Source organism: Doryrhamphus excisus, linkage group LG6 (genome assembly GCF_037039965.1).
Source record: "Doryrhamphus excisus strain RoL-2023G ecotype Guam linkage group LG6, RoL_Dexc_Guam_v1.1, whole genome shotgun sequence".
In the NCBI taxonomy this organism is placed as follows: domain Eukaryota; kingdom Metazoa; phylum Chordata; class Actinopteri; order Syngnathiformes; family Syngnathidae; genus Doryrhamphus; species Doryrhamphus excisus.
The window spans coordinates 11309650-11370597 of NC_136362.1; the positions used below are offsets into that span (position 1 = coordinate 11309650).

General features: G+C 39.0%; 2 protein-coding genes across 5 annotated transcripts in view; both read right to left on the minus strand.

The window, feature by feature from the left end:
* Positions 1–9084, minus strand: part of LOC144898620 (activated CDC42 kinase 1-like) — an 18827-nt gene extending 9743 nt beyond the window's left edge. For 2 of the 4 annotated variants that reach the window (XR_013627523.1, XM_078791413.1), the window contains exons 1-11: positions 8730–9084; positions 7331–7494; positions 5946–6065; positions 5396–5522; positions 5172–5318; positions 4193–4287; positions 3834–4028; positions 3594–3685; positions 1992–2114; positions 1374–1798; positions 1–671 (exon numbers count right to left, since the gene is read on the minus strand). The exon at positions 1–671 is cut by the window's left edge and continues 457 nt beyond it. Coding sequence is in view for 3 of the 4 variants with exons in the window: in XM_078791413.1 (XP_078647539.1) it covers positions 1–671; positions 1374–1798; positions 1992–2114; positions 3594–3685; positions 3834–4028; positions 4193–4287; positions 5172–5318; positions 5396–5522; positions 5946–6065; positions 7331–7494; positions 8730–8948 (2378 nt within the window). In the remaining variant the exon portion in view is untranslated. The remainder of the gene's footprint in view (positions 672–1373; positions 1799–1991; positions 2115–3593; positions 3686–3833; positions 4029–4192; positions 4288–5171; positions 5319–5395; positions 5523–5945; positions 6066–7330; positions 7495–8729) is intronic. The other 2 variants (XM_078791414.1, XM_078791415.1) reach the window with 2 other exon arrangements.
* A 36839-nt stretch (positions 9085–45923) lies between these two features.
* LOC144898560 (opsin-3-like) lies at positions 45924–57023 on the minus strand. Its single transcript, XM_078790980.1, has 3 exons — positions 56640–57023; positions 55794–56511; positions 45924–46454 (listed from the first exon to the last, which is right to left on the minus strand). Exons 2-3 carry the CDS (start codon positions 56167–56169, stop codon positions 46090–46092), a joined length of 741 nt encoding a protein of 246 aa, XP_078647106.1. The 5' UTR covers positions 56170–56511; positions 56640–57023; the 3' UTR covers positions 45924–46089.
* Positions 57024–60948: the final 3925 nt, after the last annotated feature.

The window sequence follows — 60948 nt, forward strand, 5'->3', positions numbered from 1 at the left end:
ACTTTGGGTGCCGTGTATTTGGGATCAGACGCGAAGCTGTGTGTGGTCGGCATGAATTTACTCGGAGAGGTAGAGAGGTAGGAGCTGTAGGTGTGTGTGGAGGGGCAAGTGGTGAGAGGAACTTGTGTGGTTGTGGGGCTGACGGAGTACACTCTCTGCTGCGGGGAGCCCACTACCAGACCCAAGGGGCTGGGGGTCCTGGAGCCGGGTTGTGACAACGGTTCCCTGGGAGGGATCTGCGGTGGCCGATCCTGTTCTGAGCTTGAAATGTCTTCTGTGACGTCAGGCGGGGTCGGAGACAGGGAGAGGTCTCTCGACCAACGAGGAGATGAGTAGTCGCCTTTTTTAATTGGGCGAGGGGGAATAGGAACACGAGGGGGGATCTGGGGTTTATCCTCAGTGGACGAGAGGTGTCCATGGTGGTGGGGTGTCTGCAGACACGAGGCAGATGTCGGCACATTGAGCCTCTTCATGCACTCTTGCTGCAGTTCGTGGAATATTTCTGCAGACTGGCAGAATGAGGTAGTGAGGACCTGGCTGGGATTGCTGCGGAGAAAGAGGTTATCCTCCAGGCCTTGTTTGTCTGGAACTGTGGAAACACTGGTTTCTGCATTGTGGACATCAGTTGGCTCTTCATCGTGATGCTGTTCTGTGCTGTTGATGGAACTCACCTTTTTGTGGAAAAAGAAGATTTCGATTAGCATGGGCACTGAAACTTGTTCATACTTTTTTCGTCGATTAATCGAATAATTGGGCTAGGCGTGGGTTAGGCCTTAAACCAGGGGTCGCAAACCTTTCCTAAAACTACTTTCTTCAACTCAGCGAGGTTGCGTTCACAGTCTTAGAAATATCTAGTATTTTTACTATCTTTTTGAAATATGCAAATTAAAAAAAAGGAAGCCAGCCAAAGCAGGTAAGCTGAAGAAACACGGGTTGCCGACCCCTGCCTTAGAAGAACCAAACCCCTAAGTCAATATCTTGTTTGCCTGAAACACAAACATGTCTGCTTTTGGGCATGATGAAGGAAATTAAATACTAACATTTCCAATCAGATCATATTTACATTTTTTAATTAAAAGCAGTTAATCTAACACCAAAATAGTTGTCGAATAATTGGATAATTGATTAACTGAAATTCAATTTATAGTAATTCTTAAGCTTCACACATATAGTACATTCCATATAAGCGATTCCTACACACAACTCCCAGACATGGATCCACCGAGGGAGACAATGTGGAGTTGTCTGGGTTTCACATTCTTGCTCAAGGGCAACTTAGCAGTGCTCAGAAAGCAAACCCTAATCCCAATTTCTACATGACTATCTCCGGTATGTCGCAATTAGATGAACACCGATACCATATCCTACCGCACCTCCATATCGTCTTCATCTTGGGCGACATCATCATACGCCGGGGGCGGGGGTAAAGGTCGAGCATCCCAGTCCACAACCGGCGTGGGGTGGAGAGGGCGGGGCAAAGATTTAGACGGACTCTGAGATGGCGTCCTGTCCAAGAGATTCTCCGCTTGCAAAGCTAGCTTTGCCAGACACGGGATTGGGATTTCCACCACGGATGACGGGGAAGGCGTGGGTAGGGAGAACTCCTCCTCAAAGTCAATGAGGGACACTTCGCTGCAAGGATGAGGGTTCTTGTCGCTCCCCTGTTTGGAGGAGGAGACCCATGCTGTTGGTTTAAGTTTGAGGCCTTTGACAGAGCTGGTTTTCTGTAGTGACAGCTTCTTCAATCCTGCAGATGTCAAGTCATCATCATCCTCATTCACCGGATCATAACAAGGCTCTGGAGAGAAACACACAACATATTCCAATACTTATGTGACACAAGAGGATGACTTGGCACCACAGAGTGCATACATCAGGACGCAGTATTGGGGAAAACAGTAAGGCAATGATGTTAGGGAATGAAAAATAAAAGTAAAGGCAGAATCACTGCAAACACAAGCAAACAAGAGAAAAAAAAACATGAGGTGTACCTTTGAAGAGTGGAGCTAGAAGGGAACAGAGAGGGCAGGAGCAATGGGTGAGGAGCTGCTGAGAGAAAGCAGACTTACTCTTGATTAACACTGCTGGCTGAGGAGGGCGCGGAGGAGGCTCCTCTGGAAAGAAAATAGAGCCACCGCAGTGCAAAGAGTGAGCAGGGATTAAACACAAAAAAAAAAACAGCGAGGAAGCAAAAAAGAGAAAGATGCTCTTCTAGCAAGTAAAATAAAAAAGTGGTTCAGGGGGCATTTTAAAGTGAAAAAAGTCGAAATTCAGGATATACGAGTATATAAATATAGCAAACTTATACTGCAGGACAGGACAGTATTTACTGCTTTACAGGAAATACAGTATCACAGTGGACCTATCATTTACGCTCCAGTATGCTCTGCACTATTCTTGTAATAAACAGGAACATCATAAATTTGGAGTTTCCACCTCATGAGTCCAAAATTAACATTTTTAGTGTCTCTGGCTCACTCCTTATTTCAAAGTTTGATGCAAAGAAAGCTTTAAAGGGGACCTAATATGTAAATTTTTCAACACTTTGTACTGAGTTGTGTACTATATAGTTGTCTACTAGCTTTATAGCTTTATAGTTATTCCAGAATCTGCACCTATTCCAGCTGTATTTCCTTGGATTTGGGCTTCCAGCCAAAACGGTCTGTTTGAATGCATGTCACGCACGGCGACGCCCACTCCGCTGTGATTGGTCACACGCCCAAAGTGCTTCAAACAACCTGTTTGAATTAATTTCATCCACGGCCCTCCTCCGGCCACACCTACTCCATTGTGATTGGTCACATGCCCAAAGTGCTTCCAAACTAACAAAATGACCTGAATTTATATCAGCCATGGCCTGCCTCTAGCCACGCCCACTCCGCTGTGATTGGTCACATGCCCAAAGTGCTTCCCAACTACTAATAGAAGTTATAATCAATGAACATTCATTCATTCATTTTCTACCGCTTTTCCTCACGAGGGTCGCGGGGGGTGCTGTAGCCTATCCCAGCTGTCTCAATTGTTGGCCAGCCAATCGCAGGGCACATATAGACAAACAACCATTCACACTCACATTCATACCTATGGACAATTAACCTCGCATGTTTTTGGGAATGTGGGAGGAAACCGGAGTACCCGGAGAACGGGGAGAACATGCAAACTCCACACATGAGATGGCCGAGGGTGGAATTGAACCCCGATCTCCTGGCTGTGAGGTCTGTGCGCTAACCACTCGTCCGCCGTGCAGCCCTTAATAACATCTTTGGAGAGGTAATTAAAAGTGTTTAGGAGCTACTGGCAGCTCATAATCTACTGGCTGGAGACCCCTGGCTTACTGTGTATGAATTTAAGAGTGCTAACGTAGTACCGCTGGTGCGGTGGAGCTCAAAAGAAGTGTGGCAACATCGCCTGCCCCAGGAAGAGCGCTCATTGTGGGACAAACTTTGTCAGAGGCACCCGTTGGTGAAATAAACCACATTAAGTCCAACACCGGCTTTGCTAATTGATTAAGAAGTGTGTTTTGTTGATGTATTACTGTGAAATTTGAGTTTCCTGACAAGGTGTATATTTGTGCTCTGTTTTCATCTGCTTACTTTTAGCTCGTCCTGGTAGCTGAGTGGGCCGAGCGGCACTGAGGTCCAAACCAAGAACATCAGGAGGATCCATGGGATTCCCAAGATACAACCTGAAAGAGAGTTGGACATACTTGAATGGGTACTAAAACCTAGTTTGTCCCAATTGTTGCAAGGAACTACTGCCATCTATTGGTCACAGCATCACGGTGCACCTACTGCCAAAACCTATAAATGATCTATTCAATTAGCAGTATTTACTCTTCAATCCTGTCTGGAAAGCCCCAGCAGCGATGAGGGTTAGCATCTCCATGGCCCGTGTGGATGAAGCTGTTCTTGAGTGGTCGGCTGATGTCATGAGCCGACAAACCCGCCACCGATGTCACTACGTTCCTGGGGAACTGTCCCACTTTCAGAGTACGTGTGTTCTGACCACGCCACCAATAGTTCTCCGCTCTGAAATAAGCAGAGAAAATTGAAGTGAATGAAACTCAACTGTTATGAGAATTTGGTGAAAAATTACAAGGATTTAAGACCTTATGTGTCTTGAAAAAAAAAAGCAAAAAAATAAATAAATACAGCTCGCTGGCTCCAACATTACGTATAATCGTAAGTCTAACCTGCCCTCAATGATGGTGATGACATCATCAGCCTGAATCCGCAGCTTGTCCTGCTCATCAAAGTCCTGCAGAGCGCACATGTCTGTCGGCATGGACTGAAACACACATGTAATGTTTTATATGTGGCGCTTTATCTGACAGAATATTTGTTTATTATCATGTCAATGTCATTGTGTGTGTGTGTGTGTGTACGTTTTAAACTTTAGAGTGGATGGGTTTGTCCAGAGATCATTTTTGGTATGTCCACACCTTTTTTAGTTGTAAATAATAACAATATTAATATGTAATGTTGTGTTATTTGAACAATTTGCTATGTGCAAGATTCATTCATTCATTTTTTTACCGCTTATCCTCACAAGGGTCGCGGGGGTGCTGGAGCCTATCCCAGCTGTCTGCAGGCGAGAGGCGGGGTACAACCTGGACTGGCGGCCAGCCAATCACAGGGCACATATAGACAAACAACCATTCACACTCACATTCATACCTATGGACAATTTGGAGTCGCCAATTAACCTAGCATGTTTTTGGAATGTGGGAGGAAACCGGAGTACCTGGAGAAAACCCATGCATGCACGGCTAGAACATGCAAACTCCACACAGAGGTGGTCGAGGGTGGAATTTAACTCGGGCCATGTTAAACCCTCAATTAATCCTTGATTCCTTTGGCTAGTTTAATGAAAAACTTAACACTTTTGACTTATTAATACACTAAATAATCATACATGTCAACCCTCCTATTTTCCCTGGGAGATTTGAATTTATTGTCCTTATTTTCTGACAAATGTCCCTTATTTTCAAATTTTCAAGACATGAAGGAAGAGCTATTTGAAAAATGTCCACTAGATGTCGCTAAAGGACAATTTATGCAATTAAAGTCATCACCTTCAGTTTTGCATTGAAATGGAAAGTTTTTGAAAGCACACCCATCAACCCCAAAGAATACAAACAACTAAATAAAAATAAACAGCAGTTGCCTCACCTCAAGCAGGAACTCTCGCAGAGCCACAAAAGTGGGTCTGTCATCTGGTTTCTGCGCCCAACACTGCAGCATGACGTTGTAGATATCCTGTGGACAGTCCTCTGGCTTTGGGAGGCGTTCACCTTCTTTATCAATCTTATGCAGGATCTGGGATTTAAAAACAAAAGCACATCATTCAGTCACATCACTCATGGGCGTTTTTCCCCGAGTAAACACGTTTCTACCTGGCTGCCATTAAGGCCTAACCAAGGCTCTTGACCATGCGTGAACATCTCCCATAGAGTCACACCAAACATCCATGTGTCGGTGGCATGGGAGAACGTTCTAGTCTTCAGACTCTCGGGGGCACACCTGCATGGGTAAAGACAGTTCAAAGAACAAAAGGTGAGCAGATGACAGGAATAAAGAAGTGAATACAGTCAAACCTCAGCTTTCGTAACCCCTAGTTTTGCTATGATTCAGGTTTCTTAAAAATCTGCAGGTTTAATATACAATTGCACTTGACCAAGGTTTGCTCTGAGTTTTTTTATTGAGTAAATAACCCCCCCATGAGGCCAAAGAAAGTTGCAAGTTCCAGCAATTTCATAAAAATGAGAAACACTATTGACTTCAATCTCGCTACAATGTATCGTAAGTCCGTTTCAGCGAAATACGTCTTTGGTGTAATGAATTCATTGCCTTTTGGAACAAAAAAATAATATAATACCAAGATCAGACAACAGTGATAAATTATTATTATTATCAGAAGATACATTTGTACTTAAGTCAACCCACCATGCAAAGGGAACCTTCCTGTGCTCCTGCATGACATAGTGCTCATGGTTGTTCGGCAGCGCCCTCATCAGGCCAAAGTCACCAATCTTCACCCTGTGAGCTGAAGCCAACAGAATGTTCCTGAAAAGACAAGCCACATTTTAATCTCATTGGAAAACAAAAAACAACAACAACAACAATGCAGTATGGAGTGCAGTTCTTGTGAATCGTTTTTTGGTCAATAAATTCAGAAAGGTGTTGTACTCTGGAATTGTTGGTCTTGTTTAAAAATGTGCACAATGTTAGAAACTACACACTAGAGAGAAAAAAAGAGGGAAAAAAAGTCAAAAAACTACAAACTAAACTCATCACACAGCAACTTAACCCTAAAAAGATACACATAATAAACATGTACAGGCACAAACATGTACCAATCAGAGTTTCAAGTGGAAAAAATATATAGTTTTCCTATAATGCATTGAGTCTGAGCAAAGTATTCATTGGGGGCGCTGCAATGACGTCAGCCTCCCTCTGGGCTTTGGGCTCCCTGTGGTGGACAGAGAGAACATTGTCGAGCCATCCAACATTTTCTGTGCTGCTTGTCCTCCAATGAATGTGTTGCTCAGATGAAATGCAATATGGAAAAACTTTTAGTTGCTGTGTGATGAATTTAGTGTTCCACGTAAAAATGCCACAGTGAGTCAATAAAAAAACATAAACGTACTACAAATGCAACCACAAATTTATTTTTCTACACTTGTTAAATAATTTTAAGATCAATTGAAGAAAAATATAAGTTTTTCTATGTGTTGCATTGACTTTGGATGTATTGACATTTTGTTTCCATCTATTTCATAAATGTAATGTTCTCCTCTAAATGTTGCAAACTATATACATATATATATATATATATATATATATATGGAAATAAAGAATGTGATGTAGTTGCAATACTATGGAATATATGAACTGTAACTTTTCATTGCCATGTTGATAATATCAATAAAATACAGATTTAAAAAAAGGCATGAAAATCATTTTGTGTGTTGGGAAAAAAAAATCAAACTTTGACACTAAAACATCAAATAAAACCAAAGCGTGAATTTTCTGTATGGTTGCATCCCTAATATGAAATGACTGACGTCTATTGAATTTAGGCAAGACCACCCAACATAACGCATGCCAAGATGTGACTCATTTAGCTCATGGGCCGAGTCACTCTGTAACGACCTATAAATGTCTGGGTGGAGAAGTGAGAAGGAAAGGCAATAAAATAACGTAACATGCTATAAAACATTTAGAGGGGAACATTCTAGTAAAAAAGTACAGAACAAACCAACACCACACAAAACCATTTGAAGCCATACGTAGACTGTGTACTAAAAAAAAAAGGCATGACGGTCTACCTGGCTGCTAGATCTCGATGGATAAACCTTCTGTGCTCCAGATAGGCCATGCCACAGGCCACCTGCACGGCATACTGACACAGTGTATGGATCAACACCGGGCCCTGTGGACGGATGCACCGCAAGCGATCCAGCAGAGAACCCAGTGGAGCGAGCTCGGTCACCTGTAGCACATGTAGACATGTATGATTGGTGTATATTAGTGAAAGTGTGAGAAGGAACATGGGAGATGATGTTGGTAATGGTAATGGTTTTATTTCATTTGAACATGCATCAGATTACAATTGAATGTTCACTTCCTGCTTTCCATAATACAGTTTAAGGTTTTTTTTTGTTGTTTTTTTTATATAATGTACCTCATACTGAAGTAGTATATGACCATACAATGACATAATAGGTATAAAATAAAATAAAATAAAATAAAATAAAATAAAATAAAATAAAATAAAATAAAATAAAATAAAATAAAATAAAATAAAATAAAATAAAATAAAATAAAATAAAATAAAAATTTGTCACATAATGGGTACCATAGTAAGTGTCTATATAGTGATATGTATAGCACATCATGACTGGTTCAAGACTCTTCATCCTTGTATTTAGCAAATATCAACTGCTTGTATTGTTTCTTGAATTGGCTCATCGTTGTGCATTGTTTGAGGGTCTTACTCAATCCATTCCATAGTTTGATTCCACATACTGAAATGCTATGGCTTTTTAACATAGTCCTAGCATATAAGTGTTTCAAATGTAGTTCTTCCCTGAAATCATATTTCTCCTTTCTTGTAGAGAAGTATTGGATGACATTTTTAGGTAATTGGTTATTTTTAGCCTTATGCATTATTTTAGCTGTTTGAAGATGAACTATATCAGCAAAGTTGAAGTATTTGTGATTTTAGAAATAAGGAGTTAGTATGTTCTCTGTAGGCGGCATTATGAATTATCCTTACTGACCTTTTTTGCAGTACATTTAGCGAGTGAAGGTTGCTTTTATAGTTATAACCCCATATTTCCACACAATAAGTAAGATATGGTAGAACCAGAGAGAAATAAAGAGTGTGGAGTGATTTCTGATTGAGAAGAAAATGTTGACAAAGTAATGTGACAAAAACAGGAAGGTTATAAGTAATGATGTACCTCAAAAAGTATTTGGCACTCAAAAGGTGGAAAAGCAGAGACGTCAGCTGCTATTTTAGCTTTGTGTATACTTGCTCTCCTCCCTTCCTGTTTCTCCCTGCTTGCCTCCATCCTCATCACACTCACACAAAGGCCTTCAGATGCCCGTGCAGATTATATTCTAGACTGCTGGGTCATTATTACATAGTCACTATGAATGTGGTTCTATGATGCATATTCCTTCCTTTGTGGGTGCGGTTGTGTGTGTGTGTGTGTGCTTTACCATTTTCATTGGGTGTGTGAGCACCACACCGTAGAGGCGAATGAGGTTCTGGTGGTCCAGAGAGTGCATGGCATTGACCTCACAGATGAAGTCCTCCAGAGCATCAGGTTGGGTGAGCACATCTGTTTTCAGACATTTTACAGCGACGTTAATCTGAAAAGTGGGAAAACAATGCGGTAAGAAAACTGGGTTTATTATAATGAAGGAGCTACTGGCCATTTTGGATGATTTGGACTGATATTTCAGTCCAAATCCCAACTATCCCAACTGTCTTCGGGCGAGAGGCGGGGTACACCCTGGACTGGTGGCCAGCCAATCACAGGGCACATATAGGCAAACAACCATTCACACTCACATTCATACCTATGGACTATTTGGAGTCGCCAATTAACCTAGCATTTTTTTGGAATGTGGGTGGAAACCAGAGTACCCGGAGAAAACCCACGCATGCACGGGGAGAACATGCAAACTCCACACAGAGATGGCCGAGGGTGGAATTGAACCCTGGTCTCCTAGCTGTGAGGTCTGCGCTTTAGCCATACAGTGAAGAAAATAAGTATTTGAACACCCTGCTATTTTGCTATTTCTCCCACTTAGAAATCATGGAGGGGTCTGAAATTTTCATCGTAGGTGCATGTCCACTGTGAGAGAGATAAACTAAAAAGAAAAATCCAGAAATCACAATGCATGATTTTTTAACAATTTATTTGTGTGATACAGCTGCAAATAAGTATTTGAACACCTGAGAAAATGAATGTTAATATTTGGTACAGTAGCCTTTGTTTGCTATTACAGAGGTCAAACGTTTCCTGTAGTTTTTCACCAGGTTTGCACACACTGCAGGAGGGATCTTGGCCCACTCCTCCACACAGATCTTCTCTAGATCAGTCAGGTTTCTGGGCTGTCGCTGAGAAACACGGAGTTTGAGCTCCCTCCAAAGATTTTCGATTGGGTTCAGGTCTGGAGACTGGCTGGGCCATGCTAGAACCTTGATATGCTTCTTACGGAGCCACTCCTTGGTTTTCCTGGCTGTGTGCTTCGGGTCGTTGTCGTGTTGGAAGACCCAGCCACGACCCATCTTCAATGCTCTGACAGAGGGAAGGAGGTTGTTCCCCAAAATCTCACAATACACGGCCCCAGTCATCCTCTCTTTAATGCAGTGCACTCGTCCTGTCCCATGTGCAGAAAAACACCCCCAAAGCATGATGCTACCACCCCCATGCTTCACAGTAGGGATGGTGTTCTTCGGATTGTACTCTTCATTCTTCTTCCTCCAAACACGCTTATTGGAATTATGACCAAAAAGTTCTATTTTGGTCTCATCTGACCATAAAACTTTCTCCCATGACTCCTCTGTATCATCCAAATGGTCATATGCAAACTTAAGACGGGCCTTGACATGTGCTGGTTTAAGCAGGGGAACCTTTCGTGCCATGCATGATTTCACATCATGACGTCTTAGTGTATTACCTACAGTAACCTTGGAAACGGTGGTCCCAGCTCTTTTCAGGTCATTGACCAAGTCCTGTCGTGTAGTTCTGGGCTGATTCCTCACCTTTCTTAGAATCATTGAGACCCCACGAGGTGATATCTTGCATGGGGCTCCACTCCGATTGAGATTGACCGTCATGTTTAGCTTCTTCCATTTTCTAATGATAGCTCCAACAGTGGACCTTTTTTCACCAAGCTGCTTGGTAATTGCTCCGTAGCCCTTTCCAGCCTTGTGGAGGTGTACAATTTTGTCTCTGGTGTCTTTGGACAGCTCTTTGGTCTTCGCCATGTTACAAGTTAAAGTCTTACTGATTGTATGGGGTGGACAGGTGTCTTTATGCAGCTAACGACCTCAAACAGGTGCATCTGATTCAGGATGATACATGGAGTGCAGGTGGACTTCTAATGGGCAGACTAACAGGTCTTTCAGGGTCAGAATTCTAGATGATACACAGGTGTTCAAATACTTATTTGCAGCTGTATCACACAAATAAATTGTTAAAAAATCATGCATTGTGATTTCTGGATTTTTCTTTTTAGTTTATCTCTCTCACAGTGGACATGCACCTACGATGAAAATTTCAGACCCCTCCATGATTTCTAAGTGGGAGAAATAGCAAAATAGCAGGGTGTTCAAATACTTATTTTCTTCACTGTACATGCCATATATGTATATATATACGTATATATATATATATATATATATGCAATTTAAAAGTCTACAATAGTGACACAAAAGTTTGGTACAATATATCAAGAAAAAAACTGCAACTCAGCTTTTTTATTTTGGATTTTTTTTTTTTTACATAAATTTCCCTCCAATTTAGTTCAACTTTATTTGCCGTTTTGTTTATTTTAATGTAAAAAAACTTTTTTTTTAAAGATACATTTCCCCCCGATCTAGTTGTTAAAAAATTGCATTATTTTGTTTTATTTCTCATACTACAAACTTTTGAAAAATAACATATTTTTCTTTAATATTTTAACTCTATACTACTAAAATTACACGATTTTTCATCATAAAATTACAACTTTTTGCTCATGAGTACATGAGTACTTTTTCCATTATTATTTTGACTTTATTCTTGTGAAACTACATTTTTTCATCAATATATAAATATTATAAATATTTTGTTTGTTTTTTCTTTTATTTCCCCCCAAAAAATTCCCCTTTAAGCAAATTCTACCTTGTTTTTTTTTTTTGCTTAAATTCAACATTTTCCATACAAATTGCTCAATGAGATACAATACACATACAGTACAAGGCATTCAAAAGACACATTCAAATATGTTGTATTGGTATGCAGTATTCTACACTGGTCACTAGGTGTCAGTAGTGCTACATTGATGAGACAAAGTCATTAGATGAAGTACTATACAGTGCCCTGTGATTGGCTGGCGACCAGTCCAGGGTGTACCCCGCCTCTTGCCCGAAGACAGCTGGGATAGGTTCCAGCACCTCCGCGACCCTCGTGAGGAAAAGCGGCAGAAAATGAATGAATGAATGAAATTGTGAGTGTGAATGGTTGTTTGTCTATATGTGTCCTGTGATTGGCTGGCGACCAGTCCAGGGTGTACACCGCCTCTTGCCCAAAGTCAGCTAGGATAGGCTCCAGCATGCCCCCGTGACCATTGTGAGAATAAGTGGTATAGAATAAGGATGGATAGAAGTGCTAAGTTTACTATAGGGGTGTTATTTAATGGTTTGAGGGCTCTAAAAGGTTTTCAGCTTTCTAACTATGTTTATTTTTTGAGGGAGTCTTGTGTTTATGGGTCAAACTTACGTTTTTAATTTTAATTCAAGTATTGCCCAACATCAGCCATGCCCCACAAACAAACACCCAAAGGAAAAGAGCAGGAAGTGACTGTATTGATGATGCGTTTACTTACTATCCAGTCGAGTCCTCTCACCGATTGACAGACTCAAAAAATGTTCGGTGATTGATGCAGGCTCAGTGACGCAGTTCTCATGCCTTTTCATAAGAAAATATGTCTAGTATACTGTAACTACCAGATCTGCTTTTCAAAGGCTTTTCACGTTAATGCACAGAACCGGTGAACACATCATTGAAGACGCGGATGTCGTTTTCAAAGAGTTATTCTGGGTGCCTTCCATTAAAAATGTGAATTGTCACCACAGCAGAAACCAACACAAAAGCAGGCTGTCTCAAAGAGCGGCTGTGCGACATAGAATTTAAGATTTTAATGGAGAAAGTAAGTGTTGGATAGAAAAAAAAAATGGTTCAATGTGTATATTTTCCAAATAGAGTTTCAAGGTTTGAAAGCTTTACAGACTAAAACTTTTTACCTGCTTGCCTCAGCAACAATGCATGTTAAATAATGAATCTGTAATATATTGATGATTGCGTTGCTGCACATATATATGGCATATTTATAAAAAAATATATAAATCTATGCAATTTAAAGTCTACAATAGTGACACAAAAGTTTGGTACGGTATATCAAGAAAAAAACTGCATTTCAGCTTTTTTATTTTGGATTTTTTTTTTTTTTACATAAATTTCCCTCCAATTTAGTTGTTAAAAATGTCTATTTACATTTGTCTCCCATACTACAAAATTTGAAAGATAACATATTTTTCTTTAATATTTCAATTCTATGCTACTAAAATTAGACGATTTTTCATAAAAAAATCTTTAAATTACAACTTTTTGCTCATGAGTACGACTTTTTCCATGAATATTTTGACTTTATTCTTGTGAAACTACAATTTTTTATTAATATGTAAATATTATAAATATTTTGACTTTATTCTTGTAAATTTTCTTCTTATAATTATGACTTTAGTCCAATATTTAACTTTATTCTTGTGATATTTCAACTTTTTCAGCAAATTTTTCAAAAATTACAATTTTATTTGCTGTTTTGTTTATTTTGATGAGAAAAAACTGCATCTCAGCTTTTTATTTTAGTTGTTGTTTTTTTTAACATACATTTCCCCCAATCTAGTTGTTAAAAACTGCATTATTTTGTTTTGTTCCTCATACTACAAACGTTTGAAAGATAACATATTTTTCTTTAATATTTCAATTCTATGCTACTAAAATTAGACGATTTTTCATCATATAATCTTTAAATTACAACTTTTTGCTCATGAGTACGACTTTTTCCATGAATATTTTGACTTTATTCTTGTGAAACTACAATTTTTTATTAATATATAAATATTTTGACTTTATTCTTGTGAAACTACAATTTTTTTAATAACATATAAATATTTTGACTTTATTCTTGTAAATGTTCTTCTTATAATTATGACTTTAGTCCCATATTTTAACTTTATTCTCGTGATATTTCAACTTTTTCAGCAAACAAATTTTTCAAAAATTCCGACTTTATTTGCCGTTTTGTTTATTTTAATGAGAAAAAACATCTCAGCTTTTTTTTATTTTGGATGTTGTTTTTTTTCATACTGCAAACTTTTGAAAATTAACATATTTTTCTTTAATATTTCAACTCTATGCTACTAAAATCACACGATTTTTCAAAAATCAACTATGACCATAATAAAAATTACAACTTCTTGCTCATGAGTACGACTTTTTCCATGAATATTTTGACTTTATTCTTGTGAAACTACAATTTCTTATTAATATATAAATATTGTAAATATTTAAACTTTATTCTTGTAAATTTTCTTCTTATAATTAGAACTTTAGTCCCATATTTTAACTTTATTCTCGTGATATTTCAACTTTTTCAGCAAATTTTTTTTCAAAAATTACAACTTTATTTCCGGTTTAGTTTATTTTGACAAAAAAAACACATTAATAAATAAATAATAAATAAAAATAAATTTTAAAAACATTAATGTAAAGGGCTATTCTATTCAAAAATTCAGTATGCGGATCAAAAAAAGATCCACTGTGCGGACTCCGTCAGTCCAATGTGTATATTTTCCAAATAGAGCTTCAAGGTTTGAAAGCTTTACAGCCTAAAACTTTTGACCTGCTTGCCTCAGCAACAACGCATGTTAGATAATGAATCTGTATTGGCTTAAATTTTCCAAACAAAATAGCTTGAGCGTGACTCAAGTTGCTGCCCATATATATGAAATATTTATTAAAAAATATATATATCTATGCAATTTAAAGTCTACAATAGTGACACAAAAGTTTGGTATTAGCATTATTTTCCCATCCTGCTGCTGCAGGTCATAATTTCATCAGAGACTATACAGCAAGTGATAGTAATCAGTTGAGCTCACCGAGAAGCAGAAGAATATAATCAATTTTAGACATTAATAAACACAACAGGGGGCTGCATGGCGGTCGATTGGTTAGCGTGCAGGCCACACAGCTAGGAGACACAAGTTCGATTCCACCCTCGGCCATCCATGTGCGGAGTTTGCATGTTCTCCCAAATCATCCTATCACACATAACTTCAAGTGTGTCATTCATATTATTACAATATAATACTACAGAAATGTACACTGGCACCTTGGTTAACATCCGCCCTGGTTAGAGTGTTTTTTGGTTACAGTTTTTAACATTATTAGAGACCTGTAGACATAAACTAACACCCCTATATTCACCTTTACACTTGTTTAATAAGAGAAAATAATACATTTTAGACATTAATAAACACAACAGAGGGCTGCATGGCGGTCGATTGGTTAGCGCGCAGGCCACAGAGCTAGGAGACGAAAGTTCGATTCCACCCTCGGCCATCCATGTGCGGAGTTTGCATGTTCTCCCAAATCATCCTATCACACATAACTTCAAGTGTGTCATTCATATTATTACAATATAATACTACAGAAATGTACACTGGCACATTGGTTAACATCCGCTCCGGTTACAGTGTTTTTTGGTTACAGTTTTTAACATTATTAGAGACCTGTAGACATAAACTAACACCCCTATAGTCACCTTTACACTTGTTTAATAAGAGAAAATAATACATTTTAGACATTAATAAACACAACAGGGGGCTGCATGGTGGTCGATTGGTTAGTGCGCAGGCCACACAGCTAGGAGACTAAAGTTCGATTCCACCCTCGGCCATCCATGTGTGGAGTTTGCATATTCTCCCAAATCATCCTATCACACACAACTTCATGTGTGTCATTCATATTATTACAATATAATACTACAGAAATGTACACTGGCACCTTGGTTAATATCCGCCCCAGTTAGAGTGTTTTTTGGTTACAGTTTTTAACATTATTAGAGACCTGTAGACATAAACTAACACCCCTATAGTCACCTTTACACTTGTTTAATAAGGGAAAATAATCAATTTTAGACATTAATAAACACAACAGGAAGCTGCATGGCGGTCGATTGGTTAGCGTGCAGGCCACACAGCTAGGAGACGAAAGTTCGATTCCACCCTCGGCCATCCATGTGTGGAGTTTGTATGTTCTCCCAACTCATCCTATCACACACAACTTCAAGTGTGTCATTCATATTATTACAATATAATACTACAGAAATGTACACTGGCACCTTGGTTAACATCCGCCCTGGTTAGAGTGTTTTTTGGTTACAGTTTTTAACATTATTAGAGACCTGTAGACATAAACTAACACCCCTATATTCACCTTTATACTTGTTTAATAAGAGAAAATAATACATTTTAGACATTAATAAACACAACAGGGGGCTGCATGGCGGTTGATTGGTTAGTGCGCAGGCCACACAGCTAGGAGACGAAAGTTCGATTCCACCCTCGGCCATCCATGTGTGGAGTTTGCATGTTCTCCCAAATCATCCTATCACACACAACTTCAAGTGTGTCATTCATATTATTACAATATAATACTACAGAAATGTACACTGGCACCTTGGTTAACATCCGCCCCAGTTAGTGTTTTTTGGGTTACAGTTTTTAACATTATTAGAGACCTGTAGACATAAACTAACACCCCTATAGTCACCTTTACACTAAGAGAAAATAATCAATTTTAGACATTAATAAACACAACAGGGAGCTGCATGGCGGTCGATTGGTTAGCGCGCAGGCCACACAGCTAGGAGACCCAAGTTTGATTCCACCTTTGGCCATCCATTTGTGGAGTTTGCATGTACTCCCAAATCATCCTATCAGACACAACTTCAGGTGTGTCATTCAGAAATGTACACTGGCACCTTGGATAACATCCGCCCCGGTTAGAGTGTTTTTTGGTTAACATTTTGCTTTGTTTCGTGTTCGCCCGCTTGCAATATGGCATACGTAAAACAAACAGTTGTAACTGTGCTTGGTCTTCAAGTACAAGAGACGTCCCGTTCCCTCGATTCAACCTTTGAGGATTAGCTACACATTCATTAGCAATAAGTACAAACATACAAACTGGCTTCTCTCCAGCAAACAATCAATACTTTGGCCCTCCGTGGGCTCTGCACTGGCCACACACCAAGTCATTACAAAGTCGTTACAGCCCAAAGCACATAAACAATAGCATAGCAACAATGTTGATTTGTGTGAGTTGTTTATTTTTTTACCCTTTGGGGGAGAAAATGACCCTGTCTACTTCTAGATGACACAGTAAAACCTCTTGCACGGACTCACCAGACTGACTTGAGCGACTTCCATATGCTGTAAAATAAAATATATTTGACACCCATGACTGAAAATAAAGTATCTGGCGTAACGTAACACTAGTGGACCGAAACTGGTACTTGTTACACTTTCTGGGTATCTTCCATCAGTCATGTCGTGAACCTTTTTGACCTCACACAATGCACACCGATGAGCCAATTCAAGAAACAATACAAGCAGTTGATGTTTGCTAAATACAAGGATGAAGAGTCTTGAACCAGTCATGATGTGCTATACATATCACTATATTGACACTTACTATGGTACCCATTATGGCATTGGATGGTCATATCACCTCGTACTTTGGTACGTGACAGAAATAAAATAAAATAAAAAAAAACTTTTTTAGGAAAGCAGGAAGTGAACAAATGTAACAGTAACTGATTGTAAAAGTACCAGATGGATTTAATAAGCTTTGCTTCTTCCTACTCCTTTTGGCCATGTGGAACTCTGAACTGATTATGTAAATAAAATAAACTAAAATAAAGTAAAATAAACTAAAATAGAATAAAATAAAATACTTAAACTATATTAGGAAGGCAGGAAGTGAACAAATGTAACAGTTACTGATTGTAAAAGTACCAGATGGAGGGGTAGGATTTAATAAGCTTTGCTTCTTCCTACTCCTTTTGGACATGTGGAACTGTAAACTGATTATGTAAATAAACTAAAGTAAACTAAAGTAAACTAAACTAAAATACTTAAACTATATTAGGAAAGCAGGAAGTGAACAAATGTATCAGTTACTGATTGTAAAAGTACCAGATGGAGGGGTAGGATTTAATAAGCTTTGCTTCTTCCTACTCCTTTTGGACATGTGGAACTGTGAACTGATTATGTAAATAAACTAAAGTAAACTAAAGTAAACTAAAATAAAATACTTAAACTATCTTAGGAAAGCAGGAAGTGAACAAATGTATCAGTTATTGATTGTAAAAGTACCAGATGGAGGGGTAGGATTTAATAAGCTTTGCTTCTTCCTACTCCTTTTGGACATGTGGAACTGTGAACTGATTATGTAAATAAACTAAATTAAACTAAACTAACCTAAAATACTTAAACTATATTAGGAAAGCAGGAAGTGAACAAATGTAACAGTTACTGATTGTAAAAGTACCAGATGGAGGGGTAGGATTTAATAAGCTTTGCTTCTTCCTACTCCTTTTGGACATGTGGAACTGTGAACTGATTATGTGATGCATTCAATTGTAATCTGATGCATGTTCAAATGAAATAAAACCATTACCATTACCAAGTTTCACCGTCCACATACCCTCTAGTGTTCGCAGTGAATCTTCAGTGAATTTTGATGCTGGATGGTTGTCAGAATGGCGACTGAAAAAAATCACCTTGGTCCTTGGAGGCTGGAGAACATTGTGCACCACATGACTTCCTCCCAGCTTGGCTATTAGACTGTTAGACTGGTGGTTACAACCAAAAAGCGCACAACACAAGTGGTCAGAGAACAACAACCACAAAAAAAGAGTAAACTAGCGAGAGAACACATGGAGTGCGATATAGTAGTTCGGATGTTTGAAACCTAAAAAAAAAGAGTGTGTGTGTAGCAGAGTGAAATGAGACCTGAGAGGTGGGGAAGTAAATTTCCCAGAAGAGGAAAAAAGTGAGACGTATAGGGAGGAACTACTTTTGTGACTCACTTGTTTACATGAACACTCGAGTGAGTGCAGTTGAAGACGTTCCAGCTGTTGTGAGGAATTTCTGCATTGGAATGATTCTTCCTTTGGCCATATGCTGAGGGAATGTTTACTCCAAGTGAGTCATGCGTCAATAATACACACAACTCTATAAAACCTATACAGTAATCCCTAGTAAAAGCGTAAAAACCTTTCTAAATACAGTTTTTAACATGATTAGAGACCTGTAGACATGAACTAACACCCCTATAGTCACATTTACACTTGTATAATAAGATAAAATAATCAATTTAATAAATAAACACAACAGGGGGCTGCACCGCGGGTGGTTAGCTCGCAGGCCGCACAGCTAGGAGACCCGAGTTCGATTCCACCCTCTGCTATCTCTGTGTGGAGTTTGCATGTTCTCCCCATTTTCTTAATTGTCGACTCCAAATTGTCCATAGGTATGAATGTGAGTGTGAATGGTTGTTTGTCTATATGTGCCCTGTGATTGGCTGGAGACCAGTCCAGGGTGTACCTGGAGATGACGAAGACCCTCGTGAGGATAAGCGGTAGAAAATGAATGAATGACTAAATAAACACAACAGCAAAGTACCAAAAGCACACAAGAGTAGAGAAAGTACAAAATCAAGGTACTACAAATACAACACAATATATAAAAAAATATTTATAGCTGTGTACATGTTAATTGAGCCTCAGGTTATTGCACGGTTTATTGCACAGTTATTGCACGGTAATGGTATAGGATTTTTGGACCAGTTTTTGTTATGCAGTTGAGTATTGAGTATATGAGTATTACTTTATAGCGCTACAATTGTATAGTAAAGGAGATGTAGATATTTTTTGTGTACATTTTAGCTTCAAACGTGATCGAATCTAAGAAAAAAAAGGCTCCTCTTTGTACTTTCTTGATTGTTTCAAATCCACAAAGCCGCTTTGGAAAAAGGAGACCTTAACCCAATCATTTAAAGCAATTAGTATCTACCGAGACCGTGTTTTTTGCAGGAAGGCACTGTCAACACTCATGAAACTCCACAGAGAGTTGAACCTCGACTGTTTTGCAAGACTACACCGACTCAGAGTGCACATCAGGAGAAGGAACATTTTTGGAAGTGATTTTCCTTTTTAGTTTCACAGCAGAAAACAACTTTCATTTCAAGTATTTAAATTTGACATCCGTTCCACTGGAAGTTTAAAATGCCACAAGCCATGTACATGTACGGCATGTGACATATTGAATATGTGTCTAATGGTGGGAGAACATAAACCAGCATGAAGGATAACTTATGAAGATCTATGCAAAGCTCTTGATGCACACAACTGGGTTTTCCTTATATGATCATTTGCATTCACACGTTGTGCATGTTATTAAAGTGCATTGGAGTACTAAGCTGGGGAGTTAGACAAGTACCCGATAAAAGTGTCCCGTCGTTCATTAGAATGTGCAACTTTTGACACCACAATCAGAATATTGGCATTCCAAGATACTTGGTAATGGTTTTCTCAGATTACAATTGAATGCATCACATAATCAGTTCACAGTTCCACATGTCCGAAAAGGAGTAGGAAGAAGCAAAGCTTATTAAATCCTACCCCTCCATCTGGTACTTTTACAATCAGTAACTGTTACATTTGTTCACTTCCTGCTTTCCTAATATAGTTTAAGTATTTTATTATATTTTATTATGTTTACTTTACTTTATTTTACATAATCAGTTCACAGTTCTGTAAGTAACTGTTACATTTGTCACTTCCTGCTTTCCTAATATAGTTTAAGTATTTTTGTTTTGTATTGTTTTTAAAAAAATAATATTTTTAAATTTTTGTCACATACCAAAGTAGGAGGTGATATGACCATCCAATGACATAATGGGTACCATAGTAAGTGTCCATATAGTGATATGTATAGCACATCATGACTGGTTCAAGACTCTTCATCCTTGTATTTAGCAAACATCAACTGCTTGTATTGTTTCTTGAATTCCTAATTTCCTTATATGGTGTAAGTTTTTAATTTAATTTAATTTAATTTAATTTAATCACGTACCAAAGTACGAGGTGATATGACCATCCAATGACATAATGGGTACCATAGTAACAGTCAATATAGTGATATGTATAGCACATCATGACATTTGTTCACTTCCTGCTTTCCTAATGTAGTTTAAGTTTGTTTTTTGATATGACCATACAATAACATTACATACAATGTAATACAATGACCATCTAGTACTTTTACAATCAGTAACTGTTACATTTGTTCACTTCCTGCTTTCCTAATGTCGTTTAAGTTTTTTTTTTCATTATTTTTTACATTTTTTGTCACGGACCGAAGTACGAGGTGATATGACCATCCAATGACATAATGGGTACCATAGTAAGTGTCAATATAGTGATATGTATAGCACATCATGACTGGTTCAAGACTCTTCATCCTTGTATTTAGCAAACATCAACTGTTTGTATTGTTTCTTGAATTGGCTCATCGTTGTGCATTGTTTGAGTGTCTTACTCAATCCATTCCATAGTTTGATTCCACATACTATGCCATGCTATGGCTTTTTAACAGTCCTAGCATATAAGTGTTTCAATGATGATGACACTTTTCATCTTTTCATCATCCCGACATTCTCAAGTCGAGGATGGAAGCGGTTGCAGAATGTAGTCACTGAGACAAGACATCCAACGTGTGAGCCAAATTACAAAAAAAAAAAAAAGGAAAAACATGGCAGCAATTGTCAAGGGTCAGTCCGTGTATGAAATGGGTTATTTCAAGGGGTAAATGGGAGAAATTGCTCTTGATGCCATTCGGCTGTACTTGCAATTCAATGCTGACAGTTGCTTGAGGCGTGCAAACTCTCTCACACACACACACACACACACACACACACTAACTCACACAAATAGGACTCGATGCAGAAATACAGTGAAATAACACCAAGGGCCAAATGCATGTGGTGTTCATGCAAAAGAGGAAATTAAGTCTAAACTGCAGAACTCATGGTAATGATTCGGAATAGTTTTAATCCTTGGGAAAAGACACTTGTACAGATGGTAATGGAGTTGAGTCTTGGAGTTGTCACTCTCTGGTTCCAATACACACTCTAGGGAGGCCTTCCTGTGAGGAGTTTGCATGTTCTACCCATGTTTGAGTGTGTTTTCAGGTTTACTCCAACACTACAAACACTATTTATTTCAAATCAACTGCATGAGATACTGACTTAATATTGGGATTCGATCCTCGGGTAGATTGATCGTGGTTGCTGGTTCGATCCTCGGTCCTTCTGTAACTGTTCAACCAATCCATTTTTACTTTGCACTGTTCTTTGTATGGGCGGCACGGCGGTCGAGTGGTTAGCGCGCAGACCTCACAGCTAGGAGACGAGGGTTCAATTCCACCCTCGGCCATCTCTGTGTGGAGTTTGCATGTTCTCCCCGTGCATGCGTGGGTTTTTTCCGGGTACTCCAGTTTCCTCCCACATTCCAAAAAAACATGCTAGGTTAATTGGTGACTCCAAATTGTCCATAGGTATGAATGTGAGTGTGAATGGTTGTTTGTCTATATGTGCCCTGTGATTGGCTGGCGACCAGTCCAGGGTGTACCCCGCCTCTCGCCCAAAGACAGCTGGGATAGGCTCCAGCACCCTTGCGACCCTCGAAAAAGCGGTAGAAAATGAATGAATGAATGTTCTTTGTATTGGCTGGCAAGCGGTTTGCGCACAGGCCTCACAGGAGACACAAGTTCAATTCCACTCTCAGTTTGCATGTTCTCCCCGTGCATGCGTGGGTTTTCTCCGGGTACTCTGGTTTCTTCCCACATTCCAAAAAAACATGCTAGGTTACACTCTGATACTGTGAACATCCAGCAGCAACACAACTAAATTGTCCATAGGTATGAATGTGAGTGTGAATGGTTGTTTGTCTATATGTGCCCTGTGATTGGCTGGCCACCAGTCCAGGGTGTACCCTGCAGCTTGCCCGAAGTCAGCTGGGATAGGCTCCAGCCTTCCCCCTAACACTGACAAAACAAAACTATGTCAACAAAAACATCAAGTTTTACTTCAAACTGAATTTGAGTGGGGGCTGCAGGCCTTACGGCAAGGAGACCCGAGTTCAATTCCACCCACGTCCATCTCTGTGTGGAGTTTGCATGTTCTCCCCGTGCATGCGTGGGTTTTCTTCGGGTACTCCAGTTTCCTCCCACATTCCAAAAAAAAAACATGCTATGTTAATTAGCGACTCCAAATTGTCCATAGGTATGAATGTGAGTGTGAATGGTTGTTTGTCTATATGTGCTCTGTGATTGGCTGGCAACCAGTCCAGGGTGTGACAGCTGGGTCTCCAGCATCCCCCCTGCGACCCTTGTGAGGATAAGCGGTAGAAAATGAATGAATGCTATGGTGAATGAGGGTGTCTTACAGATACAAAAGTACAGTAAACGTTTCAAGTGTGAAAAAAGGCATGGACTTAGCACTTTTAGGCGCCTGGTTTGACCTCAGCAGTCCAACCCCTGAGTCGACCCGTTGCTCTGAGGTTGATGGCTATTAAACATGATTGATGCCCTGATGTGGGTCTGCTGCATTTCCACACATCTCCTCTTAGTAGCGTGCAGGAAAAAATACCCTTAGAAAGATTCGAACTCCCTAATTTTCCAAATACCCAATCCCTTGCAGTGGAAGTGTAGTCACGTTTGGTATTGTACATTTTATCGAGGCAAAGATTCAAGAAAAAAACATCCTAGGGAGGAAGTTCAACCTCAGAGTTGACATCACTTTGTTGTGAATGGAGCATTGGCTTGTGTGTGAAAAAAATATATATATATATTCACTGTATATCCAAATAAAGTCACTAGAAATTAATTTAGATTTTATACTCCAGCACTCTAAGGACCTCAGGGAACGGCAATGCACACACACAAAATGAAATTGACTTTTGAATTGCACACCTGAGGGATGTTTATTCTGGGTAGATTGCTTTTGGAGCATTTTCAGATCGAAAATCTTTTCCTATATCCCAAAATTGTAAAGGGACTGTAAATTTAAAGGGAGGGGGAAATATGAAAACCCTTGGGACTAATGTTCTCTCGGACCACCAAAAATGCCAAAATAAGAACTCTCTTCTGGGAAAAAGAAATTTATCTCGGAAACTTTTTGGCAAAACATAGGATGTCACGCCTGACATCGGAACTAAACTTTTCGGACAAAGTCTGAATTTTTAATAACATCAACATCAAAAGGGAATGTATTAAAAGGTAGAAATCTATGGGGGAGTTGTCACATCAATGAACAGTTTGAAGGCTTTTTTTTCTGAGCATGACATGCTGTATAGAAAAAAGTTTTAGTCCAACTGACTAAATGGCCTTGGATCAATAACAGATCGTGTCGGTAATAGCGGTGAGTGAGAGACAGGAAAAGCTGCTGAAGTGAATAAAACAAAATGCTGAACAAAGCCTTTTGACGGTGCTGAGTCTCCATCACGTCTGGAGCTCAAAGTGTCACCATGACATCAAATCTACATGTTCAGGCTACTAATGACACTGAAGGGACGTCTAATTATTGGGGTTTTAGTTCAGAATGAATGCCAATCATGTTTTAGGACCTTCGGTGTTTGCGGATGCTTTGAGTGTCTCAAAAGAGAAAAAAAATTTTGATTTCTTTCTGACCCAACCATAACAAGGTTGCTTGGATTGGTTGTTGCTGCAACATAACTCCTTTTTGAGGACCTTTTGTTCAGCTTGGATAAATATCCTCCATGTTGGGAGTATTATAAATGGGTATTGTGCCAAAAATTCACATTAAACCATAATATATATATAAAAATAATTAATAATAATGCAATATTTCCTTTAATATTTCAGCTTTTATATCACTCTAAAAGATGTGCAATAGAAATTTATGACATGTGATTACTCGTCTGTCAAATGTTTGCAGCATTTCTTGAAATGCTGGCTTTTCAACACTATTAAAGTGTGGAAAAAAATACGAAAATCACATTTATTTTTGAACCTAGCTCGTCTTAACCATGAATAGACATTATCCACACACACAGAATATACTTCCGTGACTGTCCTTCAAAATAAGAGCAATAAGAGTCTGCGTAAACAAAACAAGAATGTCATAAAAATATCTTATATGGAATTGCATGGGTGACTACATCTTCCTTAATCACAAACACAGGCATTATAATGTGTGCAGATGCTGGCATCCCATTAGAAAAGTTAGTCAGTTTGTTTCCAATAAATAAAAGTGCTGTCAAAAACAAAAACGCTCTCTTCCTCTGTATGGAAAGACGGCTGCGACAAGCACCTTCCTCGCTCATGCATGTCGCTGTGCCTTTACAATGAGGTGTAGTACTACAGTACATCTGCGTATGACATTTATCTATATTTTTTGACTGATGAGCAAGAATAACGACGCCACACTTACATTAAATACATTACATAGGTAGTAATGGTAATGGTAATGGTTTTATTTCATTTGAACATGCATCAGATTACAATTGAATGCATCACATAATCAGTTCACAGTTCCACATGTCCAAAAGGAGTAGGAAGAAGCAAAGCTTATTAAATCCTACCCCTCCATCTGGTACTTTTACAATCAGTAACTGTTACATTTGATCACTTCCTGCTTTCCTAATATATTTTAAGTTTTTATTTTTTATTTATTTATTTATTATTTATATATTTGTTTTTTATTTTTATTTTTTTAATTTTTTTTTAGGTAAGTGGTTATTTTTAGGTAGTAGAAAATCATGGCGTGTAATACAAGTACATTTTTAGGTAAGTGGTTATTTTTAGGTAGTTGAAAATCATGCCGTGCAATACAAGTACATTTTTAGGTAAGTGGTTATTTTTAGGTAGTTGAAAATCATGCCGTGTAATACAAGTCAATTTTTAGGTAAGTGGTTATTTTTAGGTAGTAGAAAATCATGACGTGTAATACAAGTAAATTTTTAGGTAAGTGGTTATTTTTTAGGTAGTAGAAAATCATGCCGTGTAATACAAGTACATTTTTAGGTAAGTGGTTATTTTTAGGTAGTAGAAAATCATGGCGTGTAATACAAGTACATTTTTAGGTAAGCGGTTATTTTTAGGTAGTAGAAAATCATGGCGTGTAATACAAGTACATTTTTAGGTAAGTGGTTATTTTTAGGTAGTAGAAAATCATGGCGTGTAATACAAGTACATTTTTAGGTAAGTGGTTATTTTTAGGTAGTAGAAAATCATGGCGTGTAATACAAGTACATTTTTAGGTAAGTGGTTATTTTTAGGTAGTAGAAAATCATGGCGTGTAATACAGGTAAATGTTTCAGCAAATATTATATTGATTGTCCATCCAGTACACTGAACTCGTGCACTTAAGCCAAAACAACCTGTCCTATATTTGATCAGGAAATCCCATTAGAAAAGTTAGTCAGTTTGTTTCCAATAAATAAAAGTGCTATCAAAAACAAAAACGCTCTCTTCCTCTGTATGGAAAGACGGCTGTGACAAGCACCTTTCTAACTCATGCATGTCACTGTGCCTTTACAATGAGGTGTAGTACTACAGTACGTCTGCGTATGACATTTATCTATATTTTTTGACTGATGAGCAAGAATAACGACGCCACACTTACATTAAATACATTACATAGGTAGTAATGGTAATGGTTTTATTTCATTTGAACATGCATCAGATTACAATTGAGTGCATCCCATAATCAGTTCACAGTTCCACATGTCCAAAAGGAGTAGGAAGAAGCAAAGCTTATTAAATCCTACCCCTCCATCTGGTACTTTTACAATCAGTAACTGTTACATTTGTTCACTTCCTGCTTTCCTAATATATTTTAAGTTTTTATTTTTTATTTATTTATTTTTATTTATTTATTATTTATATATTTGTTTTTTATTTTTATTTTTTTTATTTTTTTTTTTAGGTAAGTGGTTATTTTTAGGTAGTAGAAAATCATGACGTGTAATACAAGTAAATTTTTAGGTAAGTGGTTATTTTTTAGGTAGTAGAAAATCATGCCGTGTAATACAAGTACATTTTTAGGTAAGTGGTTATTTTTAGGTAGTAGAAAATCATGGCGTGTAATACAAGTACATTTTTAGGTAAGCGGTTATTTTTAGGTAGTAGAAAATCATGGCGTGTAATACAAGTACATTTTTAGGTAAGTGGTTATTTTTAGGTAGTAGAAAATCATGGCGTGTAATACAAGTACATTTTTAGGTAAGTGGTTATTTTTAGGTAGTAGAAAATCATGGCGTGTAATACAAGTACATTTTTAGGTAAGTGGTTATTTTTAGGTAGTAGAAAATCATGGCGTGTAATACAGGTAAATGTTTCAGCAAATATTATATTGATTGTCCATCCAGTACACTGAACTCGTGCACTTAAGCCAAAACAACCTGTCCTATATTTGATCAGGAAATGTGCAAAATCAGCAATTTCTTTCTTAAAACACAATGATCAATGGGCACAATGGCTAAAACCTCTTGAGGTCTTCTCTAACCAATTCACAGTACCCTATACCGTACACCTTTTTATCTACATTCATGGACCATATGGTCCAAAACCGTCATCCCCTCAAGCCCAACAACACACACACACACACACATAAGGCCGCAATGTAAGACCATTTGTTATGTAGTTGTGGTTCATCAGTAAGCAGCAGGGGGCAAACATCCCATCAATCAGTTTGTCCTGAAACTGCCTTAAACATCCTCACCAATTCACCCACCCGAGCAGGAGGATTCAGGTCCATATGGTTTTGAACACATGATAATTATTAATTATACCAGTGTGGCACCACTTTGCTGCAGCAGGGGCACATTAAAGTCGAGCAAGACATAAATTATCACATGAATATTTCATCCAAAGTAGAAGAGCAAAAAGATGTAAAAGTCCAGGTATAATTTTTATTCATATTTTAGACATTTGACATGGAAAAATTTAATTGAATGTAATTATTCTTTGGGGTTTTGTTCAGACATTCACACACAAACATGCATCAAATAGTACTTTATCATTGTGTACAAAAATACAAGTGAATAGTAAAACCCAGATGGCCTTTCCCAGTGTGCATTCCATTGATTGATTGATTCATTTTCTCGCCCCTTATACTGTTCAGGGTCATAGGTGAGTGAAAGCCAATCCCAGCTGACTCCTGCTATGAGGTGGAGAACACCCTTGACTGGTCACCAGTCAATCACAGGGCAAGAATACCGAGTCCAAGGGTCGCCTACCTGTCGATTGCGATCGACCAGTCGATCTTTGGGAATTTACCTTGTGGGGAAATTGTGTGTGACGCTGAAACGTAATGCAGGAACGAACGTTGACAAATCTTAGAAAAGTGAACTCTATTCACAGACTGAGGATTGAACCAACTCAACAAAGAATAAGCAGGATGCAAAAAGATCAAATTAATTTCCATTAATAGGGGATGCATTTTCTACCGCTTATCCTCACGAGGGTCGCAGGGGGTGCTGGAGCCTATCCCAGCTGTCTTCGGGCGAGAGGTGAAGTACACCCTGGACTGGTGGCCAGCCAATCACAGGGCACATATAGACAAACAACCATTCACACTCACATTCATACCTATGGACAATTTCGAGTTGTTAATTAACCTAGCATGTTTTTGGAATGTGGGAGGAAACCGGAGTACCCGGAAAAAACCCATGCATGCACGGGGAGAACATGCAAACTCCACACAGAAATGGCCGAGGGTGGAATCAAACTCGGGTTTCCTAGCTGTGAGGCCTGCAGCCCCCACTCAAATTCAGTTTGAAGTAAAACTTGATGTTTTTGTTGACATGGTCTTGTAGTCAGTGTTATGGGGTATGCTGGAGCCTATCCCAGCTGACTTCGGGCAAGCTGCAGGGTACAAGCTGGACTGGTCGCCACTTAATTGCGGAGCACATATAGACAAGACACTCACATTCATACCTACGTACAATTTAGTTGTGTTGCTGCTGGATGTTCATAGTATCAGAGTGTAACCTAGCATTTTTGGAATGTGGGAGGAAACCGGAGTACCTGGGGAAAACCCACGCATGCACGGGGAGAACATGCAAACTCCACACAGAGATGGGGTATGCTGGAGTCTATCCCAGCTGGGTACACTCTGGACTGGTCGCCAGTCAATTGCGGAGCACATATAGACAAGACACTCACATTCATACCTATGTAAAATTTAGTCGTGTTGCTGCTGGATGTTCACAGTATCAGAGTGTAACCTAGCATGTTTTTTGGAATGTGGGAGGAAACCGGAGTACCCGGAGAAAACCCACGCATGCACGAGGAAAACATGCAGACTCCACACAGAGATGGCGGAGGGTGGAATCGAACTCGGGTTTCCTTGCTGTGAGGCCTGCAGCCCCCACTCAAATTCAGTTTGAAGTAAAACTTGATGTTTTTGTTGACACAGTCTTGTTGTCAGTACTTCCTTGTCCTCCTAGTGTCATGGGGTATGCTGGAGTCTATCCCAGATGGGTACACTCTGGATTGGTCGCCAGTCAATTTGCGGATGTTCACAGTATCAGAGTGTAATCTAGCATGTTTTTTGGAATGTGGGAGGAAACCGGAGTACGGGGAGAACATGCAAACTGAGGGTGGAATTGAACCCTGGTCTCCTACGTAGCTGCGAGGCCTGCGCGCTAACCGCTCGACAGCCAATACAAAGAACAGTACACAATAAAAATGGATTGGTTGAACAGTTACAGAAGGACTGAGGATCGAACCAGCAAGTCTATTAAAAACAAGTCACACAACTGAAATAAAAACCAAGTGTACTCGGCTTCAAGGATGAGGAGGAGTCGACACATCCTTTCTGTCTGAATTAATTATTCTTGAGTCAGACTTAAAATATCAACGAGACACTAATATTATGCAAAGTTTAAAATGGTCGTTTTTTTGGGTCTTTTAGATCTAAAGCAAATCATTTATGGTTGTTTATTTTGAGGGCAAATAGGGAAAATAGAGCAGGAAGAAATGCACACAGTATGTGTGTGGCCACTGCTCTGTTTCCAATTCAGAACTGTCAGGGGACATGTTCGATATCTCCGGGAAAGAAACATACAAAAGTGGAGCTGGGGAAGAAGTAGCACAGCAGCAACAGATGTCTAAACCAAACTTGGGACGTATAAAATATGGCAATATTTGCTGATAAATTCAAAGCACCTCACCTCAATGTTGCGCCTCTGCCACGTTGTGGCCGTTTTTTTAAAGATTACAACTGCACCAAACATGATCTCTTTTACTGTGCAGTTGCATCATCACCTGTTTTTGCCTCAAAAAAGTAAAAAAATAATTATAAAACGTATAAATGCCTTTGGGAGCGAGCATTCTAGTTGAAAAAAAAACCATATAAATATGTCTTTAATACTAATAATAATAATAAGACCATGTAACTTAGATGAAACACGACATAACCTTAACACTGCATGCGGTCAGCCGTGGCATGTCCAACATGACATAGTGAAAAAAGTTTGAAACCCTTTGTTAAGTTGATTATAAATTTCATGTCTATAGGGCTATGCTAATGGTAAAAAAACATATTTTCAAAATGATAAACAGGTTTTCTATGCTTTACAAAAATATTCTATTTATTTATATTGTATCCTACTTTGCGTATCTAAAATATGGCAATATTTGCTGATGAATTCAAAGCACCTCACCTCAATGTTGGAAGCGTCTGGCTGTCTTTACACAATATGGAGCAGTGTGTTTATAAAAATAAAGATTAAGGACGCCCCAAAGGTGAGCAATTGAGTTCCGGTCTGGAGACATACTTAGCCACTCCATCACTCTTCGGCTTCCTCGGCAAGACGTTTGTTATCTTGTTGTTTGTTGGAAAACTGCCCAGTTTCCGAAGAGGATGGATCATGTTCTTATATCTAGGAATTCATGTTTCCTTCAACAAACCGCGACTCCCAATTGTCGGTGGCACTTATGCAGACCCAAATACAAATGAAAGGGTGAAGGACAATACATTTCTGGGGATACAATAGATGAAAATATGAGCTGGAAACCTCATATTACAAATATACAACATAAGGTGGCCAGAAATATTTCAATATTGAACAAAGCAAAATTTGTTCTCAATCAGAAATCACACCACACTCTTTATTGCTCTCTGGTTCTACCATATCTTGCTTATTGTGTGGAAATATGGGGTAATAACTATAAAAGCAATCTTCACTCGCTAAATGTACTGCAAAAAAGGTCAGTAAGGATAATTCATAATGCCGCCTACAGAGAACATACTAACTCCTTATTTCTAAAATCACAAATACTTCAACTTGCTGATATAGTTCATCTTCAAACTGCTAAAATAATGCATAAGGCTAAAAATAACCAATTAGCTAAAAATGTCATCCAATACTTCTCAACAAGAGAGGAGAAATATGATCTCAGGGAAGAACTACGTTTGAAACATTTATATGCTAGGACTACGTTAAAAAGCCATAGCATTTCAGTATGTGGAATCAAACTATGGAATGGATTGAGTAAGACCCTCAAACAATGCACAACGATGAGCCAATTCAAGATTTCAAAAATAATGAAAAAAAAACTCAAACTATATTAGGAAAGCAGGAAGTGAACAAATTTAACAGTTACTGATTGTAGTACCAGATGGAGGGTCATTGTATGGTCATTGTATTACATTGTATGTAATGTTATTTTATGGTCATATCACCTTGTACTTCGGTACGTGATAAAAAATGAAAAATGAAAAATGAAAAATAAAATAAAAAATAAAAAATAAAAAATGAAAAATAAAAAATGAAAAATAAAAAATTTAAAATAATTAATTAAACTATATTAGGAAAGCAGGAAGTGAACAAATGTAACAGTTACTGATTGTAAAAGTACCAGATGGAGGGGTAGGATTTAATAAGCTTTGCTTCTTCCTACTCCTTTTGGACATGTGGAACTGTGAACTGATTATGTGATGCATTCAATTGTAATCTGATGCATGTTCAAATGAAATTAAACCATTACCATTACCAGATTGTGATGCTACCAGCACCATGCTTGACTGTAGACAATTTGCAAATTATCTAATGGAATTCGTGTATCAGCTCAATGAACCGTAATTCCCCCAATGCTGGCAGCACTCATGCAGACCATAACACTAACACAAGACCCAGTTATCTTGATACTATCTTAATAAAGGTATGGGCTACAGTTGGAAATTTGGGAGGAAACACATTTGATGACGGTATCATTTTATCCGATACCGTTGGCGAATCAGTACTTTTAGAACGGTGCCTGATGCTGTTATGGGTCATGGGTTTAATCCTCCAATTTAATTCCTCCAAGCAAACCATGGTAATAACAAAAAAAAAATGTTTATGAAATATATTGTATTATAGCAACCAGATTTTAAGGGAAAAATATGCATCAGATGTCATTTAAAAACATGTCATAATGTGTGACTCGGGAGAAGCTGATACAATAAAGTAGTTTGGCACCAGTGTGGGTGGACTTAATGCCCTCCGAAATGTTGTTTGCCTACCAGCAGTGAGCGACAGGAGAACAGAACGAAGAGGAAGAAGCCTGTCCTGATGGAGTAGAAGCATTGCTGACTAGTTCAGTGCCATCCCAGCCACAAACAATGTGAGGATGGAGTACAGAATTTGACAGAGGATCGAACCAGCAACCTCCAGCTTGGTGGCACAGCTCTACACTTTTTTTTTTAACTTCCTGGTTGCTGTGGAGAGCTCTTTTACATGGGAAAGGTGCATGCTAAGCTCTTATAAACTGCGCCTCTGCCACCTTGTGGCCGTTTTTTAAAGCTTACCACTGCACCAAACATGATCTTTTTTTACTGTGCAGTTGCGTCATCACCTCTTTTTGCCTCAAAAAAGTAAAAGTAATAAATAAAAAAACTATAAATGTCTTTCGGGGTGAGCGTTCAGGTTGAAAAAAATATATAAATATGTTTTTAATATTAATAATAATAATAATAATAAGACCATGTTACATAGATGAAACACGACATTACCTTAACACTGCATGCGGTCAGCCGTGTCCAACATGACATAGTGAAAAAAGTTTGAAACCCTTTGTTAAGTTGATTATAAATAAAGCAGCCATCTGTCATGCAATGTGATGTAAACAAAGAATAACAGGCATGTAAAGGTGGATAAACGGGTGTGGTTTCATGTCTATAGGGCTATGCTAATGGTAAAAAAAAACATATTTACAAAGTCATAAACAGGTTTTCTATGCTTTACAAAAATATTCTATTTATTAATATTGTATCGTAATTTGCGGAAATTCACCAATTAACAGTGATAAATGAGGGATGATTAAATCCTTTATAGCATTTTATATATTTGTTACCTGTGTCACAATATGCATTACTGCCATATGGTTTGCACTGTTCTGGAACGTTCAAGTACATCTTTAGGATATCAAGATAAAAGTGTTAGTGAAATATTGGGGTTGATATTTTCAGAACTTTCTGCCCCACTTTTCCACCGGGCCAAACGTAAAGGGAATTAGAAGCTATACTGTATATGGCATTCTGACGACAGCTGTCCAAACATGTCTCAGGTCAGATGGCTTCAAATCAAGAGGCTATAATTAGCGCTACTGGGTCACTTATACACATAGGAAAGATTGTATTTTACTATCATGAACAGAGTAAAAGTAAACTCTTATCGTACCTTACTCGTACAACAATACCGCAATCTTTTCCTCCACCTCAAAGAAAGATTATGTCACCATTCAACGTTTTTAAAATATGGGCGCTCTCATTCGTTCTAATCAGTTTGAATAATTGAGGGGGAATAAATGGCCCTCAGTCTGCCATCAAATGAGCACATCTCAATTTTGAAGTCACCTCTATTAGTAATTATCATACATCTACACACGAAGCATGCTCAGCTCACTACCCAAAAATACAGCCTGGCGCCTTACTAGGAAGTAAATTCAAGGCGCAACAGCGTCAATATGAAAATGATGATCAATAGGCATCCGTAATTTTAGCCGATATTGGTATGGTAAATAAGATATCATATCGGTTTCGGCTTTTCTGCACGAGTGAGACCTCATTTGCAATTTGCAATGACTGTAAAACACTGGTTATGCGACGGGTGAGTAAGGCGGTACTTCCAATCTAACATCACACCTCAGGAAGAATCACTCGGGAACCATACGCAAAATAACAATGAAAAAAAGAAAATATCCATGTTTCCATTGCTTATTGCAGTATTTGTATTATTTTTGCACAAACTATTATTGAAATGCATCCAGTAGCATCACGATATCAAAAGGTATCAATAAGATAAGCCAATATCGAGCATATCTAATCATGAGAGTCAAAAGTAGATCATGAAACAATACACTACTTGAAGGACAATGTCATTTTTATTTATATTATATTATATTGCATTACATTACATTATGAAAGCAGGAAGTGAACAAATGTAATGTAATTGTATGGTCATATCACCTCGTACTTCGGTACGGGCCAAAAATAATACAAAAAAAAACCTTAAACTATATTAGGAAAGCAGGAAGTGAACAAATGTAACAGTTACTGATTGTAAAAGTACCAGATGAAGGGGTAGGATTTAATAAGCTTTGCTTCTTCCTACTCCTTTTGGACATGTGGAACTGTGAACTGATTATGTAAGTAAAGTCAAGTCAATTTAATTATTTAACTAAAACAAAATAAAACATAAGAAAATAAAATATAATAAAATAAAATACTTAAACTATATTAGGAAAGCAGGAAGTGAACAAATGTAACAGTTACTGATTGTAAAAGTACCAGATGGAGGGGTAGGATTTAATAAGCTTTGCTTCTTCCTACTCCTTTTGGACATGTGGAACTGTGAACTGATTATGTGATGCATTCAATTGTCATCTGATGCATGTTCAAATGAAATAAAACCATTACCATAATAATAAAAAGTTTCTTTTAAAAACTGTGTCTTGTTCAGTTGTGTTGTCATTGACTAATATTTAAATTTGTTTTATGATCTGAAACATAAAATTGTGACAAACATGCTAAAGAAAAAGAAATCAGGAAGTGGGCAAACAGTTTTTCCCACCACCGTATATCAGGGAGAGTGGAACCTTTCTAAGAAACACGCTTACAAAGATAAGATGGACTCTCCAGTGGCTTTGGGACAGAACTAACTGAAGTGATTGGCGAGAGAAACACTTTTTTTTTCCGACACAATTTTAGCTCAAACTTGATTACACTTCCTTCCCATCCGATTAAATCGGTCTCTCAGGATGTTAAATGGATTTTGGAAGTTGGCTACACATACTTCCATTTGGTGGAAGTGTTCCTCGCTAAGGTTATCAATTAAAGAATCAGGAGGTTCTAGTTGACGGCGTCTCACAGTTTGGTTGCAGGGCAAGCTGTGCATTCCGTATGTCCGCATTTACGGCCTGGTGTTTGATTAGAGCTGCTACATTTGGAGCATGGATGGGGCAGTTATTACGTATGTGGTTGGGTCCACTCTGAGCTTAACATTAGCATAGTAGCATTTTCAGCCATTTCCATAGCAAGACACATTAAGTATATAAACACTTACCACTATTATGCTATGTGTTAGTATGCTAATGTTACAATTGCTGGCATGCTAAAATTAGCATAGTAGCATTTTCATCAATTTCCATAGCTAGACACATTAAGTATGTACACTTAGCACTATTATACTATATGTTGGTATGCTAATGTTACAATTGCTGGCATGCTAACATTAGCATACTAGCATTTTAGCCATTTTCATAGCTAGACACAAAGTACAACTGTAAACACTTAGCACTATTACACTATGTGTTAGTATGCTAATGTTACAATTGCTGGCATGCTAAAATTAGCATAGTAGCATTTTCATCCATTTCCATAGCTTGACACATTAAGTATATAAACACATAGCACGATTACACTACGTGTTAGTATGCTAATGTTACAATTGCTAGCATGGTAACATTGGTATTGTAGCATTTTAGCCATTTTCATAGCTAGACACAAACGATATACTGTAAACACCTAGCACTAGTCTGCAATGTGTTGGTATGCTAATTTTACAATTGCTAGCATGCTAACATTGGCATAGTAGCTTTTTAGCCAATTTCATAGCTAGACACAAAGTATATAATGTAAACACTTAGCACTATTACGCTATGTGTTAGTATGCTAATGTTACTATTGCTAGCATGATAACATTGGCATAGTAGCATTTTAGCCATTTTAAAAGCTTGACACAAAGTACATATTGTAAACACTTAGCACTATTACGCTATGTGTTAGTATGCTAATGTAACTATTGCTAGCATGCTAACATTGGCATAGTAGCATTTTAGCCATTTTAAAAGCTTGACACAAAGTACATATTGTAAACACTTAGCACTATTACGCTATGTGTTAGTATGCTAATGTAACTATTGCTAGCATGCTAACATTGGCATAGTAGCATTTTAGCCATTTTAAAAGCTTGACACAAAGTACATATTGTAAACACTTAGCACTATTACGCTATGTGTTAGTATGCTAATGTTAGCATTGCTAGCATGCTAACACTAGCATAACCAATTAACCAATTAAGCACCATAAACAAGAAATGACTTGAGCTCCATGTTTCACCCTTTGTCATTCTTGGGTGATTTATGTCATTAGCCTATTGGAAGACCGATGATCTGTGACTATGACTAAGCTTTCTGATACTAGACAACACATTTCGCACCAGAAATCCTTGATAGTACCCACTACACAGTCAAGACACCCTGGGTCATGTAAACATTGTTATACAATTGACCCACGTCTGTTCATGTGAAATGACAGACAGATGTGCAATGCCACAGCAAATGTTATTACAGGCTGTGTGATGATTCTGCAAAGCTGTTACACTTGTTTACTTGCTCAGCTCAATTCGCTGGGAAGTAAAATGTGTCAAAAATAAACTGCAAGTATTTGTTTGCCAAGAGGCAACAAAGATTTATGTGATTTATGATTTTTTTTTTCATCCATAGGGTAACATTTGAGCAAAAATGGTTGAAGAACTTGGATGTTGTGGACAAAAATGTCTTCACAGGGGCAGGACTTGACAAGTCACATGTCTTCTAAAGCATTTTATGCCAAAAACCCATCGGAGGCACCACAAATACGCTATACCAGGAATTAAGGACTTAAGAAAATCAGTTTTTCAGGTAGAAGGGAGCCCCCGAAGCATATATTGTACAACAACAAGAATTACAACAAACAGACTCACAATGTCTCTGTTCAATTTAAATGGTAAACATTGTGATATAATTCATTAACAATATCGGCTCTGGAGGTAAAACAGGTCATCCAGAAACTAGTGGTTTTGTTAGTTTGAACCCCACTTCCGTTACATTCTGACAAAGTACCGTTTTTGCCTTATTTTGCATACATTTCCTATGTTGACCTTGGAAACTAAAACACTTCTAACTTATATTTTCTTAAACCGAGAAAAAATCACGACATTTTTTAACATGCATGCCCAAGTTAAAAAAATGAGAAATAAATAATAATAAAATAAAAAAATAAATATAAAAATAAATTAAAAAAGAGTATAAATAATCATGTATATACTAATGTAATGTATAAATAATAATCAATAATAATATCAAGACTTTCGGGTTGCTGGTAGACACACTGTACGTTCTGATAAAGTACCGTTTTTTCCTTATTTTGCATACATTTCCTATTTTGACCAAATACTGTATCTTGGAAACTATAGCACGTCTGACTTATATTTTCTTAAACCGAGAAAAATTCTCTACATTTGTTTACATGCATGCCCAAGTAAAAAAAAAGAGAGTACAAATAATAATAAAAAAATTAAGAATATAAATAATCATATATATAATAATATAATATATATATATATATATATTCATAAATAATCAATAATAATATCAAAGACATTCGGGTTGCTGGTAGTACACTGCATGTTCTGATAAAGTACCGTTTTTGCCTTATTTTGCATACATTTCCTATTTTGACCAAATACTGTATCTTGGAAACTATAACACTTCTGACTTATATTTTCTTATTGAAAATATAGATATTCATATCTGTTTTATGTGGCTGCATCTTCGAGAGCCTCAACTAGAGGCTGAGTTGTCCTATTTTCATGAATGTGACGCCCCCCCCTTAGACGCCCTGTGGGACTTTCCTCACATTTGGCACACATTGGCACATATGGATGAAACGATTGGATTTTGACAGTGAAAAGTCAAGGTTACTGTGAGCTGTCATCTTTTCCAGCACCCGGAACATGATAACTGGGAAACACTTGGAAGGAATTTTATTGCATCTTGGCAGGAGGCCTCTTTGGACCAAGACTGATTCAAATATGGCATCCAAAGGTCAATGTCACTGTGGCCTCATAAAACTCAACTTTGGAACTTATAAGACCAATTTATGATGTTTCAAGGTCAAGTGCTAACATTAGCATAGTAGCATTTTGGCCATTTTCATAGCGAGTCACAAAGTACATACTGTAAACACATAGCACTATTATACTATGTATTAGCATGATAATGTTACAATTGCTAGCATGCTAACATTGGCATGGTAGCATTTTAGCCATTTTCATAGCTAGACACAAAGTACATACTGTAAACGCTTAGCACTATTACACTGTGTTAGTATGCTAATGTTACAATTGCTAGCATGCTAACATTAAAATTGTAGCATTTTAGCCATTTTCATAGATAGACACAATGTACATACTGTAAACGCTTAGCACTATTACACTGTGTTAGTATGCTAATGTTACAATTGCTAGCATGCTAACATTGGCATGGTAACATTTTAGCCATTTTCATGTCTAGACACAAAGTACATACTGTAAACACTTAGCACTATTACACTATGTGTTAGTATGCTAATGTTACAATTGCTAACATGCTAACATTGGCATGGTAGCATTTTAGCCATTTTCATAGCTAGACACAAAGTACATACTGTAAACACTTAGCACTATTACACTATGTGTTAGTATGCTAATGTTACAATTGCTAACATGCTAACATTGGCATGGTAGCATTTTAGCCATTTTCATGTCTAGACACAAAGTACATACTGTAAACACTTAGCACTATTACACTATGTGTTAGTATGCTAATGTTACAATTGCTAGCATGCTAACATTGGCATGGTAGCATTTTAGCCATTTTCATAGCTAGACACAAAGTACATACTGTAAACACTTAGCACTATTACACTATGTGTTAGTATGCTAATGTTACAATTGCTAGCATGCTAACATTGGCATAGTAGCATTTTGGCCACAAGTACATATGTTTCAAGGTCAAGTGGTAAACAGACTAAGGAGAACGTAACTTATTTAAAATAGCAATCATAACATTTGTTAAGTGCTATTGTTTGTCTGTACCTCATACGAAAACATGAACGATTACCCCCCTCCCACCAGAGAAACTCTTCTTTTTACTTGATGATAAAGAAGGTGGGTCACATGTTCCACTTTTTTGATGCCTTTTGCACCTAATGCCTAATTTGCATTGAAATGTCCCCTAGTGGCTTACTTTGGGTTATATACGAAAGCAAGTCGTTGACATTACCAAATGGTCTGAGACGCCGCGGCGGGGGGTTAAAAAATGCTTGTGGCAAATACATTTACCACATGACCGAAACAAGGTCACTATATTTGATGTGGGCCTCACAACATCGGCACCCAGCCGTCCCAGCGGGGTTCCCAAAACTAGCAAACCTACACCCCTCCTTCGCTTTCATCTCTTAGCCTGCTTCACTTTCTCTTGATATCTTCCTGCCCCCATCCCACCGACACCCCTCCCCTCACCCTCCCCCCATCTCCATGTCTAATTGTGTCAAATAGCCTACAGGATGTTGAAGAAAATTGCAAAAAAAAAAAAAAATCACAGGAAAGTATACGAGGTGTTTAATAAGATATTGGGATCTGTGAAGGACACAACTACGATCTATCAATGCATAATAATCACAATAATGCTCTATATATAATAACGAATGCTCAGAAAATATTCATTCATTCATTCATTCATTTTTTTAGCTGTGAGGTCTGCGTGCTAACCACTCGGCCGCCGCGCAGCCCTACTCAGAAAATATAATAATAATAATAACAATTAGAAATGTTACATTAATCACCTTTGAAAAATAATTTTTTATTCATTCATTAATTTTCTACCGCTTTTCCTCACAAGGGTCGTGGGGGGTGCTGGAGCCTATCCCAGCTGTGTTCGGGCGAGAGACGGGGTACACCCTGGACTGGTTTGCCAGCCAATCACAGGGCACATATAGTCAAACAACCATTCACACTCACATTCATACCTATGGACAATTTGGAGTCGCCAATTAACCTAGCATGTTTTTGGAATGTGGGAGGAAACCGGAGTAAAACATGCAAACTCCACACAGAGATTGTGGAATTGAACCCTGGTCTCCTAGCTGTAAGGTCTGCGCGCTAACCACTCGACCGCCATGCAGTCCCGCTCAGAAAATATAATAATAATAATAATTATAAATGTCCAATTATAAAAAAAAATCACATTAATGACCTTCATAAAATAATTAATCATGATTAATCACAATGTGCTGCTATATGAGTGTGGGGAGAAGATATAGCAGAGAGATAGGCCAGTATTGGAGGAGAAATTGGGAGGTCAACACCCAACAGCAGGACTACCGTCTGTAACGAAAGGAGCACTGCCAGAGTCCGAACAATTGACCTTCAGCATGCCATTACTGGTATGTATGTTTTGGGCCGGAGATCTCACAGCATCTTGTTTGTTAATTGGCAGATTCGCCAATGGTGTCACAGACTGTCCAGGAACTGATTAATGAGGAGACGTCCCAGGAGATCATCCATCCAGAGCACAACCAGACATACCAGTGAGGCACGTTGAGAGTTGTCTTGGATCAGTCTTACTGGTATAATAACTTGGATTTCCATTTATTTATTTAGTCATTTTTAACTTTTTACAGCTTGTCATTAAGATTTTAACTGGAATATGTCATTCCAAAATGCTGGCAGAGTAGTGTTTTCCACAACTCTCGTTGACTGGCTGTTTTTGTTTCCTGTATAGTAAAAAGAAACAATGGCAACTGAATGTTTGTTTGAGCGAGAACTCATCTTTTTCAAGATTCATCACTTTTATTGTTTTCTTTTGTTTTGGCAGACTCTTTGCCACTTTTGTAGGACGGGGAAAAAAACCCAAAATTATATATTTATATTGTATATAACAGTATAACAACTTAACAGTCTGACTCATGATGTCACCTTACTAAGAACACTAAATTCATCACACAGCAACTTAAAAAGAAACAATGGCAACTGAATGTTTGTTTGAGTGAGGATTAGTCACTTTTATTGTACGCACTTCAATTTACTTCATTATTTATTTTGTTTTGGCAAACTTTTTGCCACTTTTGTAGGACGGGGGATCACGGCTGCAAAATAACCAATGTGTTCGCATTTTTGAGTGACACAATCGATTTACATTATTTCCTCCGGGCAAAAGTGTTTTGGTTAATGTACGTTTTGGTTAGAGTCGAACCTTCTGGTACAAATTAAGATAAGATATGATATGCCTTTATTCGTCCCTCAGCGGGGGAATTTGCATTGAGCAAAATAACCAATGTGTTCGCATTTTCTAGTGATTAAATCGATTTACATTATTTCTTCTGGCCAAAAGTGATTTGGTTAGAGTATGTTTTGGTTAGAGTCGGACCTTGAGGTACGAATTAAAATAAGATATGTCTTTATTCGTCCCTCAGTGGGGAAATTTGCATTGAGCAAAATAACCAATGTCTTTGCATTTTTGAGTGATTAAATCGATTTACATTATTTCTTCCGGGCAAAAGTGATTTGGTTAGAGTATGTTTTGGTTAGAGTCGGACCTTCTAGTGCAAATTAAGATAAGATAAGATATGTCTTTATTCGTCTCTAAGTGGGGAAATTTGCATTGAGCAAAATAACCAATGTGTTCGCATTTTTGAGTGATTTACATTATTTCTTTCGGGCAAAAGTGATTTGGTTAGAGTACTTTTGGTAGCAAGAGAACAAGAATCAGTCAAGCAGTACAAAATACACAATATAAAAATAAACAATATAAAGTAAGTATTAACAAATTAACAATTTTACCCAGGGTTATATACAAATACAGTTTGCAAGATAATATGAAATATGAGACGAAATATGTGACCAGTCTATAAACTATGAGATCTTGCTAGTGAGTTAAATATGAGGCATTATAAAAAATACTGCACTTAGGACTATATGTATATATAGCTATTAGAGCTATATAGAGCTATTAATTAATGACGCAAAGCGCGGTTCCGCTGTACATGAATGAAATAGTTGAGACATTTTCTGTATGCATGAAAGCAAGCTGAAGCGCCACCGCATGCATTTGATCTGAGATCATCCCTGGTGGAGGTACCACTTAAGAGGCCAACGCACCTCTGTAGCTTGTGTCCTTTAAAGCAATAAAAGCTCAATTTGCTTTTAAAGAAAATGGGCAAAGGCAGGCGATAACACTGACGTACACCGCAAGACACATTTTCCCTCCTGACCCTCACGGTTTGTCCTTTTTTAAAGGTTGTAACGGTTTTTCTCATATTTTTTAAAGACAACACAAGGAAGACAAATCTCCCTTCAAGTTCCATTCCGCTCATTGACCTCTGGAGTTCAGTCCAAACTTAAATCTCAGTGATCCCCAAGTTGACTGTTCACTTGAGTGCCACATTATTAGATGAGGGATTTCTACTCTTTCTGCATTTAATGGGCAAGTTTGCTTTTAATATGTCCCAAATGATATCACCAAACATCACCTCAAATAACAGCTGACAAGTGACATTGCATTTACAGTAAGGGGAGAACATTCAGCAAAGTTAAAGACAGCTCACATAATTGTCAATAATAAAGCAGCATATAGCAAAGACGCAGAAATGGGTAGAAAAATGGAATAATAGCCGATGATTGACTATTCCTTAGAACTCTTCACAATCTGTTATTGCAGAGATCTAATCTATAAGGAACTGCTATAAAATTATTAACACCATACACCAGGGGGTCTCAAATTTACTTGGGGGCCACTGGAGCTAGGGTCTGGGTGAGACTGGGCCGCATCAGTTTTTCCAAAAAAAAAACGCATTTATTAAAAAAAATAATAATAATAAACTTGGCTTTGGTTCCAATTTTCTACAAGAAAAGCTCAGAGTGAAACTCTGAGTATGCAGGGCTTTGACACAGTATCATTTCGGCCTTTTCCCCGTATCATTCATGGGCGGTTTCTAGGGTACATGTATGTGATAATATTTGTTATCATGGTCATTTTTTCATGTAAATTGAGGGATCAAAAGCAGTATCGGCCACAAATATCGGCCCAAGCAAAATCGGACATCGGCTGAGGGTGATGGCAAAAAATCGGTATCGGCATCGGCCCCCCCCAAAAAAACATATCGGTCGATTCCTAGTCTCTACTATGTGTTCGTGCAACTCTAAGGGGGGGGGGGGGGCAGTTGCACGAGCTGTATTTGTTTGTCTATGTGTGTAGGTGTATATGTGAGAGTAATTACTTTTATTGTTTTACACATTTTTGCAGGATTAACATGAACATCTGCAGGGTTGCTGTTGGTGCATCCAGGCACCTCCAGGACCTGGGGGGGGGGGGGTTGGTGGGGGTCTCTGGTCAGGGTAACGGGAACATTTCTTCTTCAGCACATTAAAAAACGTTCTATTGTCTAAGCCAGGGGTCTCAAACTCAATTTACCTGGGGGCCACTGGAGCTAGGGTCTGGGTGAGACTGGGCCGCATCAGGTTCCCCCCCCCCCCCCCAAAAAAAACGCATTTATTAAAAACCAAAAAATTTAAAAAAACTTTGCTTTGGTTCCAATTTTCTACAAGAAAAGCTCTGATAAAACATTCCGCTGTTCTCAAATATCTTACTTTTTATTTTTCTACACAAAATAAGATGAAAAATAAATAAACAAATCAAGAATAAAGAAAATCAATCAATCAGTAATAAATAAATAAATATAATAACAATAATAAAACGGCAAATAATAAAAACTCAAGAAACCACATATAGTTGGTGGGTAGACAAATTATTTTTTTCAGATTAAAATGAACAAAGCATTATTAGAGCCCTGTAGACATGACAAAACACGACTATAGTCACATTTATACTCTTTTTATTTACAACATATTGCGCAACTGCAGGGTCTTGAGACACATGCTAACTCGCAAACTAGAGAGCTAGCGACCTAAACGGTAGCCTTCAAGTTATTTCCTTTAAACTTAAATAGCCAAAAACTTACCACTTCCACACGGATTGGGAGGATAACTATTAACAGTTATTTAACCTTTAACACAAAAATTAATCAAATGTAAAAATTTTTTTCTGGGTACATGATACCATACAGCATCCATATCAAACTTGCGCGGGCCGCACTAACGTTAAACTTTCATATCAAGGCGGGGGCCTCAAACTAGTGTCCTGCGGGCCATACGTGTTTGAGACCCCTGCCATACACATCGTCTAATATGTCTTACGTCTTCAATAAAGGCTACACTGTTGGCTGTTATTCATTTCAGTGCTGTGCTGTGTCAATGTTGGGCAGCTGATGGGCAATTTTATCAGAAAAAGACACGTGTGCCGATGCAAACAAACAATCACATCATTGTTTATCTGGGACGACATGATGCTCACAGACGGAGGAGCTTGTAATCCTAGAAAAATTGCTCTGGGACTTGTTCTTTCAAAGTGTGAACTGTGAGCATGTGTGTGTGTGTGTGTGTGTTTTCCCTTGAGAGAGAGACAAGTGCCTCCCATTCTGTCTCTGTACATTTTCTTCCAGGACACTGTGTGAAATGCTACCATTGGTTAGCTCCTACTACAGAATAGGGATTGGCAAACGCCTTGGAAACGTTTCATGCAAATATATGAAAAGTGGTCCAACTGAGGAGAATAGAGCTGCTACTTTCGTTCCTCCCACATTTACAAAACACAGACGCTTATTTCATCCAACCATCTTCTTCTGCTCAAGCTCAAGCTTCTCGCTCCTTGGCTGGATGCTGAGGCGCTCCCAGGTCAGCTGAGAGACACAGTCTCTCCAACGTGTCCCGGGGCTTCCCTCCCCAGGGAACCCAGCGACCTCATCTGCCTCCTCTAAATGTGGAGGTGTAGTGTTAAGTTTCTTTGGGATAAGCACAGCCACCCTGTCCGAGACTCATTTCGGCCACTTCTACCCATGATCTTGTCCTTTCAGTCACGACCCAAAGCTCATGAGCATAGGTATATAGTATCGATCGGTAAATTGAGAGTTTACTGACCACCACAACAGACCGATGCAGAGTCCATATCACTGCAGACGCTACACTAATCCGCCTGTCAATCTCGTTCCATCCTTCCCTCACCCAGATGTACTTCAAGTCTTCCACTTAGAGCAGCATCTCATCCCTCATCCCAACCATGGACTCTAACCTGGATGCTCATTCATTCATTCATTTTCGACCACTTAACCTCACAATTGTCGGGCGAGAGGCGGGGTACACCCTGGACTGGTGGCCAGCCAATCACAGGGCACATATAGACAAACAACCATTCACACTCACATTCATACCTATGGACAATTTGGAGTCGCCAATTAACCTAGCATGTTTTTGGAATGGGGGAGGAAAGCGGAGTACCCGGAGAAAACCCACGCATGCATGGGAAACATGAACATGCAAACTCCACACAGAGTTGGCCGAGAGTGGAATTGAACTCGGGTCTCCTAGCTGTGAGGCATGCATGCTAACCCCCCGTGCAGCCATGACCATAGGTGAGAGTGGGAACATAGATCGACCAGTAAATCGAGAGCTTTGTCTTCCGGCTCTGTCGACCTCACGCTGCAACCTTCCGTCACTCGGGAACAAGACTCCGAGATACTTAAACCTCATTCCCAACCTGGTTCTTAGGACATGGGGCGATTATCGTCCAGCAACATATGCTATAAATTATGCTAACTGAAATAGCTTGGAGTCGCCAATTAACCTAGCATGTTTTTGGAATGTGGGAGGAAACCGGAGTACCCGGAGAAAACCCACACATACGTGGGGAGAACATGCAAACTCCACACAGAGATGGCCGAGAGTGGAAAATCGCGACAACATCAATCAAAAAACATGTTTACCCAATAACTGTAGTTGTGCTTGGGAAGTTGGCACAAATATTCCTTGGAGAAAAAGACAGATAGTGGTGGTCAAGGCAATTTCCTTATTTGATTAGCACTGCGCCGGTTAACATCCTGGACTGGTGGCCAGCCAATCACAGGGCACATATAGACAAACAACCATTCACACTCACATTCATACCTATGGACAATTTGGAGTCGCTAATTAAGCTAGCATGTTTTTGGAATGTGGGAGGAAACCGGAGTACCCGGAGAAAAGCCACGCATGCACGGGGTCTGCGCGCTAACCACTCGACCAGCGTGCAGCCAAGTTGTTGGGATAAAAACTTAAAAATTTTAGCATTTTCTGGTCAACGAGGACGTATTTTTCAGAAGTCAACTACAGTAGGCTTTGTTTATTTTTTACTGTATACTACAGATATTGGAGTGTACCAAGAATGTGAGCAGAGGTGCATTCGTTTAAATAGGTAAATTTACACTCAAGCTCACCTGCATTGATTCTGATGATGAAGCCAACTCACCTGTCTGATGGCACACAGCAGCTTCCCATAGCAGAACACGATCACCAACAATGGCACGATGAGGCAAAAAACAAACAAACAGATGATGTAAGATATGTTATTTGTCGTCGTGGCTTTCCAGTCCACAGAGCAGGTGGTCCCGGGCCCTTCTGGACCATAGCGACTCCAGCCAAACAGTGGAGGCACAGTCCAGATGAGGGAATAGACCCAAGAGAGGGTGATGCCCAATGCGATCTTATAGTAGTTGGAGGAGTCTGCCTCAGTGGGAGCCATCATGGTGCAGTAGCGCTCATAGGAGAGGACCGCCAGAGAGATCAAGGACACGATACCTACAATGAGACAACAGATATTAGAAGCTGGTAACATCGAGGGCAGTAATAACTGATATTGAAGAACATTCCACTTTACAAAGCGTCCTTCCTTTTAATATGGCTTCTTTGAGACTAAACAGTAGCCATGTATATATGGACCCAAATATTCCAATTCCATTCGGGTTATTTGGAAAGAATGTAACCTTTGTATACACCTCATTCCGAAAGAAAAGTGCCAATACAAATGAATATATAATTGGATTCACAGGGGTGGAATATTCCTTTCCCCAATCCAATTGAGGTATCTTGTACCCGCTCAAACGGAAAGTTCTTCTTCGTGGTGTTTTTCTTCTTCTGTTGTTTATTAGCGGTTGGCAAAAGCAGCTTTTGTGTGCATTAGCGCCATCTGTGGAACAGAATCTAAACCCTTCTATACGCCATTCACAAGTCCAGTTTTATTTAAAAAAAAGAAAATACATATCTATATAAAACATGTGCCTAGCTTAATTGAACTTTATCTTTTCCTGTTCCCGGGTGCGTTCTTTCAGCGAATGCTGAAATATGACGTAACACGCAGCTCCAGATGTTCTTCGATTGAACAAAATGGAGGCGAGCAATCGGCACTGGACTGCTGCGGAAAGTTTGTTTTTGATTCAAACTAAATTTCAAGACTGGAACGAACGGAAAAATGACAATAAGGAGTTATTCCAACAAGTGAAAGAAAAACTGGAGGAAGTCGGTATCACGTGATGCTGGTGTTTACGCTTTACTGCGCATGCCCCATTGACTATTCTGGTTGATTATAGCGGCGCATGTAGACACGCGATTGGAATATTCCTTTCCATCTATACCATTGCTTTCGGAAAGGTCATTCGGAAAGATTCCATTCGGAAAGAGAAAAATTCCTCATGTAAACATTCATTTTCTACCGCTTATCCTCACGAGGGTCGCGGGTTTGCTTGAGCTTATCCCAATTGTCTTCGGGCAAGAGGCTGGGGTGCACCCTGGACTGGTCGCCAGCCAATCACATGGCACATTTCTAAGCAACAAACACATCTATGATCCTTTCAAAACCATAACAGTACCAAGTCCAAGGCTTCCACTTCACAGTAGCTATTCAGTGAAATATTAAACACAAGACTTGAACATTTTTTTTTCAATAAAATCAATAAGTTATTCAGTGAACACACACTCTTACTACCGTAATAAAGCTCCTTTTCATTATCTTACAGCTCAGGCCACCTGAGGCTGCAACTCAGTGTTGCTGACCCCCCCCAGTGTTTTAATTTTGTTTGTATTCTGTTTGGAGGCCATTATGTTCCATGAAATCGTCCTTCAAGCTCATTGATTTTTACTGGCAATTAAGTGGACTTGTGCAGGACACCGCTTGTAAAAAGATGCCCCAGACATTTGGCAGGTTTGAATAATACATTTAAATATACACAGTGTCTAGTTTTTTATTGTTTGTACCATACACATATTCACAGTATATTTACAGTACGTTGATGTTTCGCTTTATAGATTGCAAAAAGACGACTTGTGTGTTTTATTGGTGGAGAAACTCAACAAAGCTTTGTAACCTCGCACTTTTGATGTGCACTGATTGACTCAGCAACAAGTTCCCAGTTTATTTTTTTCATTCATTTCTCTTGCAATCCACTCATACTTGTTTTTTTTTTCCGCTTTGGCTGATGCTGTCATTTGTTCTCAGGCTGCACTTAATCATCAAAGAGTGGGCGCTCTATCTTCTCATATTCAGGCAGAAATCCTTCTGAATGTACCGTTCGTTAAAGGTCATATATAACTACTGATGGGTGTATATTATTTTGCTATACCAGAGGTTCGTGAAACAGCACAGTCCATCCATCAAATTGATGTCTTGATTGCCTGTCTGATAAGTTCGTGATGTTCCCATCCCCTGATGTCAAATAATGATCTGGCTAGCTTATCAAAGTAGGAACATGCAAGTCCATGACGTGACTGTTCTGTATTCTGTCCCAGAGTGATACCACTTAACAACGGAGCATTATAATGCCTTTATATGATCTTTGGAACATTAAGATGTCAGGAAAATCCTAAAAACATTACTTTTGGTTGACGTGACATCTTCTCCAAAAGATCTTTACACAATGCAATTTTTACCATTATTAGAACCCTGTAGTCACGAAGTAACACCCCTATAGTCATCTTCGTTTAAACCACATTGCCCAGCTGTAATGCGCAGGCTACAGGATCACTGTAGAAAATGATGTATTTCGATAGAAGCCATATTTACCGTATTTTCCGGACTATAAGTCACACTTTTTTTCATAGGTTGGCTGTTCCTGCCACTTATACTCCAGAGCGACTTATAGTCCAGAAAATATGATAGTTGATTTCCCTGCGACTGCAAGCCACGGTGCACTGTATTGACATACTGGCATTTCACTTGCACCGCTAGCACGGTCCAGCTTTGGACCATACCAAGCCATAAATGTACCACTTCCACACATAAATATGATTTTTTTTCATGTTGGACTGCAAAGATACTGATCATGAATTAATTTTTTGAAAAACCAGGATAAAGTTGGGTAGTGATGTGTGAACCGCAATGTTGCAAGGGACGACTGTATCTTCAAATTGTTAGTCTTAGGTAAAATGGAAATTCCATTTGGAAATCCAATCGTTACCTTTCATGTGTGCCGCCTTCACGCTCGTTAGAGCGTGGGATGCGATTTGAACGCCTTCTGTTTTGCTTCTAAAACACACCGACTGCAAAGCAAGAAGTTAGTTTATGGTTATGAGGCTTAACTTTAAGTATCATGTGGTGTCCAATCATAACAACTGACTATGGATGGATAATTGACTAATTTGCAAGATAAAAAAAATCGGGTCCGTAATGTTAGGACTGACTGTGTCTATACATCATGAAGTTACCATCAGTATTAGTGTTATGAACAATAAACCGATGTGACCGGATATCCGGTGTGACAAGCACCAGTACAAGCCTCCTTGATGGATAAGAATCAGTCAAGAATCCTTAGATTAATCGATTCAAGACAGGTCCCAAGGAAAAGCAAGACGAGCAACCGGTTCACAGTTCGTATCGTAAACAACGCGAGAGCCTGAACATACACTGTATCAAATCATGCTGTTTTTAAAATAAAATATGGTCTTTTTTAATTGCATTGTAACCGGTGTATCTAAAATCCAATTGAATGGTCCATCACAAAGACATTTCCATCTCTAACCAGCATGTTTGGAAGCTGTTGTTTTATGTAAAACAAATTAACTAACATGATTGCTTAATGTTCTACCGAAGAAATGCTGTGTTGTTGTTTTGTTTTTGTTTTTTTTTAACTCCCAATGCTTGAGGCGATGCAACTTCACAGCATCACAAATCAAATATACGGATCAAAGGCAACGGCTGAATCTAATTTCCCAAAAATCAAGCGCGTTACGATCGGATGGAAAAAAGAAAGGATCTTGTTCCACCCCTGCTGTGATGATCCCTCGCTGTGTCTGTCTTGTGCGTCTGCTAAAAAAAAAAAAGTATCTGTCTCTGGATTCCATCCCTAATACCACGTATCCGGGAAAAGACAGAATGAATGAAAAACATAGGATTGAGCAATACCGTTGTCCAATAAAAAAACATAACACAGCTGTGATCCAACTAAATTTATGATTTTAACAGTCTTGTAATTTACTGTTTATGACACAAATTGAGCAGCAGGCTAACCCTAAGATGTTTACGGTGGGTCATCGTTGTTCTTATTTCACGCTGAGGCCACTTTTCACCGAACACCACTCCAGCCAGGTGTTGTCTACGTGACATTGATATGCATTTGCTCTCCTGTGGATGGGTGCATGTTCTTTCATCTTTCAGCTCGTATTACGGCAGTTTGGACAAATGTGTGAGTGCTTGCACAAAGGCAATTTAAGTTCAGTTTGCCGCAAAAAAAGCCTCGGCGCTGCAAGGTTAATCCAGAGACCACGTGCAGAGTCTACTCAAGGCAGCAGCAGCAGGAATCAAACAGTATGCAGGGACACGCAAACATGTTGTCCAAATAGACCGCTACATTACAAGGTCAGGCGAGGAGGCATGCAAAAAAAGGTGGTCGGGCGCAGGTGAATGATACCGAAAGGGTGGAAAAACACACGTATGCTTCCAAATTGTCTGAGTATGTGCTCCTGGAAAATCATAACTGCCAATTTTAGGAGTGAAAAGGAGGCTGTGAGCACAAAGCAGAAGATTGCGAGTAAATGGTAGACTTTGGGAATATGTCAGACTCAGCCGGTTGCAGCATTGCCATTTCACATCTATCCATTTTCTACGCCTATTTCAGCTAACTACAGGGTACACGAGTCAAATCGCACTCATATTCGCCCTTTAGCATATTGTCAATTAAAACGACAAAACCGTGAGGAAGACTGACATCACTGTGTCAAAGCTAAAGCCAACATGTTTCATCGAAACAATCTTCCCAATCAGGTCTTTGACCCTTCCTCGTTGTTTCCTTTCTTTGAGCCCACTGAGAGATAAGTCATCCATAACCAATGCAGATGTTAATGATGTCTTCCAGTTATCCCTCTTTCAACACACACACTCTCCTCCCGCTTCTATTCCAGCGCACACAATCCCAACTCTTGTCAGGTTTTATTAAATTGGCTCCTCGTGGATGTCAGAGTAACACATCTTCAACGCTTAATCTCAGCATAACACTTGAGTTAGCGAGCACACGCGGGGTATATTGGAGGCTCACTTTGTTAACCGGGATGTGACTGAAATAGAGTAATCCTTTTTTTGGAAAATTGCCGACTTATCTCCACAGAAGTGGAAGTATGAAAAGTCTGTTTTGTATTTCAAAGTTTGACAGAATGAAGCTGCCCATAATTGATGGGGAATATTCAATTTTGTTAAGTCTTTATTGTTTCGTAAAGGAAAGCAACAAGGGAGGTCGGTTCACAAAGACAGTGAAGACGGAAATAATGAATCAGGCTCAATGAGCATCTTGATTTGGAGTTTTAACTCATTCAATCCGTGCCATTTTTTCAAAATTCAACTATTTCAGTTCCGGCGAGTTTAGACGAATATCGTTTTCCATGACTATATAAACATGGAACTGACCAAAACAACGATTAGACTCTCATGTTTCATCAAAAAAGTTTGTTCCTACCTTTTTCAGTTCTTTAGTAATCAGCAGTAGACCATAGGTAAGTTTCAGGAAAATATTAGTTTTCAACCATTTCAGTTCCGGCCAGTTTAAACGAATATCGTTTTCTATGACTATATAAACATGGAACTGACCAAAACATTGATTACACTCTCATCTTTCATCAAAAAAAGTTTGTTACTACCTCTTCCAGTTCTTTAGTAATCAGCAGTAGACCATAGGTAAGTTTCAGGAAAATATCAGTTTCCAACAAAAAAAAGTGAGGTACATTTCAAACATAACTTTCAATTTTAGACATTTTTTTTTCTTTTATATCACCTCAAATATCGAAACAACTGTACCACAACATGCATGCATTAAAGTTTCCCGACAATGCATAATAGTGGCATCATAAATATATGAAAAAGATCCATGCCAAGCTCTTATTAAATGCACTTTGTGGCCATTTTAATGCTTCAAACTGCAGTGACAGTGACTTCTTCATTACAGTAACATTACTGACACCTAGCGACCACTGTGGAATGCTACATACATTGAATGAATGTCTTTTTTATGCAGGGACACGACAGGGGCCCATGGCTCGTGATGGAATGATCCAGACACAAAAAAATGCAGTGTTGCAATTAGTTTTTCCAACAAAGATACGGCATGGCTTGGCGTTTCTTAAAAATGTGATCAAACAACGCAAAAACATCGGCCGCAAACAGGTTTCAGGTTTGATAAATAACTTGCCTGGTGCAAAATGATCACATGTGCATCTCTTACTTCCATTATTTTATGGAATTATTATTTTCCATTATTTTCCTTTAGTAAAGTTGGCAGCCTGACTTAACCTTCATTCAGTGGGGATGTGTGTTTTCCAGTTCGGGTGTTCAGGTTTAGGATGTGCAAGATTCATCATGGCTGCACGGCGACCGAGTGGTTAGTGCGCAGGGTAGGAGACCAGAGTTCGTTTCGCACTTTGAACGAGTGGTTAGCAGAGTTATGGTGACCACACAGTCAGGAGATTTGAATCTCTGCTCGGCCATCTATGAGTGGCGTTTTCAGCTGGGATAGGCTCCAGCACCCCCCACGACCCTCGTGAGGAAAAAACAGTAGAAAATGAATGAATGGAGAAAACATGTGAAATGTATCTTTTCACAAAAAACTTTTTTAGTCGGGAACTGATATTTTCCTGAAACTTACCAATGTTCTACCGCTGATTACTAAAAAACGGAAAAAGTTAGAAACAAACTTTTTCTGTTGTAAGACGAGAGTCTAACCTTTCTTTTGGTAAATTCCATATCACACAATATTCTATACCCTCATCCATCTCTGTGTGGAGTTTGCATGTTCTCCCCGTGCATGCGTGGGTTTTCTCCGGGTACTCCGGTTTCCTCCCACATTCCAAAAACATGCTAGGTTAATTGGCGACTCCAAATTGTCCATAGGTATGAATGTGAGTGTGAATGGTTGTTTGTCTATATGTGCCCTGTGATTGGCTGGCCACCAGTCCAGGGTGTACCCCGCCCGAGGACAGCTGGGATAGGCTCCGGCACCCCCCACGACCTTTGTGAGGATAAGCGGTAGAAAATGAATGAATGAATGAATGTTCAGATTGTACTCAAGCTCAACAAACAACAGTTGAAGCAATGCCTTTAAAAGTCTGATAGCTAATAGATGCCCTCCAAAGATTTATGAGTCCTTCCACAAGAGTTTCAACCGGGTGAAAGTTATGACTGCCGGCTGCGACTGATTGTGTATGCAGTTGTAAAAGAATGCGGAGCTAAGCCTTTCGGAAAACTTCTAAATACTTTATCAACTTTGTGATCCTGTTAAAAGTCATTCAGATTGTGGACGTGTTTTTATTGGGAAGACTGATGAGCTGCGAGAAATATTTCAAAGTAGCTGAACATGAAATTTGGTGGATTGATGGACGTGTCCCGCATGGCAGAAACAAGTAATGGAAACAAGATAAATGGCAAAAAATCTCCAGATAAATAAAGAAGGACGGCGCTGACAGATGCAGTGTATTTTTCCGTTTCAGTAACTGCGGAGATGCGTTCTTGGAGTGTAGTTTAATGGCAGACTGACACTATTTGACCATTATGGATAATGTACTCATTCATTTATTTTTCACTTTCAGATTTCCCCTGTCTGAAGTCGTCACTACATATACGCATCTCCATATGGTGTTGGCTTAGTTTTTACGCCAGTCATGCACTGCCATAAAATTGATTTATACGCATAAACTAATGACAAAAACACACATGGATGAATTTACTACGAGAAAGCAAAATAGGTTATGGCTTTCATGGCTCCTGCAAATTTGGGAAAAGCTGTGACGTCAGTTAAGACATTCATTCATTCATTTTCTACCGCTTTTCCTCACCCTGGACTGGTCGCCAGCCAATCACAGGGAACATATAGACAAACAACCATTCACACTCACATTCATACCTAGTATGGACAATTTGGAGTTGCCAAATTTCCTAGCATGTTTTTGGAATGTGGGAGGAAACCGGAGTACCCGGAGAAAACCCACGCATGCACGGGGAGAACATGCAAACTCCACACTGAGATGGCCGAGGGTGGAATTGAACCCTGGTCTCCTAGCTGTGAGGTCGGCACGCCAACCACTGGTCCACCGTGGCGCAACAGTTAAGACATAGCATTAATGTTTTAGTTTGAACAGTGTTGTCGCTATAGTGAGTATTTGAGTCACTAGCCACGTTTACATGAGGAGTTTTTCTCTTTCCGAATGGAATCTTTCCGAATGACCTTTCCAATTGGATACATGGAAAAGGAATATTCCAATTGCGTGTCTACATGCGCCGCTATAATCAACCAGAATAGTCAATGGGGCATGCGCAGTAAAGCGTAAACACCAACATCACGTGATACCGACTTCCTCCAGTTTTTCTTTCACTTGTTGGAATAACTCCGTATTGCCAGTTTTCCGTTTGTCCAGTCTTGAAATTTAGTTTGAATCAAAAACATACTTTCCAGTGCCGATTGCTCGCCTCCAACATCTCGAGCTGCGTGTTACGTCATATCTCGGCATTCGCTGAAAGAACGCAACCGGGAACAGGAAAAGATAAAGTTCAATCTTGCTAATATTTTATAATTAAGCTTGGCACATGTTTTATATAGATATGTATTTTCTTTTTTAATAAAACTGGACTTGTGAATGGCGTATAGAAGGGTTTAGATTCTGTTCCACAGATGGCACTAATGCACACGAAAGCTGCTTGCCAACCGCCAATAAACAACAGAAGAAGAAAAACACCACGAAGAAGAACTTTCCGTTTGAGCGGGTACAAGATACCTCAATCGGATTGGGGAAAGGAATATTCCACCCATGTGAATTCGATTATATATTCATTCGGATTGGCACTTTTCTTTCGGAATGAGGTGTATACAAAGGTTACATTCTTTCCGTTTGAGCAAATAACCCGAATGGAATTGGAATATTTGGGTCCATGTATACATGGCGACTGTGTGTCATGCACATGAATCCAAACACACTTTTTGATTATGGAACTTATTTCCAGCATGTATACAGGAAGTCCAAATGTGCTTTTTATATCCTCAGCCTGGCCTAGTTTCAGTTGAATTTGCCACTTTTTCGAATTTCCATCACCCCAGCAGGTACACCAGGGTGTCTTTTCTTATTGCAAACTCTTATGTCATATATCCTACCCATGACACCCCCTCCACCCGGAGCGTGCGCCACAGCCGTGCACGTTCAGCCCAGCGCAAACAGCTCAATGAAGGGTGATGAAGCATCTCTCTTGCCTGAGGCGCAGCCCACTCAACTCCAGTGGCAAACATTTAGCAGCCAATTGCACCCTCCGCCGTGTGGATCTGAAGCTCCACAGTCCGTATTGATGGGCTCAGCAGACCGTCACAGAAACGTCTTTTTGAAGTGAGATAATAAAATTTAGGCATATCGCCAAGACGACGTCATGAGTTTGCTGCGTTTTAGTGCGCAATGCTGCACGCTGTGTGTGCTGCTGCACTGCACTTTTGCAGTTTTTTTTTACTTATAAGTTAGTAATTGTGGTCATTAAAAGCGCTCTTAATGAATGCGTGCAGAAATGGCAGGTCATCAAACTTGAATAGGTTCATATTTGCGTTAAAATTAATACATACGTCATTTCGACGCACAGTTTGCACGCAGATTGTAGAAAATATAACACAAAAAAAATGTTGCGGTACTTACCAAAGAGTGAATTGGCGAAGCCGTACCACACGCAGCCTTTGTCTCCAATGAGCCACCTTCCCTGCGTACTGGCGGCGAAACTGAACGGCGTCCCCAGTACGCACACCAGCAGGTCGCTGATGGAAATGTTAATCAGGAGCAGGTTGATGGGAGATCGCAGCATCTTGTAGCGGCAGTAAAGCACCAGCACCAGCAAGTTGTTCACAAGTCCGAAAGTGCCGATGAAACCCAAACACACCGCCACGATGAGGTTCCCTGTCGGAGAGAGGGTGGAGCGCTGAGAGCCGCCCCCCAGCTGACCAGCTTCCTCGGCTCCGGCTTGCAGAGCGCTGTTGAAGCCCGCGCAGCCGCTCAGGCTCACGTTGGATGCGAGCATCTCGGCGGCGGCGCACTGGGGCGGCCACTGCGCGCCAAGTGGATACTAATAGAAAAACCACAATTACTGCACAGTTTAGGGGGTTTTCTCTGTTAGTGTGTGCGTGGACCAAGAATATCACATCCAGTCCAGTTTAAAAAAAAATGCAATGATTTAGTGTAACAGTTTATTTGTTATAGTGGTACAACTTTTCTAAAGTGCATGAGAAGGTTTTTTTTGGGGGGGAAAAAATGAGCCAAAAAAAGTTTTGCTCATGCAGACTCACTTTCTGGATGCTCCTCTGTCTTCACAAACACCTTCCCTCTCTGGCCCTGTTTTAAATCATTCTCCGCCGCTCACGGGCTGCTGACGTAAGGCCCCGAGAAAGGAGGGAGTGGGGGTGGGAAGAGAGCAGCATGAAGACCAAATAAACCATCATCACCATCATCATCACCCTGTTTGCTGAAGACAGAACTGCATTAAAACCCAACCTGCTTAATGAACAGTTGGGTTTCAGTTCAGAGTTGTTCTCTAAGGAACCCACGCTTGGTCCCACTTGCTTCAAAAACTTCTGCAAGGACGGGAGGAAAGAAATCCAACTGTCGTGACCTGGATGGCTGAATATCTTCACGATCCCTCAAGAACAAAGAATACAATGTTTTGGGACTTGGTTGACCTTGGGATACAAGAGAAACTTTGCAAATTGGGGATCCGTTCTTAATAAGCAGTTGGATTTGTGACTTATATGAAGATCTGGTGGCTGCACGGGGGTTGAGTGGTTAGCGCACAGGCCTCACAGCGAGAAGATCAGTGTTCAATTCCATCGTCGGCCATCTCTGTGTGGAGTTTGCATGTTCTCCCCGTGCATGCGTGGATTTTCTATGACATTTCTCCCACATTCCAAAAACATGCTAGGTTAATTGGCCACTCCAAATTGTCCATATGTAAGAATGTGAGTGTGAATGGTTGTTTGTCTTTTTGTGCTCTGTGATTGGCTGGCCCGAAGACAACTGGGATAAGCCCCAGCACCCCCCGCGACCCTCGTGAGGAAGAACCGTTAGAAAATGAATAAATGAATGTGTGTGACTGAGTTGCACGAGTGGTTAGCGCACATGCCTCACAGCAAGGAGACCCAAGTTCAATTCCATCTCTGTGTGGAGTTTGCATGTTCTCCCCGTGCATGCGTGGGTTTTCTCCGGGTACTCCGGTTTCCTCCCACATTCCAAAAACATGCTAGGTTAATTGGCAACTCCAAATTGTCCATAGGTATGAATGTGAGTGTGAATGGTTGTTTGTCTATATGTGCCCTGTGATTGGCTGGCCACCAGCCCAAAGACAGCTGGGATAGGCCCCAGCACCCCCTCATGAGGATAAGCAGTAGAAAATTAATGAATGAAGATCTGGTCATCTATGTATCATCTGTTTTCCAACACGGAATAGTAGGACCCCTTCTCATAGCTGTCTCAGGCAATGCCTGTTACGACAGAGTTTTAAATAATCACAGATTCCGAGAATAAAGTCGTAAATTTACAAAAACAATGTAAAAAATTTATGGAGTCATAAATTGACCCGAATGCCTGTCACAATGAGGTATTAAAATAATCTGAGATTTTGGGAATAAAGTTGTACATGTACAAGAATGAAGTCATAAATTGACACGATGCCTGTCACTACGGAGTATTAAAATAATCGGAGATTTTGGGAATGAAATCGTACAAGAATGAAGTCATAAATTGACACGACGCCTGTCACGACGGAGTATTAAAATAACCTGAGATTTTGGGAATAAAGTCGTACATGTACAAGAATGAAGTCATAAATTGACACAAATGCCTGTCACGACAGAGTATTAAAATAATCTGAGATTTTGGGAATAAAGTCGTACATGTACAAGAATTAAGTCATAAATTGACACAAATGCCTGTCACGACAGAGTATTAAAATAATCTGAGATTTTGGGAATAAAGTCGCACATGTACAAGAATGAAGTCATAATTGACACAAATGCCTATCACGATGGAGTATTAAATTAATCTGACATTTTAGGAATAAAATTGTACATGTACAAGAATGAAGTCATAAATTGACACGAATGCCTGTCACGACGGAGTATTAAAATAATCTGAGATTTTGGGAATAAAGTTGTACATGTACAAGAATGAGGTCATAAATTGATGTGAATGCCTGTCACAATGGAGTATTAAAATAATCTGAGATTCTGGAAAAAAAAGTCGTACATGTACAAGAATTAAGTCGTAAATTAACGAGAATACAACATGATTTTAAAAGTACATTTTACATAGCTGGGGACCCTTAAAGGGACCACAACACAGTCAATGTGCATCTCAAATCAGGTAGGCCAGTCACGAATCACATACAGACAAAACAACCATTCACGATTTAGAGTCTCCCGTTAACCTAACATGCATGTTTTTGGAAAAGTGGAAGAAAAGCGGTTCACCTGGAGAAAACCCATTCACAAACCCTTTGGCTGTAAGGCAGGTGCACTAATCACACTGCCCGCTGCAGCCTACAATCTTCAGTCCATTCACTGTAATTGTGCCCTGAAGGCTTCACTTTGTGTGTATGATGAATATTGGAGTAAGATTGGCTACCTGAGTGACCCTATTCAAGGTGCGGTCAAAAAAGGTGGATACAAGAGCAGACAAGCAGCAGCACTCAGGCAGGAAATGACCATAATTTATTTTCCTTGAAGGACAAAATAAACTCAGTCAGGAACAAAGGAAGAGTACGACACGCTGGGAGAAACGACAGGAATGGCAGTAACAAGAAATAAATGGAAACAGAGAAACTAAACAGACTCTGACTGATCACAGATGGGTAAAACACAAGGGCAATCTGGGAAGTGGTGGCTCACACAAAAGGAGCGGAATTGGATGGGTTCATGGAAAACCGACTCGTGCAGGGGTGTCCAAACTTTTTCCACCAAGGACCACATCATGAAAAATGAAAGGGGCACTTTGATATTTTGTAAAGCAACATGTAGATATGCTAAAAAGTTATATAGAATTTGAGAAAAAATGTGATACAAAATGGGGGGGGGAAAAGTGTTTGCCCCTTTTCTGATTTCTTGTTTTTTTCCGATTTTTTGTTTTTGTTTCAGATCATCAAACAAATTACATATTACTTAACGACAACAAAACTGCAGTTTATAAAATGTATTTTTCACAGCAGTGTAGGTGAAAAAGCATATTATCAATATGAACTTCTGTATTTTTTTTCAGTTTTTTCTCCCAAATATTTCAACTTTCTTCTTAAATAATGTTTTTCTTGTAATATTTTGACTTTAGTCCCATTATATAACTTCTTCCCCCGCCTAATTTTCTAAAATGACCACTTCATTTTGTTCTGTTTTTCATATTATGACTCGTACTATTTAAACTCTATTTAAGTAAAATCACATTGTTTTTCCTCTTAATGTTTGTTCTTGTAAAATTGTGACATTCTGACATTTTCCCCAAATATTTCAACTTTTTTCTTAAATAATCTACGTAAATGTTCTTCTTGTAATATTTTGACTTTAGTCCCATAATATAACTTCTTCCCCCACCTAATTTTCTAAAAATGACCACTTCATTTTGTTCTTTTTCATATTATGACTTGTACTATTTGAACTCTATTTAAATAAAATCACATTGTTTTTCCTCTTAATGTTTGTTCTCGTAAAATTGTGACATTTTGACATGAGAATGGAACATTTTTCTTTTATTATTTTGACTTTGTTCTTGTCAAATTACAGTATTTTTTCCATGTCTTTTTTAATTTACAGCTAATATGCAGTATCTCTGTGTGGAGTTTTCATGTTCCCCGTGCTTGCATGGGTATTCCGGTTTCCTCCCACATTCCAAAAACATGCTAGGTTAATTGGCGACTCCAAATTGTCCATAGGTATGAATGTGAGTGTGAATGGTTGTTTGTCTATATGTGCCCTGTGATTGGCTGGCCACCAGTCCAGGGTGTACCCAGACTCTCCCCCCAAGACAGCTGGGATAGGCATGCCCAGCAACCCGAGTGAGGATAAGCAGCATAGAAAATGGATGGATGAAACTATTTTCCATCTTTATTTTTGTTGATTTTGTTCTTGTGATTATGACTTTATGTCCAGAATATTTAATAATAATATTTTTAGAATGGCTTAAAATTTCTTGTAATATTATTAGTGGTTTTTACTCTTTTTTTCCCCATTCTTTTTTATTTATTTCTTTAAATTCAACCCCCCTCAAATTAACTATTTGGGTTTTTTTTGTCATAGTAGAACTCATACTATTTCAACTTCATGCTACCAAATGACGTTATTTTTATTATCTTATTTATTATCTTGTTAGATTAAAAGTTTGGACTTTATTCTTGTATAAAAATCCAATTTTTTTGTTAGATGTATTTTTTTTTCTTGTTGAACTCTATTTTTATAATGTACTAACCTTTGGACACCCATGCACAATTGGCAATGTATTTTATGTATTTATCTTTTTTACTATTTACTAATATTTGAATAAGATTGTAGGAAAGATATAAAGAGAGCATCCAAAAGTTTCCAGAACCGAAAGAGAAAGGGAAAGAAAATGAAAAGTACGCTAACTCGTAACAGAACATCTGCTCTCACCTCCTTCTCCCTCCTTCACACCCTTCCCATCATCTTGTTATACCTTCCCCAATGAGTAATCAAAGGGTGCGGGAGACCGAGGAGCATTGCAACCTGAGGAGCAAACCCAAGCCAAATGGCACAGATGGGCAACACGTAACGCCATGCATCAACGTGAACGTCTCCTCACAGAGCAA

Coding starts and splice junctions, on each gene's coding strand:
- LOC144898560 (XM_078790980.1), bottom strand. CDS start 56,169: ATGCTCGCATCCAACGTGAGCCTGAGCGGCTGCGCGGGCTTCAACAGC. Junction 46,455..55,793: donor CTTCGCCAATTCACTCTTTG/GTAAGTACCGCA, acceptor GTCTCATTGTAG/GTATCGTGTCCTTGATCTCT.